We start from the raw sequence: 72089 nt of genomic DNA on the forward strand, positions 1-72089 counted from the left end.
GGGAAAATGATTTCACTTAAAAACAGCCAGAATTAGAAAACAGTACATTTTACTCCCTGGAGGTTCTGAGAACATAATGACAAAATGCCCTTGAAAGCCTGTTTCGCCATAAATATCATTTGGATGCAGCAGTACGGAAAAATAGACTCCTGCCAATTTACTTCTCTGCATGTACTGAAACATCTCCCTTCCTCTAGCCCTTCAGTAAAATTGAATCTCTAGGAAAATGTGATCTACTTAACACATGGTTTTAATTAAATGCCTTGGGTCATAACCCAGGAGCTCCAGGAGTAAGAAAATTGACATTGAAAATTAGAGATTTTCTAAATCTTTGTGAACTCCTCTGCCAAGCAGGGAAAATAAAGTCTATGTCACCAGATTTTGATTTAAAATGACATTCCATATCAAGAACCATGTTCATACTCTGGAAAGCAGAAATGGGAGATGTCCTGATAGGTATAAGTTTGATTAGATTAGTCTCTTTTGTAAGAATAGGCTCTCATTACCGCTCACTCTATATCTCTTTTGTAGTGGTAAATGCTATGCTTAGGCAGCACATTTTATTAACAGGTGATTGGGTTTATTTAGCAAATTTACCTACAATGTGCTAGGAATCTGGAAACTTTAGGGAGGCAACATCTCTAGCCTTACAGAAGTCATGGTCTGGGCCCAGTGGTTCTACTAAATACCCCCTCCTCATCACCTGGGATCTCCTTAGAGAAGCAGTCCTGTCCCCACCCCAAAGTGAGTGAATCAGAAATCTGTGTTCAACAAAACAGTAATTCCGACTCGTGCTCCAGTTGGAGATCTCTCGTGTAGCGGCACAGGCAGATGAGATGATATACCAAGCTCCAGGGAAGTCCTGGGGGCCATGGGGACAGAGGAAGGAGATGTAAGTCAACTGGGGGTGGGGTCCTGCAGAGAGGCTGGGGCATGAGATGAGTCATGAATTGTGAATAATCCCTTCTCTGGAACCAGCAGGATGAGCCAAAGACCTCCCAAGTGCCCATCACCTGGGGAACACAGATTACAGTGAATGTCAGGGGGACAGGCAGAGACATCTGGTCTACCCCAGCTGTCACCATCAAGGAGTGGCCTTGGGTCCTCCCTACTGGAGAGCCAGGGACAAGGACAGCTTAAGTGGGCAGCACCCCATGCTACATGGGCCACTGGAGTCTTGGGTGTCACTGGGAGCCCTCTCAATGCCTGAGTTCCATTTCAACTGGGACAGACTATGGCTTGTAGAGGGCAGAAATCTTCAGGCACCTGCAGGGTGGCATCTCTAGAGCTGGGATGTTGATGGTGTGAGCGAAGACTGTAGGTGCAGAGAGACAAAAATAAGGATTTGGAACAGGGGAAGTCTCTCTCTCTCTCTCTCTCTCTCTCTCTCCTCTCTCTCTCTCTCAAAGGCTGCTAGTTGTACATGTTGGTTGGAGGTAGGTGTCTACTACTCCATCAGCTATGAAGTCACATAGACAGCAGACTCTGTGAAGACCAGGTGCAAGGTGCTGTCATGGTGGACTTCCATTGGTCTCTGTTGCCATGGAGAGCTCCCCCAAGGAAGGAACTCCTGATCTGGAAATAACAAGCCAAAGCAAGGAGACAACATATGCAAAGTCCCCGTGGCAGGACAGAGCACAGGAGATTAGACTTGAGGAACTGAACAGGAACCAGTTGAGGAGGGGGGTGGAGGACAGGGACTAGAAAGCAAGAATGGCAATGGTCCAGGTGTAGATATCTGCTGCAGCCAGAACTTTTAGGGTACATTAGGAGCCAAGGGCCTTGGGGAGCCATTGAGAGTTGTAGGCAGAGAGGAGACATGTTCAGACATGCACTTTGAGAGAAGTACTTTGGCTAATAGAAGCAATACACGGGGGTAGGTGGGAAAAGCAGAAGCACAGGCACCCACCTCGGAGTTAACGTCCTATTCCAGATGGGTGATGACACAGGCAACCAGCAGGCAGCAGGAACATTTATTCTAGGCTCTAATATCTTTGCCCAGGAAAAGGCACATCATGCTCATAAACACAATAGGCGTTGGGTGCTTTTATTTCCACCCATTTCAGGAAGGGAGAAATGAATTCTCAATGCCACCTAGAACATAGCAGAACCAATTCCCAAGCTGCTTTCCAGCTCTGATCAGGAGGGTGATGGAGAAGGAGGCAGAGGAAATGCTTCTGTGATGACTTCTGCATGACGTCCATCTGACCACTCATGTTAAACACCTGCCCTGTGGTAGGCATTGGTTGGAAAGCCTGTTCCCCCATAACACTGTTTACCCATCTTCCCAACACCCTTTGGGGGAGGCCTTGCTGCCCCTTTTTACAGATGAGAAAACTGAGGCTCAGAGAGATGAAATCACCTGACCCTAAACACTTAAGGAGCAACAGTTTTGAGATTTGGCATCAGGTTGGTCCCATTCCAAAACTCATATTCATCTTTACCCCACTCTACATGACCCCCAAGACCCACCCAACCTCTGAGTAATAGACTGTGAGCCAAGGAGTGACTTGGGGGTCTGGGAGGTACTGAATGTTGATGCAAGGCCTCTGACTGGCATATTATATAGTTTTAATTATGGCTGTTAAGAAGTGAAACCTGAGAACTCGGGTGGGTGGTCAGGGGTTCCCCTCAGGGTGGGTCCTTTGGTTCTTGGCAGGCTTCCTAATAATGCACTGTCGTCCATTGTAAAGGCCATGTACCCAGTCAGTCATGGAATGTTCTGGAAGCAGGACTCCAGAGACCAGAGTGTGGAGGATGGGTGGAAATGGATGCCCAAAGCTCACAGAGGAGGCAGGAAGAAGTTGACCTGGACAATAGCCTATTCCTCCTTTGTCCTTCATTAAGTATATTAATTTGGGGCTGGGCTGTATGAGTTTTCCAGGTGCAGGAATTATTGGTCCCCTGGAGCTAGGGCATGGCCCAATTCTCAGAAACTACCCTGCATGTCTGGAGAGCAGCTGGAGGCTTGTTACAGGTGCCTTGGGCTAAGGAACAGCTGAACAAAAGTCCAACTTGGCCTCCCATTTTAGGGGGTGACTTTTACCTGTTTCTTTGCCCCTTTTGTCCCCTTTGGCTTTCTGTGCCTCATTTGTGGCACTCAGTGACAACTGAGGTTGAAGTAAACTCTTATCACGGTGCTGTCTTGGGTCCCCCAACTCCTGATTCCCCACTGGATCTGCTCACAATCACTCTTTTTTAATATGTGGGTGCAGGGCCAGCCCTGAAAGGAGCTGGACTTACGAAGGAGGCAAAAAGAGGGAGGGGTGAGTAGGTCAGTTTCCATTGCTGGGGCAAAATAACTCACACACACACACACACACACAAATTTAAAGGAGGAAAGATTTATTTCTACTCACAGTCTCAAAGGTTTCAGTCCACGGTGGGCTGGCCCTAAGGCAGAAACATCATGGCAGAAGGGCGTGGTGGAGGAAGATTGCTCCCCCCATGGGAGACAGGAAGCAGGGAGAGGATAAGAGAGCCAAAGAGAGGAAGGGGCTGGCAATAGAATATATCTTCAAAGCCAGTCCCTGGTGACCCACTTCCTCCAATTGGGCCCCACCTCCCAACAGCCACTTTGCCTAGGAACTCACCAATGAATTCATTCATTGAGAAAGTTGGTTCCTTGGTAACCAGGCCACCTCTCTAAGCTCCACCCCTGAACATGGCTGCACTGGGGATCTAGCCCTCAATACATGAATCTCTGGGGGACATTGCATATTTAGACCACAACAGAAGGGACCACATGGTCCCCAGGAAGGCATGGCCATTCTTTGTGAAGCTGGGACACAGAGTCTTCAGCCAGGGCCACCTTTGCCTTTCCTGGGACCTGAGTTAGACTGAGCTACTGCTCTGCTTCCATCTGTGGTCCATTTTCAGACCTTAACCTGAAAGCTTGGATGAGCAAGGGACCTAGGGGGAGGGGGAGAGAAACACACATTAGAAGAGCAAGTTTAAGGACAATGGACACCAAAGACCCCAGAGAATTCTTAGTAAGACAACAGCAGCATTTGAATAAAATATACAGCTAACTGTAAAGTCAGAGAAATCCTCTGGATTAAACCAGCTACCTAATTCACCTGGCCCAGTGAATAATAGAAACACAGGACCTTTGTTCAAAATGCAGGAAATAAGTGTGGTCAGGGTGCTACATGATAACGCTTTTCTGTCTCCCATGATTTCCTTCTTGACTCGTCATGGTGGTTCTTATTTGCTGTTCAATGTATTATGAGCAAAAACTAGAATGAAAATTCAGATGGTGAGCATGCAGTTTACTCTTCTTCAGGTTGTGTGATGCTGGATGTAAGTGGGAAGAAAGGAGCACTTAACTCAGATGTGGAGCCAGCGATGTTGCAGAGAACGTGTATTTCATAGATGTGCGTGTAAATGTGCCTGGGCAGGTAGCAGAAGGGTAGAAAGCTGTGCAGACTCACTCGAGCCTTTCTGCTTTCCTTCTTGATGTTTATAGATGAGTAAGGACAGGCAGGAAGGAAGAGTAGCTCAGGGTGGCTCCACTTTTACCTTTTCTTCAATGCCACTGTTTCAGCAAGAGTGCTCTGCTAAACTCTAGTTGGACAAGAAATATTACAAAGAACCAACAAACGAGATCATATCAAATTAAAAAACTCCTGCACAGCAAAGGAAACCTCTAACAGAGTGAAGAAACAACCTACAGAGTGGGAAAAAAATGTTGCCAGCTGCTCCTCAGACAGAGGACTAATATCAAGAATATATAAAGAACTCAGAAGGTTAGGCCTCCCCAATTTAAAGACCCATCTGACATGAATAGACACATCTCAGATGAAGAAGTACAACAGCCAATAAATACAGTAAGTCCCGACCTATGGATGAATTCTGTTCTGGGACAATTGTTCGTTAAGTCTGATTCATTCGTAAGCCACCAAAGTGAGTCTTACATAGTACACCTGTGAAGGTTTACAACTCAAATGAAAAATGTTCAACACTGCTGACCATTCAGCCAACACTGAGATTCTATCTCATCCCAGAAAGAATGGATATCATCAAGAAATCAACCAATAACAAATGCTGACAGGGCTGTGGGGAGAAAGGAACCCTTCTCCATTGTGGGTGGGAGTGCAGACTGGTGCAACCACTGTGGAAATTAGTGTGGAGATTCCTCAAAGAACTAAAACTAGAGGTTCTTGTTCTAGGCATCTTCCCAAAAGAGTTAAAAATCACCTACCACAGTGATATAGTCATACTCATGTTTCTAGCAGCACAATTCATGCTAAATCTTGGAAACAGCTCATGTGTCTATCAACCGATGAATGGATAAAGAAAAATGTGGTATTTATATACAGTGGAGTACTACTCTGCCATAAAGGATAAACTTGAGGCATTTTTAGGTAAATAGATGCACCCTTGACACTATAATCTTAAGTGAAATAAATCAGACACAAATTTAAATACTGTGTTGTTTCTGTTGTGTGAGAAACCCAAAGTATAAGGAAGGAGCAAAATAGAAGATAGATATTAGAAAGTAGGTAGAATATTTTTAAGTGGGAAGGGAATTAGAAATGGGGGAGGGGGAGGGAAGGAAGAGAAATGGAATTTAAAGAAAGAAAAGCATCGAAGGAAAAGATGGAAATAGAGCTTTTGGAAATGGGGAGAGGAAGAAGGGTTGGAGGGCAGGAGGGGAAGGAGATTTTTTAAAAAAGCATTAAGATGTGTTACGTACTTGTACAAATTCCCCATGATGGATGTGATCATTATGTACTGTAAACAGGTACTAATACAAAAATTATTTTAAAATTTTTAAAAAGAGTGCTCAGCCAAGACTGGGACATGATGTGAGCAGCAAAGGCTGTGATCAGCTTCCTGGGTTTTCTGTGTTCCCAAGATGCCCGTGGCCTTCTTTCTGTGTTTGATGCACCTTCTTATTCTTTGGGAAAGCATGGCCTCTTGAAGCTGTGGGCTCCTCCCCTTACCTGGCTGCAGGCAGCACACACAAGCCTGACACTGCTTTGAGCCCTTCTTGATGTCCATGCTCCCTGGGTCCACCAGAATGCCATGCCCACGGGGGGCTGTCAGAGCCCTGTGCAAATGTAACTCGAGGACATGGTGGGCTTCGTGAAACCAGCCCGTCCCAGGTGCCAGTCACCAGAACAGAGGTGTGAGCCGCGGCAGCAGGCCTGGGAGTGGATGCTGGCAGCCCGAGGATGGCCAGAATTGGGGCTTTACCATCTACACAGGGACAGAAGAGATAGCCTTGAACCATAGAAGACAAAGAGCGAATAGTGAGAAGACTTGCTAGAAGTTGAGGCCCTGCAGGGAGATAGGTCCTCCATGAACAGCTGAGCCTGCCAGGAGAGCAGCAAGGAAACTCCAGGTCTAACTAGGACCCAGTGTGACCATGCTTTAACACTCCTACCAGAAATCCAAACCTTCACCTGGCACTGTGGGGAGGAATGGAGTTCAAACCAACAAAGTCATGTGATGCAGACTTTGGGGACATTAGGGAAAAAATATCTAGCTATATCTGTATCAAGCCAACAAAAAAGTAAATCCATCCCGTGGAACATATTCATAGGCCTTGGTAGATGGGTTTCTTGAAGCCCTGTCTCAAAATAAAAATAAAATAAAATGGGTTTGAGCTGTAGCTCCATGTGAAGGCCCTGGGTTCAATCTACACAACCACAAAAAAAATTCAACTGAAGATGAGTTCACATACTTGCAAGTTTACACACATACACACCACACACACACACACACACACACACACACACACACTCTTTCATATATACACCTTCAATCCACACAAGATAGAAGCCGTTATGGAGCTGGGTCATCAAGTAAAACAGATAGAAAGACTAACATATCAATAACTTGATGCTATGAAACAATGTTACAAAGGAAACTAGTAGCATAAATGAAACAAATCAGCGTTTATCTTAGGTTATTTTTAAAACAACAGGATAATTTGAGTAATTATTTGAATTTATCCCCACTTCTTATTTATCTACCCTATTTTGTCCCCCCTCTCTCTATCTCTCTCTATATACATATTTTAAAATTTTTCATATAAGCAAAACCATGTGATATTTAAGCTTGTGTGTCTGACTTATTTCACTTAAGTTTTGTCCTTTTATTTGTTTGCTTCTTCTTTGTAAGAAAGAATCTTTTTGGTCTCTGACTTGTACTCTGAGTAACATCGTGGTCATTCTTTTAAGATCATGATGCACAGTATATTAACCATTGTTCTTCTCTAATTATTTTATGATGAAATTTTATTTTTTCATAGTAAGAAGAGTATTTTATCTTTTCTTTATTAATATCTACTGGTAATACATTAAAATAAAAAGGTGTAAAAAACAAAAGACAGCATTACACATTAAAAAGATAGCCGGGGATTTAGCTCAGTGGTTCCGCCGCCTGCCTCGCAAGCGCAAGGTCCCGAGTTTGATCCCTGGTACCGGAAAAACAAAAAAAAGATAATTATGTTCAAAGTATCAAAGAATAAAAGAGCAAATAGGAACCATAAAACAACAAAATAAAAAAGCACAACTCAATTGGCTAAAGAATAACATGGGACTTAAGTTATGTCAAATGCTCTCAGTAGCTGGGTAGTAGTGCAGACAGACTCAGCTCCAGAGCAGAAGAGCAAACTGGGAGATAGAAAAGAGTGAGCCCAGAACACAGCACCCAGAGCAAGACACACTGAAAATACATCAGCGCTTCAGTTACCAAGATTGGAAAGGAACAGCTTCACAAATGACAAAGCATTTCCAGGAAGACAAACTAAAGAGAAATTGTAAGAGAAAACACGCAAACACATGGGAGCTAAAATTTCCCAGAACTGAGGAAAGACGTGAATCATCACACACTAGGCTCTAAAACTGTAATCGTGTGCTTACGGACTGTGAATAATAACGAGGGCTGTGAAGAGGAAGAGGACGTGTTTGAAATCACCGGGGAGATTCGCACCCAGATCACCCACAGGACATACTTCTTCTTTTTACCTGCTCTTACTTTATTAACACAACTTCAAATGCTTATTGAAGCTCAAAACTTCTACTGGCAGCGGCCTACTTGACAGCAACAAGAAAAAAAAAAACAGGGATGGAACCAAAATCTCTCCAGAGTTTTGAGGTTAAGGTCATTGTCACTTTAAAGACATAAATCCGCCACCGGCCTTGCAAACGCAAGGACCTGAGTTCGATCCCCGGTATCAAAAAAAAAAAAAGACATAAATCCAGTTGAGTATATTAACTGCCAAGATGAGATGCATAATTGTGAAGGAATCAAAAATTGCACCAATTTTTTCAAACAAAAACAGATGAAGTTTATCCGCTGCAACCCCCCCGAAAGCATCCCTTAAAGGACATTTTTCAAAGAAAAGCAAGAGGGCCTGTGCAAGCCCCAGTAGCAAGCAAGAGTTGGATAAATCTACCTATGAATTGAAATAGTTATTGGCTATAAAAATGGAAACAATCTGATGAGGGTTAAGATAAACACAACTGAAAACACCAGGCAACAGTAACATAAAATTGGAGTGGGGAGAAAATAAGATTGTCCTGTTTGGTTCTTGTATGTATGGTTTGGAGGAAGGGAGAAATATTGATACCTTCAGACTTTGAGTCAGATGTGAGTGTTAAAAACTTAAGGGCTTAATTACTAAGAGAGTGAAATACCATCCAACTTCCAAATGGTGCTGTGGTCAGGGAGGAATAAATAAAATATAGTTGTGTTAAAAAGAAACCCCCTAAAATTCAATATAAATAAAAACCTCAAAACTGAAATGGTAGCATTAAGTCCAGCAGTAAATCATGACAAATGTTAATGTTAACACATCATTTTTTTTTTTTTTTGGTACTGGAGATTGAACTCGGGACCTTGGGCTTGTGAGACAGGTGCCGGAACCACTGAGCTAAATCCCTGGCCCAACACATCATTTTAATTAAGATTTAATTAAAATTTAAATTACCAAGTTAACAAAATACTATGGCAGGCTCTGTTTTCCCAATATGGCCAATGTATAGCAGCCTGCATGTTCTATTCACAGGTGACTTTATTGTTCTTCCCATCAAAGAGTGGGGGTCGAGTGCCCCTCCTAGAGCCTGGGTGGGACCTGAACCACATGAGTAGCACTGTGATTCTGAGGCCAGGTAGCTGTTAACAGCTCACAACTGTGTCCTCTCAGGGGTGTGGCCCCTGCCAACCATGTACCCCAGCCCTGGGAGCCAACTTGGGATGACCAATTCAGGGTGCAGAGGCCTGAGTCCTTGCCTCTCAGGGGGCAGGGGGACAGCACTGTGCCGTCCTTCATGTTTCCAAGCCCCCCATGGGATCAGGCTAAGACTGGATTTTAACTGAACCAAATCTCATTGGTCCACTTTGGTTTTTCTTTTTTTTTTTCTGGAGTACTAGACACTGAACCCAGGGTCTGCATACTGAGCTACATCCTCAGCCCATTTTTAAAGTACTTTATTTTGAGACAGGATCTCACTTGAGCTAAGTTGCCCATGTTGGGCTGGAACTTGCAATCCTCCTGTCTCAGGCTCCCAGGGTGCTGGGATGACAGGTGTGCACCAGGGTGCCCAACTAGAATGTACGACATCTAAAGTGCTCTTCCCTCATGATGAATGTAATCCTTGTGTACTGTAAATGTATGCTAATAAAAATAAAAATTGAAAAAAAGCAGCCAGGACCCCCCCCACATCCACACTCAGAGTAAACTGGTCCCAGCCAGATGACGCTCAAACCCGACACTCTGTAAAATCCTGCCATTTTCCAAAAGTCAGGGCAAAACAATATTAATAAGCATAAAATTAATAAAAACGCTTGGAGCAAAGCCTTGCTCTTCATGGTTTCCCATACCGTCTTTAACACATAATAGGGCTGAAAATAGTTTCTTGAAAAAACGTTATCTGAACAAAAAGAATCTGGTTATTTTGGTTCTGGAACTTATTAACCCTGTGATCTTGCTGGACATGAAGCGTTGGAGTTCACATCTGAGGACAAAGTTACACACATACATAGTTCCATGTTTTCACACTTAACACGGTCATTTAAGATTAAATGAGATCATGTATGAAAATGTTCTAGTTCAGTAAATATTTACTGAATGAACTATTAAGTGGTTGGAAAGAGGATATACTCTGTATATGTTCAAAATAATAAAGATAGGGCTCAGGATTTAGCTCAGTGCTTCCAGTGCCTGCCTGGCAAGCGCAAGGTCTGGAGTTTGATCCCTGGTACCAAAATAAATAAATAAATAAAGATAGTTGCCTGTAAAAAATAAAGAGCTTGCCTTTCACAAGTCCCTTGATAAAGCATCTCCGTCTCAGACTTCCTCTAGGAAACCCAACCAAAAACATTCTTGTGTGACAATTTTAATATCAATGTGGGTATAGCACTCCTCATTCAGTGGGGCTGGATTTGAATCCACGTATACCTAGCAGTGGGGATACATTTTGAGAAATGCATCATTAGTAGGTTTCCTCCTTGTGCACAGTACGTGTACAAACCAAAGCGACTCCGACACCTTAGGGGACCTCATCTTAAGGGAGCAGCGTGGCACATGCAGTCTGTCATTGACCAAAACATACTACGCAGGACAGAATGATCACTTCCGGTGCCATGGACCACTGGTGCCTGCCTCTCGGGCAGGTACAGATAATGCACCACCACTGGTCTCAGGATTTGAGGTGCCCTGGCTCCAAACGCATCCCAGGATCCTCTTTCACGTCCAGAGGTCAGTGATGGTTGGACAGAAAGAGAAGCTCATTGGACAGCGAATTCCAAGTCACAGGGAAGGGGCAAACTCGTTTTGACATTCCCTGGGGCAGATCAAAGGGGCTATTAGTGGCCATCAGTGAGGGTCTGCTCTTGGCCACTTCTTTTGCAACTAGAGAAAATGAGGTCTCTTCTCTGTGGTGAACCAAAACAGAGCCAGCGTCCCTAATGAGTCGCTGGAAAGGGTGGCAGTGAATCAGTTAAATTGGCCTCACCTTTCCAGGGCTTGTGATTTACTCTGTTACAGCAAGAGCTATAAAATTGTCATGCATTTGATCAAGAAATTTGCCCTGTTTGTCCATGAAAATGTCCACGGCAGCATTAGGGATGAGTGCAAAAAAGAAAATAATTACTATCTAATGCAAGGGCTTGGCTAAAACGCCATGGAAACTTCACAGGATGAAGATAAAGCAGTCGTTAAAGAATAGGTTATGGGAGAGTAATTAATGCCCAACCCATTTTAATGACATATCATTAAATTACAAAGGCAAGTTTTAAAATAGAATTGGGTTATAATTTTTTTTTTTAAAAAGTCTAATCACATGGGAAGGTGGTGGAATTCTATACACGATATTAAGAGTTGTCTGCATTCAAGAGTTGATTATACTCGATTTTGGCTTTATGCTTTTCTGTACAGGAAAAGTATCTATTATGTTTCAAAGGAATAAGCCATCAGATTGCTGTGTTGTTTGTGCAAAATGCCTCCAATTATCACCAGAACACTGCAAAAGTTTTTGCCCAGAATAAAACATTTTTTGCAGGGGGTGTGTTTCTTCCTGTCTTTTGGTCAAGAGGGGGTGAATTTTGTTAACCAAAGATCTGTACTATTTTCCCCAAATCACACAGCAAACCTGTAAAAGGGGATAGAGTTAGAAAGTCTAGTCCTTAGAACAGCAGCTCCTGCTAAGATTGAATGTACCATCAGAATTGGGGGTTTCCTAAGTAAAAACAGAACCAAGTTTAGATTCCTGTGCACCTGTTTTTCTAATTTCATTTAAAAACATTGGAAGATTCTCTCTCTTTTCTTACACTGTGCCTCCCCCTTCTCTTTCTATCATCCCTCTGTTCCAAAACTATCTTACAAGGTTTACCTTTTCTTGCAGCTCTATTTTCTTGTACTTCTTGTAAAAAACATAAGCAACTTGCCCCAGGTCACCTGGTCGGTGAGAATCAAGGTTTAGGCCTCTCTCTCCTTCTTCTTCTCCCTACTTCTTTCCATCCCTCTTGTTTTCATTTTTATTTAGGTTTTGTTTGTGGGTACATCATTTTGTTCACATCCCAGAAGCCACCTAGGTGTTAGGGCAGAGAGACTTGGCTCAGGGAGCAGTTACCCAGGAGCCAGGAGAGCTGGACCTCCAAGGAGAGGCAAGGAGGAGAGGAATTAGCCTGGGAATTAGCAACAGGAAGATACTGCTATCCCCGAGCCTGTCTGTGTCTCCAGACTCTACCGGCTCCTCACATGCAACAAAGAGATCTGAAAGGCCAGCAGAGCTGCAGGATGGAGGGAGGCTGTGTCTCCCTGTCACTGTGAGGAGTTCCCACCATCAGCCCAGAGCACCCACCCTGGACGATTACATGACAGAGCGGGGATGTGCATGGAATTTCCAGACTCCTCGTGGAGATGGCCAGGGAAGACGCGCAGGGTCAGAGTGGCCGGACAGCTTAGGGAAGGGAGTGGGTTCACAGGCTTTCAGCTCACAGAGCCCAGGCCCAACCAACCCCGGCTTTGTGGCCTCCTGTCTGTGCAACTCTAGGCAAGTGGCTTCCCTCCGAGTCTCTTGGGATGATCAGCAACCTGTTTTCCAGGGCTGCTAAGCAAAGTGTTTGGGACCAGATACAAAGAGGACACTTAACACATGGCCGCTGATCACATGATTAATGTCGATCAGAATTGCTCAAGGATGAGGGAGGGACTCGTGGTCTCTGGTCAGCTCTTGTCATACCAGGTCCCCTGAGACTATCTCCCCACAGCTGCCACACCTAACAGGGAGCGGTGGAAGCTGCCAATTCATTCCTGGACTATTGCAAGAGCCTCCTAATTTTCTTACCTTCACTCTATCTCATTGTCACACCCCTGCCAGCCTCACCATGCCCAAATGGTGTGTGCCCTGTCATTCTCCAAAGACGATGTTTCAGTGCCCCCCTCCCCACATGCAATCCACATGCCCAACTTAACGTCCATATCGTGTTCTGTGCAAGTGTCAGACCTGCCCACACATCGGTGCCACCAGGACACCTTCTGAGCACATACATTCTGGGCCCCAACCCAGATCGGTCCAAGGGGAACACTTGGGAGACCCCAGGAATCTGCATTTTAATAAGCATCCGAGTGGTTCTGACAGATTTGAATATCTGCAAATCACTGCTTTAAGGCTGTCTTGACTTTAGCCTACTTTAACTCTCCTAAAGTTACTGCCCATCTGCCTCTCAACACAAACCCTACATCTGGGCCACAAGTCTGCAACACTGTATGACTTCACAACCAAGTAACCCAGACATTTATTGAGCCCTTTGTGTATCCCAGTCCTCCTTCTAATCTCCAGGTTTGGATTTTCTCATTGCATCCTGTCTGGGTGGTAGATACCTTCAGTGAACCCATTTTGTAGAACCAAGACCTGGAGGGACAAGGAAATGTTTCCAGAGTCCCACAGCTAGGAATTGGTGGAGCTGGGTGGGGTTCTAACTCTGGCTTGGTCTTGGGGCTGACATTTACTGAACACTTACTATCTGGCTCAGTAACTTGGAGCAAATGGCAGCTATTCTGAGCCTTGGTTATTTCATCCTTAAAACGGGATCTGATTCACTGCACCAGGTGTGAGTCCATCCTAGTGGGAGCCCCTGTGTCAGAAGTAGAAGGGACAAGAACAGTAGTGATGTCACCTGTCTATCTGGCAGAGCAGTCAGTGAGATAAGGCACAGAAAATGCCTCACATTTCAAAATTTTCAATTGCTGCTGTGTATTAGGGTTATTCACTGATACTACATTGAGTTCGGTGCCTGGTAAGGTCACCGGATTCAAGCGGTATGTTACCGGCTAAGTCATGGGTCTGCCATTTGTGTTTATAAAGTTTAATTGAAACACAGACCTGTACAATTATTGACACAATGCAACAGAGCCCAGTAGTTGCAACAGGGACTGTATAAAATACTCACTACCTGGCTCTTTGCTGGGAAAGTTCGCCAACCCCTGGTCTATTTCACTGGACTGCAAGAAGAGAGTTATTTATGCTCTCTCTCCTTACTGCTATGTTTGGTTTTTAACTTTTCTCCCATCCTTCTCAAATATTGTGGACAATGATATTTCCAGTCAGAAACAAGGTGAAGCCCTTTTCTTCGGGGTGGTTGTGGTCCGGTGTGAATTCTATGTGGATTAAATTTTCCCCAAGTGAGTATCAGAGGGTTGAAGAGCTTATTGTTGGGAGAAAGACCACGGATCACAGGTTAATTCCTATAAAATGAGAAATCTCCACATAACAGATTCTTTGCATTCTCTGTGTTGCTCCGATTACATGATGAAAAATCCAGCCCTGTTCTTTCATTATGTGTGCAGCTAAAATAGATTTTCTTTAACTGTATTATAAGGAAATAATTTCCTTTATTCCCTGTTATCCCCAAAACTGGAAATTTTAAGGAACCAACATTTGGATGGACATGTACTTTAGCAGAGTGGTTAAAATTAGGATTCAGAGTCAGGAAGCTCCAATCCTAATTCCTGCCTTAGCCACTTACTGGCCATATGACCTTGGCCGAGTGATGTAACGCGTCCGGCCCTTACTTGCTGGTACACAAAGAGCATATAAAAGCATTGACCTTGTAGGGTCATTAGTAGAATTAAAGGGAATAATGTTCATGACACAGTTGGCCCAGAGCCTGAGACTTGTAAGAATTCAAAAATGTTTACAGCTATTTGCTGAGATCGTATTTTTACAGTCTGATTGTCCCTTATCCAAAATGCTTGGAACCAGAAATCTTTCAGCTTCAAGAGTTGTTCCAGATTTTGGAATATTTGCATAGACTACCAGCTAAGCATCCCTAATGCAAAACATCTTCAATCTCAAATGCTTCCAAAAACCAAAATTTTTGAACATCATGTCAATACTTCAGAAGTTTTGAATTTCAGATTTCAGATCAAGTGAGTGACACTCAACCTGTATTCTTATTATCCTTCAGGAACAAGTCCCGTATTCAAAGAAATTACTTCAGGGAATCTCGCTGTTGGTTGATAAACTCCCAAGCAGAGAACAGACCCAGGCAGATGGCTGAGGTCGTAAACCTCTGTCCCGGAGCTGTTTCTTGCAATGCCCACCAGCAGGCTCTGTGCTTGTTTTTCTGTGCCCCATTGCCTGGCACAGTGCTGGGCACATAGAAAACCTTCAGGAAGTCTCAGTGACCTGGCCACACTCGTGAATCCTGCAGCTCACCCTGAGCCCCACTAGGGCACTGAAATCATTCAGATGAACAAGACAGGATCAGACAGGACCTAGAAACATCTCTCCATCCTCGGCTTCTCCCTGCTTATCCAGAAGGTCCCCCGCTCCTCTTCTGAGTCCGCAGGGGCTTTGGAAATGGATGCTCCCCGCTGAGGCTCCAGCTGTGTTACATCCGAGATGACCACTGCTTTTTGATCCGGAAACATCTGCCTGTCATCCCCCAGGAGCGAATCTGCATGTCTGCAGCCTGAAATATTGATTCCCAGCCTAGGTAGAAGCACCCCTCTCTCCCAAGCTCCTCCTTCTGTCATCCTCCTCATCACGGGGCTCCCGAGCACTTTCTAGAAAGTTCTGCCGCAGACTTTTAATTTGGGTAGGAACTGGGGCCCAGGGAAAAGAGGTGATGGAAGAAAATAAATTCCCCTTCACACAACAATCAGAGGAAGACAGTTCCGAACAATGACCAGACCATCCTCGCAGGCAATGATGACAGCTGTCTCGAAGTTATCACACCCCGGCACTATATTAAGGCCCTGAGATTACAGCCAGGTTCATTAGAGAAACATCTGCTGGAAATCAGCACGGAGCAGCAGATATGACTGCTAGGAACGCAGTCCGGGCGGGGGCGGGGAGATGGCTTCACTGCTGGGGGAAAAGTCCCTGATGTTTTTGGCTCTTGTGTGGCTCACCTTCCCCCTGCCATCAAACCAAGGCTCTTCATTTAAGCAGGGTCAGCAGTGGGATGCATTTTCAAGACCCGAACGTCAAACAACGTAACGGTGGCAGGAAGACCTCCTCCAATTAGTGCTTAGTGTCTGCCAAGCACAAAGGTTAAGTGTTCCATGCTTGTTATCACGTGAATCCTCACAGTGACCCTGTGGGGCACATCTTAAGTGTCATCCTCTTTTTTTTTTTTAATTTCTTTTATCGGTATATTTTAGGTATACAACACATTACATTTCTCATTGGGAACTTGTACCTTTACATGATGCATCTTGGTTCTTATTTTTTTCCCCATTCTGAGCCCTCCCTTCACCCCCTCCACTCTTCCCTATTTACAAAGACTTTGTTTCTATTTTTTTCCATTCCTCATAATTTTTCCTTTCCCTTCTTTTCACAATTTTTCTTTCCCTTCTTTCCTTTCTCCTCTTTTACAGCTTAGGAAACTGAGGCTCAGAAGTGGAGGCTTTGCACAGGTCCAGTTTCCAGTGACTAATGGATACAGTGATGTCCTGTCTTGCTTTCCCCAGACCAAGTTCTCCTAGGGTACAAGACTTTCAAGACTGAGTCCCTGGCATGGTCCCAGGCCAATCTGGTCTGACTAACCTGGACTTTGGATTTACATCTGTCTGGTATCAAAGCTGATTTCCTTCTCCAAGCTGCTGTACCGTGTCCTTCATTCTTTGTTCATTTATTCATTTGCTGTCATTTGTCAAGACAATGCACTTGCTGAGCAGCTGCTATGTGCCAGGCACATTTCTGGGCACTAGAGACACAGTAAAGGAAACACACAAAAATCTGAAAGTCCCTCCCATCCCTGGGAGCCCTGTTGTAGCAACTCCCCTGTTATAATAGTTATTGTGTATCCAGCTTGACTTTCCTTTGTCTTAAGACTAGTTAAGTCCTGTTATTAGTAAGAATAAGAGCAATCAAATGATCTCTCTGTGGTTTTCCATTGTGCATCTTTCTGAAAAGGCTCTGGATTAACTTCTAGAAGGACGGATAGGCAGAAGGCTCATCAACTCTATCATGGCCCTCTTCAGGCTATAAATAGGATTTTGGAAGAGGCGTCATGATCAAAGCACACATAATCAGGAGGGTTATAAATAGGGGAAACTTGGACTTCAGCAAATTCCTGCGTGCTGCTACTAGGAGACGCCCTTGCAGGTCAAGAGTTTTAAGTTTAGCACCACTACCTGCTCTGAGACTAGAAGGAGGACAGACTTTGGAAATAGCTAAACTCAAGTTCAAAGCCAAACCTTCTCATTTCTCCTTGGGTGATCGCATATGTCTTAACCTCCAAGTTTTTATTTTCTGTAATGTGAGGATATGGGTAAAAGTAATTGCCTCAAGGCCTGAAGCAAACTACAGCACTTAATGACATAATAAAGCTAGCTCATCGAAGGGACTGAACTCTCACCCCTTCCCTCCGCTCATGTTTAATGAGCAGCCACTTTTATACATCGGTTACATTCCATAAACTGTTCTCATGACTTACACATACTTGATCTAATATCCTCTTTTCAGATGGAGAAACTGAGGCAAGGAAAGACAAATGAGCTGGTTCAGAGTTCAAAGATAGTGTCAGAGCTGGGATTTGGACTCAGGGCAGTATGGGTGAAAGTATAATCGGTTTAATGAGGACTTCAATACAACCACAGATGAAAACCCCACATCCAGCTATCCAGACAGCAGCCAGGTGGCCAGAGGGTGACAGTAGGGTGGCGGGGAGAAGACGGAAGGGTAAGCAAAGGGGTGACTTTCTCGTCAGGGTCCAGTCAGGCTTTAAGGAGCCACAGCCACAGTTGCAGCACATTTTCCCGAGCTGGGGAAATTCCAACCATGGACTCCTCGTGTCTTCTCTCAGCTGCAGGGAATTCGAGACTTTGTGCAAGACTCGGGTTAATTACGGGAGGACAAATATCTTCCTGCATATTGGGGGCCACTTGTCAAAATGAGACCCTTGAAAATGGAAGTTGGCGTCGTTAATAAATATCCCAGGCTTTGGGCATAAACTTAAATCAGGAGCTCATGATGATGCCACTTAGTAACCACACATGGAATTAAAGCTGCCCCCTGGGCCCAGGTGATAGCTGTTTGAGGGCAAGGCGGTCAGCCAATGGGTGGCGAGGACAGCACCAAGAGACGGGTTAAAAGGAGCCTGTCTGGGTCACGTCCTTCTTTGCTCTTGGCTCTGGCAAGCAAATGTGCTCTCTTCCTTTTAAGTTGGGAGTGCCTTGGGGGAAGAGGTTCTGGGCTTTTTTTTCTTCTGTCTCTTCGTTTAGGTAGCTTCAGAAGTAATCTCACTGACAGGAGAAAGGCTCCGTTTCCCCCTGCAGAAGCACTGTGCTATTGGTTGATTTCTTGATGCTGGTCATTCTTTCAACCCAAAGTGTGAATAAGGAGCCAAGTGGACAATAGATGCTAGGAAGTGGGAAGAACTTCTTCAAATGGGAAGGGGAACAGATTGGGGGGGAACGGGAAGGGAAAAAGAATTCGAAGAAAAAAGGATTTGAAGGAGAAAACTGGAAATGAGGGAGGGAATGAAGGGGTTGGGTAGGGAAGGGGGCAAAAGAAGATGTTATGGGCATAGGCAGACTCCTCGTGATGAACTGTGGCATCACGTAGCTCAGAAGTACCAACAAACTAAGAAAAAACTTTTCTACAAAAGTAACTTTCTGACCCAGAGAAAGCTGGCTTGAGTTAAAGGTGGGAAGGGGGTTTGAATGCCAAGGCCAGGAGGCTGAGGGCCATGAGGGAAGCCGGACTCTAGGAAAACTTCAGTGGACTCTGGGTTCCTGCAAGCCCAGGTCTAGGGAGGGAGGAGGGAGCTGAGCTGCCTGTCCCAGCAGCACCCACGGCCTCAGCCAAAGCTTGCTCCTCTCGGTCTGAGAAGGGACCAGTGGTCCCTCTGCCTCAGCGGTGGCCTTGAAGTCCTAAACTGCAGGGGGACCCTACCAGCTCTGCTCACATGGCATCCCGGATGGCCCTGAGATGGGGAAAGAGCTGGTTTTCCATAAGCTAAGACGCTCTGGGGTGACCACTGCCCCACCGTGCTGCAGTTTCCGAACTGTTCTAGCTTCTCCCAAGTTATCTTATGACTAGGCCTGCTGCCGCCCCAGAGCAGCTGTGAGCACCCTTGGGCATGGGCCCCGAAGCCAGCCTGCCTCTTCTGAGGCTGGGGCCCAGGGAACCTTCAGCTTCTACCTCCTTGGTGCAAAGATGGCGGTGTAGCAGCTTTAGCAATTTGGGGGCTTTCACTGAGCGGCCAAATCTTGGCAGTAAGAGGGCCTGGGCCAAAGATCATGTAAAGGGATAACTTGGGAAACATTCTCGAAAGGCTGTGAGGGCCAAGTGGCCATTTTCGCCCCTCCCGTGTCTTCCCCAATGGAGAGAATCGGCTATGCGGTTCTTGGTCTAGGTACCCAGCACCCTGCAGGTGTCTCCCGGCTCCATTCTCCGCTATTCTTTCCTGACCCATGGTGTGATGAAAAGGGCACTCGGAGTGCCTGGGGGCTGAGACCCCGTGAAAACCCCAGGACAGCTTCAGCCAAGTGGAGCCTTTTATGCTATTACAGTTCTATACTCCATGAGCCTATTAACACTCGGGTAGCCTGCTGGATAGAGGCACCTGGGGGTGGTCAGGCCACCAGCCTAGCATAGTTTTATGCCTGATTAGTGTCAAATGTTAGCTTTCCTGTTCAAAAGGTCCCAGCTGCTGTCAGGAGGAGTCCCGTTAGCTAGAAACAAGGTTCGTGGGTAGAATAAGAGATCTTGGGGACTCCATTTAACAACCAAGGATCGTGTTTTCTCTCCTATGCAGACTCTAGTAATCCCGCTTTCCTGCTTGTCCTCTAGAGAAGGAAGGGGTTCTGGAGGAGGGGAAGGTAATGAGATGTGGTCAGCTTGTGATGTATGTGAAGTAGTCACATGGGCGTCATTCCATAACACATGCAAGTGGAAGTGCAGGCTGTCATGGAGTGGGTGGAGTGACTCGTATTCTACCTCTGGTTCCTCAGCTGGTTCTCTCCTGACCTGTCTTGAGCTCTCTGCTCATCGCCATAGCTCAACTCAGTGTAAGAAACGTCCCCAAAGAATGTTCACTGCCTATTAAGCTTAATAAACACAAACTCAGTGCCTGTGATGAGTCATAACAATCAGTTAAGTAACATGCTGAGATTCATCTTCACCTGTCTACAGAGAGCTCAGATTATGACTGAATCCTTCTGAAGTCCATGCTTGCTGGAAGGCAGCTGTGACCTGGGTGGGTGTGGGCTTGGGTTTCTGCTGAGATGTTTGTAGGAGGGGGACGCTCGCTGACAACTTCCTTCAAATCATCTAGAGGAGGCTGTGGCTCTTACCTAAAAAGCCCGAAGCCGAGGCACAGGAAGCTGGCCAGTGTTAATATTTGCTTCTGGTTTCATGAAAACAAGCTCGCTCTGAAGACTTTGGGAATAAGAATGCAATCATCTAAGACAACATGTTCAGTAACTCTGGCTACTGAAAAATTGTTACTGTGTACAGAACTCATTGTTCCACAAACGTTGAGGAATGATGTCAAAACAGAAAAGGAGTTTTTACTGGAAATCAACAGCTCTCCTAGGTTTTGAGTGGGCGGCTGCGTGGCCTCTCAATCCAGAATTCCTCAGAGGGTAAAGCACAGGAATTGCTTATTTAGTTGTAGCTGCCTATCACAGGTGGCTCTGGATGTAAAATGACCAGTTGGAACTCGGGTTTTTAACCCAGTTCGACATGGAGGACATAAAAGAAACTAGGATGGTAGAGGGGAAACTGATTTTTTGCATTTTTAAATTTCCTCAACTCGAGTGTTTAGGGAAGTGGGCTGCATCCCATGTTGCTTGAAGTTCATTCTGAAAAGTCTAGGTTCATTCAACTATTAATCTTACAGGACTTAATGTAATCATTACACCTAAACGTGCTACATGCTAATTACTATACAATGAAGAAAATTTCCATGCATTAATATTCACCACTTACAGGAGAAAACATCTAATGCTTCATCTCCTTTTCTATCCCTAACTCTAAATTCAAAACTTCTAGGAACTTAATCAAATTAAAACTTAGTTTCTAACCTTCTAATAATGTAAAGTCTCATTTAGCAAGAAAGTGAGCGGGAATAGCTAATCCCACAGGCCCATATCTAACAGCTTTAACTTTCTTGGAAATCCACTGGTCTTGGAACCAAAAAATTGGTGCAACTCCAAATACAAGTAATTCATTATCTTCACTCGTACTCATAATTTTAATTGGTTGTAGAGGTTATAGTTGTGATAACCTACATAAAACTTATCTTTATTTCAAATCATTAGTCTATATTTACCCTTATTTCTAATGTTACTGAGTGGTGGATCTGACAGATTCTAAATTATGTACAAGCCAAAGAACTGCAAAGCATACCTTCACTAGTGAAGGAAAAGCAGCTACATTTATTTTATTATCATTTTTTTGGTACCGGGGATCAAACTTGGGTACTTGTGCTTGTGTAGCAGGCAGCGAAACCACTGAGCTTAAATCCCTGGCCCCCAGCTACATTTATTGAAGGTCATGAACAGAGAAAATGGTGCTGGGATGGCAGAAAGGCCCATTGCCTGCCATGCAGGTAAATTAAGATTTGGGGCTCAAAGTGGAGAAAAGGGACTGCTTATGCTCTGGTCTCTGGGGTTCTATGAAATGTTCCCAAGGTGGTCTTTGAGCTGAAGTGGGTGGAGGGGTAAATTCCTCAGGGTGTGCCACCTGGGCTCACTGGGTGTAGGGGCTGTGAGTGGTCTTCAGCCCCCCCCCCCCGCCGCCCCCGGGAGTCCAAAATGGTGCAAAGGAAAAGTGAGTTTATTTGCAGAAGAAAATGGTACAAAGCCACTCTGAGGTGGGGGTGCCCCAGGGCTGGGAAATGGCTGAATATGGGGCAGTGGTCCTGTTTTATGGGGTCCCAGGGTCCACCTCATCCCTCCCAGGTGGTTGTTTCTGATTGGTTATCAATCAGCTCATTGCTCAAGGTCTATAATCAAGTTGGCAGGGGGTGTGAAAAATCTTATTTTTGCCTGCCCGTCTTAGAATAGTTTGTACAAAGAGAAACTTGGCTGATCTGAGTACTGTGTGCCTGGCCTACATGCTAACCACAAACAGTCTAGGTTTGCTTCTCATTAAGGGGAGTGATCTTACGCCATCCCTGCCTGTTTGGGTCCCATCCCTACACCAGTGACTGGGGAGTGCCTACAGTGGCGCCTGGGCTCAGGAGGGTGGAGGGGAGAGAATTTCTCAGGCCCCAACAGCCTATCTACTAACATCATGCCTCATCTTTGAGCGGGTCTGTGGATTTAAAATGATTAACTGGAACTCCAGCTCTGTTCTTCAACATGGAGAGCTTAGAGAAAAGCTGGTTATTCTGCATTTTAAGTTCCTCGAACTCGGCTTAGAAGGGGCTGCACCTTCTGCTTGCCCTTGATCCAAAGCCCTAGTTCATGTCTCTTCATATTTCGATTCCCATCGATGTGGCTGATTACACAATTCTATATCAGGCCCTTCCCTTAGCTGGCTGCCTTACTTATTCCCCTTGGACTTTTGACTTATGTCACCTGTCACCTTTGTGCTCCATCTATATCTTCAACCCACACTAAAACTTCAAATGGTTTTTATTATACACAATTCTAGTAAACACTGGATTTGTTTCTAGTCTCCCTTCTGGTTCATCATCCATTCTATCCCTCTGTCCCGCACTGCAGGACTGCATCACAGGAGGATGAAGCACTTAGCTACCTATCTTCACACACATTTTTCAGATGGTACAGACTAGTAACAGCCTGCGGGATGGAAGTTGGCCCCACCGTCTTCACCTGAGTCACGGGCCCACGCACTGGCACATGGCATTGTAGTGAAGTTCTACCAACTTGTCCCCCTTCTGTAGTTGCACCAAAGCCCAGCTCTGCTCTGTCCCGGCCCAGCAGACGTCCCACTCTTCCAGCCTGTGGCCCCAGCACCACCATCCACACGATCGCCCTTCACCTTGATCAGAGTCTTTAGTATATCTTCCCTCAGGCGTTCCCAGCCCTGGCCATCTGTCTGGCACACATCTGGGCTTCAGAACATCTTCAATCTTCATCTTGGAGTAATAATGGCCACCCTTGGGCAGCCTGTCCACAAAGCCCACAAGCAGGTCCCTGCACAGCCATTGCTAACTCCTGATGGCTGCTTTCTCTCTTGGTCACAGGCCCGTTCTGTTGGTCTGGAGGGTATTTCTGCCTCTGCTGGGTACCCCTGCTGGCCATGGAGGTCTTTATTCTGGAGGGCCTTCTTTGACAAGGCTGTTCCATTTTGTTGCTTCCCGGAAGTTCTGTTCACCTGGCCAGGATGCAAGTTCTTGTCAAACCCCTGCTGAGACACAGGTTGCAGGGAATACTCACTAGTCACCATGTGACTGCCCACTGCCAGACGAACTATGGTCCACATATTGTCAGGATCAAGGCCTTCCGCCTCCTGTAGAATTAATTCCCCATGAGGGCCAGAAAGGACCACCACTGCTCTTCTAGGCAGGCGGCTGGTCTTATTCTTCTCTTGCTCCCCATCTACCCTTGGTGGGTAGTAGGAGCCGGAATTCCAGCCCTTGGCCAGCCTGTTAGGTCTCCTTTGGCACTTTCTCAGTCCTGGGTTCTGTCTGCCTTTTCCCGCTGAGGATAGCGACAGCGGGAGGGCTCAACACCCGAATTCTCTTCTCCAAAGACTCCGATTCCTAAATGAGCTCTTTCACTGCCTAGGTCAACATCCATCCACCAAAGCCTCTGTGGGTAGGTCAGAAGTAGGGCCACAAGGGCTACCTGCGATGGCCATTCTGGATCAAGAGGATGACCAGTTCCTCTGAGGGTTCTGGGGGCTTCACACTCTGCAACTCCCTTTCTGGCACGATCGTCAAGAAATCCTCCTTTGGGGTCGAGGCCGCGCAGTCTCCACATCCACCAGCCCCCTCTGGACGGAGGTGCAAGTGAAGTCGAAGGAAACCGGAGAAGCGAGCTCCAGAGCCTGACTTCGGAGTTCTCCATGTTGCCTCTGGTCTCAGGTCGGCCTGCTGCTTGCTGGGAAATTTAGTTTCCACTCTAGTCGCTCGGGCCCAGCTGAGGAACTGGAGGTACTACCTTTCCCATAAGACACGGCGGAAGGGACCCCCCCCCCCCGGGAGCAATGGTCGACCTCTTAATGCGTAGGAATGCGTCGCACCAAGCATTCTGGGAAATGTAGTTTTTCTGTAGTACGGAGGACCCTCCCCAGAAGCCCCCTCACTATCTCCGGTAAGATGCGCGCCATCCTCCTGGGCTAAGAAATGTCGTTCCTTCGGCCTTAATTAGTAGGAAACCCTTCTTTCCAAGTTTTAATGAGCACTTGTTCTCTAGAGCAGTCACTAGGTGGTCCCCATGGGCCAAGACCTGGAAGAACTGTTCCCATACAGTTGGATAGCTTATTGTACTTACCCCGGATTAATAAGATACTAAGAGTCTCATGGTCTCCAGGTCTACCATATCAGAAGGTAGAAAAGGCCTCCCATGTAAACCTTAAATGGACTCAACCCTGTTTTTGGTGTTTTGAATCACAGGGTTATTGGCAATAATCGGAGCCAAGACTCAGTCTCTTGGCAAAGTTTTGTCAGTTTGCTTTAGGGTCTAGCTGGCCCTCTTGACTGTTCTGGAGGACTGAGATCTCCATGGAGAATAGAGACGGGAGATAGTACTTTATCCCTACAGCCTTTGCCACCTCAAGTTTTTTGAGAGGTAAAATGTTATTGCCACTCTGAAGGAACTGGAGCAGTCCAAACCAGGGAATTTCTTTGAAGGAAGCACCTCAACACTACCTCCATAGCCTTCTTTGAACAGGTAGGAAAAGGCTCATTCCAGCCTGTGAATACATCACTTAGGACCAGTTTTTGTTTAAATCCCCTACATAGTGGGTAAAGTCTAATTGCCAGTCCTCACCAGGGTATGACCCTCCTCTGTACAGGTTCTAACAAGGGAGGTGGTTTGGGTTTGCCAGGGTTATTGCAGGCAGAGTGGGCAAGCTTTGCAGGCCTCTTGAGTGGTTGTCATTAGTCTTAGTTCTGTGAAAACTTGACCACTTAGCGTCTCTTTACATATGGAAAGAATCATGAAGGGCTTTTATAGCCTTCCACTGTGTGTCCCTTGAAGGGACTGGTTTGTTTTCTAAATACCAGCTAAGTCTTTTTAATTCCCCTTGTCCTAAGGCCTATTTATGTTCCTGGTGTTATAGATTGGTTTTAATGGTTCCTCAGGAAGGTGGTAATATAAGGCCTAGGGTCTTGAGGGGCTGTGTAAGGCTGCCTTTCTTACCTCTCAGCCTTTTGATTTCCCAAAGAGACTTTAGACATCTCTTTGGTGTCCCTTGTAATGAATGACAACGACATGACTGATACTTTCCAATTTTATAGGACATCTCTTTCTAATAAGTGAGTGTAGGACACCATGGGACAGTTAACAATTGTTTGACATGTCAAAATAGTAAAGCTCTAAGGCTCTCTTTGACCCTAATTATGGCTATAGATTTAGAGAAGGGTTTTCGCTTGTATGACTTTGGGTTATGTTTAAAGCATTGATCTCTTACCCATGATGTCAAGGGTCACCGGAGATTCCTCACAGGAAATGGAGATGTCAATGGACCAGGTGCATTGCAAATTGCCCTGGGCCTCTTCAGTCTTGATCAGAGTGGGAGGTGAGGGTTTTGGTTGGCCTAGCCCCCCTCTAAGGGAGCAGGGGACCAGGCAATCCTCCAGTGCCATCAGTCAGGCACATCAGCACCTGACAGCAGGGCCTGGGTGGTGGCCTGTTAGTCACATGCCCAGTGTCCTGTCCTTGTATTTACCTAGTGTCCCAGAACCCAGTAATGTCAGTGTGACCTTGGGAGGTGTAAGAGTGGCTAGAACAAGGAAAAGAAAATGGGGAGTACTAGTGATGTCTTAGTGACTCTTCTCATTGCTGAAACTACCCAATACCCAAAGTTAAAAAGGGGAAAGGTTTAACTTCAGTTCGGTTTGTAAAGGTTTCAGTCCATAGTTGACTGGCTCCAAGGCAGGGTGGGATGACGGGTATTGCAGAAAGTCCATGGCAGAGGAGGCAGGCAGCAGGAGCAAGCCTCCCTCCTCCCTCTTATCATTCAGGCTACAAGTCTGAGTGGTGCCACCCACACCTAGGGTGGACATTCTGCTTATCCACACCCAGCTCTATGCTAAACCAATTTAGTTATCACCCTCAAACCTAATATTACGCCTTAACCCAGCATCGTACACTGATGATCCAGCCATGCCCGCAAAACCTCACCTATGAGTGCAAGAGAAGAGACCTGTAGATACAAGCCATAACAGCTGACAATGACCCGGGCAGTTTGCAAATGCCTTCGAGCTGCTTCTCCAAGCTGGGAAAGAGGATTACTTATTCACTGGCTCTCATCTTCCATTGGTTGGGAGCTGGAGCTGGGGCTACTGACTCCTTTGCGTGTGTGAGCCATATTTCTGCCTCCAGGGGGAGGTCAGCTTGGGAAGTGAGGCCATACTGGAAGGGTGAGGTCCTTTCCTTGCTGGGACTGCTTGTTCTATCAGTGACTGCAACAGGGCTGAGTGAGCACCTGACTTCCCACATCCAAATACATTTTCTTTAGTCTCTACCACCTGTTGGACTGAACTGGTTGAGCAGACTGTTGCTTCAGATGGGCCAGACTCCACCCAATAGACAGCTGGTACAGTTGGTGCAGACTCTCAAACAGCCCCGAGGGTGTCAGACTTTAGACCCCAAGGCTGGTAATCATTGACTTGTTAAATGAAGTAAGGCCAGAGACCTCTTGTCTAATCTTGCTTTCCAGTGCGGTGTGAAACGGATCCAAACCTTGGGCTCCCTTCCCCATGAGAAAGTTTGATCACAGTGACCTCCCTGAGGGCCTTTCCATGGGCTGGGCAAGCATGGCATGCCATCCTGGGCACAGCTAGGTTGAGGGTGGGCACAGCTTTCTTCATTGGTCATTCTGAACTGAGACCCACTTTGAGGGCATTTAGTGTGGGAAGATAGGTGGATGAGAGGTAGAAATACTAAAAGTGCTGCCTTTCTGCAAAAAACATGCATGTGGCAAATGATACAATTTCCCAAGACTGTGACCCCCTCAGGACTACATTGACTACATCAACTCAATTCTAGGCCACACATGGAAACTATTATGGTTTCCCTAAAGCTATTTCATGTGGCCTTGGATAACCCAGATGCTGGGCTTGGGTAAAGACACAAAGACAAAGCAGGTCGCCTGGTTACCTCTTTGCCATCGCCTATGATGAACATGTCTATAGCAGAGTTTAGAGTTGCATCGAGCCATCAGCCCCAGTAGCTGTGCAGCTCAGTAACAACGTGAGTCACTTCACCTCTGGGGAGGCCTTTTCCCTCTGCAAACTAGGCTAACAGCTCCTGCATGATCACTTAGCATGTCGTCCTGGGCCCTACACAGGTTTCAGAGCAGACTTGAGGTTTAAGCATAAATCTAGCTCTGTACTTTGAATCGCATGACCTCATATTTTAGGCTTCAAAATTAACCCACAAGCCTGGATCTTCCCCCACTGGGCTGTCATCCCCAACAGGTCCTTGATAACCAGTCGGACACTGGAGATGGACCCATCTGCCCTAGGTTTTGTTATGTACAGCGGTGAGGCATGAATGCCCGATGATCCGAGCTGAGTTGAACTTCTCCTTGGCTTTTTTCAAATTCTGCAGACCTGTTAGTCTCTAACAGGATAACCACCACCACTCATCTCTGCACTCAAACCTCAACCACTTGAAACAGATGAGTTTCACATGAGTTGCTCACTGTACCCTTGCACATTCTGATTGGGACTTGGCTGCTTCCTGTACACATTCATACTGAGTATGCACCTTCCACCACCAATCCCACTTCTCCAGGTAACCTCTGCTGACTCCAGTCTACCTTGATGTACTCCCTTCCCAGGGCTGGGATTTTGCACATGGTATAAGGTGTTGGGCATAATTTGTGGTTGGGTTCCAGCGGCTTGTGGTTTTTGACTGCCTTCAATAGCCCTCATGAATAACAGGTGGATCAGAGGCTGAGGAGCTGTGTGCTGTCACAGCCTTGAAAGCTTTTCGCCATTACTTGTGTGACTACTGCACGGAGGGCACTGAGAGGGAGTTGAGTCCTGTGGGAAGGTGGAGGAAAGTTGCTTAGAGGAATGATCAGGGCTCATGACAATGTCATGGGTGTCCAGACTATCTCTGCTGGTACCTGTATTGGGCTAGGGAACTGGGTCAATTCCAGGGGCTGGGTTCTAGATGTGCCTGCCACCCAGACTTAGACAAAAGCATCTTGCTTCCAAATGGATTTGAGACTCAAGAAAATCAGCATGTAGGAGCTAAGCAGGATGGGCTGTCAGACTCCCAAGCCACCTACTCTATACCAAAGACTAAACTTGGGCATGAGAGCAAGGAGTATTCTAGCTTCTCTATTCCCGGAGTCGGGTTCTGGGATCTACTCTGGCCCTTCCCATTTTCCCTTGATGTAAGGTATCCCGGGGACCTGTTTCCATCTTTAACTGACTTCAATGATCACCAAAACTAAATGTTAAGTTGTATCTGAGTGACTCTGAACCCCACGCCCTGCCTAGGTGACATCTTGAAAGATGCCCAAAGGATCCTCTCCTAAGACCGTGACATCCAGGTTTTTGAGGCTTAATTTTCCTGCAGCGAAAAGACTGGAAGCATTGCATACCCCAGTGTAGTCACCTACCAGGCATGCAGCACAGCTCATTCCTTTGAAAGGAGTCCAGCATGGCATTGGTGGAAATCTTAAGCTTGGCCCGGGAAGCTTATCTGAACACCTTCCTCACCTACTGGAGTTTGGGCATAATTGGAAAGGCATCTGAGATAGAGGAAACAGCCAGTGCAAAGGTCCTGAGGCAGAAATGAGCTTGGAGAACAGTACGAGAACCAAAGGATGATGCGGCTGGGGCTCAGTGAGCATACTGGCATAGCACAGGGGCTAAATGAGGCCAGAGGTGGGCTAGGTTTTTGTTAGGACTGTTAGCGACTTGGATGCATCACCTGGGACAGTTTTCTCAGCTGTTTGGACCTAGGGGCAAGCAGTTGGCTGTCAGGAAAGCTGCTCTACTTATCCAGGTGAGATGAAACTTGAACCCATGAAGCAATAAAGATGGCAAGATGAAAACGGACAAGGCTGAGCACCTGTAGCTGCGAGACTGGATGTTCAGCACGAAGGGGGGGACGAGGGCTTGGTCTCAGCTCTGGGCTGAGTGGACAGCAGCAGTGTTGACTGCAGTGGGGACAATTCAGAAGAGTGAGCAGGTGATAGAAGTCGGAGGGGGTAACTTACACCTTCAGCACGAGGCAGCTTCAGAAATGGTATCTAAAAGGAAAAACCCTAGTGCTTAAGGATCCACTTCACTCTCGGTTACGTGGCTTTTTACAAAGCCTTGCTACAAGGAGGCGAAGGCTGCCTGGATCTGACTGCCTGCTGGCCTCTAGCAGAGGAGCAGCACAACGGTGACCCAGCATGCACAGCAAAGGCCTCGAACTCAGCGCAGTCTCCGGACTGTCTTGGTCTGTTGATGGTGCTCCCAGCTTCCAATCCAGGTTCAGAGGCCTGGTTCTGCCTTGAGGTTCCACTCTTTGGAGACTTGGTTCCTCCAAATATTGAAGGTCACTTCGGTCAGTTTATAGCCTCTGGAGTTCACCAGCTTTGGGTTGATTCCCAAACAGACTCCATGAAGACCCACATCTGGATCAGGGCCACTACTGGCCTTGTCTTGTCAGGCTGGACCTGGGTCAGAAGGGCTCTGGCCAGCTAGGGGGTCTCCAGTTCCACTTTTTGGCACCCCTCTGAAGCCTCCCAGGTTCTGCATCTGTGTCTTGTAAATAGCTCATAAAAGCTGTTGTCTCTAAGCCCAGTTTCCCTAGTTGTTTGGTACCATGTTTCAGCACCCAGGAACAAGTCCTGGACCCAATCACACAGTTTGAAGATACAAAACCAAGCCAAGTTGCCAGTTGGGAAGATCAAGTTCCACAGGCCCCGATGGAGTCATTCTCCTGGTTTTTTTCTAAACGATTCTGAGCATCGATGACTCATCCTAAATATGTAATCAGCCCCTACCCCACAAAAAAGCTCCCGATCGTGGCGAGAGGACCCAGTTGCCTCTGGGTATGTGTGAGTCATCACTTATATTGAAGAAACAATAGCTTTTCCAAAACTCAACTTCTGAAGGTGCCTGAGCCTAGTTAAACTTAACTAGTTTCAACTGCTTTGGCCACTGCTAGCTATTCGTGGGGAAACACCGTCTTTTTAACCCAATTGAGAGTATAACACTGGTTTTCACAAACGCATCCCTTTTCTACTGTAAATTTGTACTTTAGCATAATATCTGGCCATGCATCTCGGTACCTTTCCCAGAGGGATACAGGAAGCAATCTTTGTGTTTACCCACTTGGTAGATGAATGGCAAGGTGTGAAAGTGAGATCAGTGCTGGAAAAGTCCTCTAGACCTTTCTATACAAATAGCAGGGAGATGGAGGTGTATCAGGGAGATCGTGGTTAATCTGAGGTGGGACTGCCCCAGATCCTGGTCAGTTTAGTGGCCCTGAATCTTCAGGTCCTTGCTTCCATTAATCACCTTTCTGCCTGAAAGGAAACAACTGCATTGATTCATTGATGGCCCTGAGTAACTCTGCTCCCATGAGAGGTGGAGAATGCATGCCCTCCACACTGAGTTCTGACAGGCATTAAGAACCAAGGGGAGAAAGAGCAGCTGTCTGGACCGCTGTCGTCCAGGTATTGACCTGTCCAGGAGACAAAGACTGGAGCCTGTGCACAGGAGCTTGGCAGAGGAGGCATCCTGTGGGCCTGGTGTCCTCTCCAGCTTCATCTGAATTGTATTCCGACCGTGGTCTTGGTATGGGAGGCAGCCTTTCTCACAACTTTCAGGACTTACCCAGCACGTGCCAGCCTCGGTGGGGGAGAGCCCACCTCGTCCTAGGAAGGAGTGGGGACAAGGAGAAACAGGCCATGACTTCTCAGGTGACAGTGACTCTTCTGGGAAGACCCTATGGATTCCCACAATACCGACCTCTTGGCTCATTGCGTTGTTAAATCCCAGGAACTTAGAGGACCTGACGGCCCTTTAAGTAGAAGGAGTGGGGTTGTTGCGGAAGCTTGATGTGAGGAAGGGGAAATGATGCAGTCTTCAAGCTCAGATGAGGGTAGAGCACAACAGAGGCAGAGACTAAGATTCCCAAGTGTTCAGAACGCTGGCTCCTATAGAGCATGATGACCGCTTTTCCTGGGTCACAGTGCAGTTGACTTGGAGATCAGGTGCTGTGGTTTAGTGTATCCTGGTGGACTGAACACAAGTGGACCCTTTGGCTTGTCTTCTAGCACTGAGCACAGGACAGGAACACAGTGGCAGTCAAGGTGGCTCAGTGGAAGATTCCAGAGCTCTAGAATGGGGGCAGGGGAAGCTCAGAGGGCCTGAGCTTCCAGGAAAGATCAGAGCAGCTTCGATGACCCCACTGTAGAGCAATAGGGTGGGTGCTCTTGGGATAACATCTTAAAGGTCATATGCATCTGCTGTATTGGCGTGGGTTAAAATTTTGTGTTAGTCCAAATGCAGTCCTTAACAGGGTCCACTGAGGATGGATTTCAGGCTGAAGCTCTCCCTGGTGCTCAAAGTTCCAGCAATCAAGGTCTTGGTTCAGTTAAGGTCCCTTCCCCCAAGTAAGGTGTCATTGTCCTCAAAAGCAGCTTTATCCTTGTAGAAGGAGGGTGCCAGATGCTGTCGGGTTTCCCCTGTCTCCTTCCCCATCCACCCTCTAATAGCTGAACCTAGCTCTTATGGCTCCTGGCCTACTCTAGAGACTGTGGATCCTCAAGTAGTAGATCCTGCTGGGAAGGACTGTCAGGCTCAGGTGAGAAACCTGTCTTAATATAAACTGAGGTTCATGTTTAATGGCAGGAACGGGTCCCAAAAGGCCGGGCTCTGCTCAGTCCAAGTTAGTCTTCTGCATGGTGCAAGTTCCCCAGGTCTCCACGAATGAGGCCTGAATGGCCTGGCTCAGTACTGATTAACTGAGAATCCCGTAAACCAGGCTGTTTCCTGACCTCACCTGGATAAGTCCATCCTGGGCTAAGGAGCCCTGCAGGGCTTGTTTTAAGTCTCCACTGGGTTTATTCTGTCCTCGAAGGGGACTGCCCCTTGTGGTGCTTGTAATAAGTATTGAGAAGCCAAAGTGCAAATACACAATTGTACGTGGACTATACACAAGTGGCCGGTACAGTATTCACTACTTATGGCTGAGCCACACAAGCCTAGCAGCTGATGGCACTCACCAGCCCAGGGAGGTAGGCACAAAGTGCCTAGGTTGTCTGCTTGGGTGACCCAAAGCTGAAATCAAGGTGCCAGCATGTGGTTCTGGGGATGCCAGGTACCAAGTTTACACTAGGTATTTCAGCTCTTGCAATGTAGGACTGAAAGATCTCTCTGATCCCTGTCAACAGGGCTCGCTTGGCCCCTAAAGTCCTCCTAAGTCCCTTGCCACTTAGCCTGCCTGGTCTTTGAGTCAGCAACAGCAGAGCTCTTGTCCTTAATGAAAATAGGAGTGACCTGCACAGCTCCGCCTGCACCAGTGTTATCCTGGGTACGGACATATGAGCGGAAGTCTTGGAGCACTGCTGACCACTGCACCCTGTGCTCATGAATCCCCACTCCACTCTGCCTGAGGAGACGGGCCTTACCTTGCTCTCACTGCTTCCTCACAGGACTGGAGCCCAGGAGATGTGGGAGCTTTGAATGCTCGGGAGCTAAACCTGGCCTTAGCAGACTGACTGTGCCTTTTCCAAAGCCGCATCCTTCTCCGACTCATGATATATCCGAGGCACGTGTCAAAGTCCACATAAGACAATGGCTTTGCTATTGTCAACACCAGCAACTCATAGGCAACGCCAGACCCAGCCTCTTCTGTCCATCAGCTTGCTGCTGTACTGCAGAATAACTACTTCAGTGCTGCTTAGGAGTTGAAGGATTCCTGATGTCTTCTGCAGCCTCTGGTGAGAAATCTCTTCCAGGTGCGTGCTGCCCCCTGTGGGTCAGAGCGGGTACTTGTGCTACTATTTTCATAAGTTTTGTCAGGTAATGAGGCCCTAAGACAATGTTAAATACTGGAGGTGTAATACCCTGATAATTATACCCTGTATCAAAAAAACTATGTTCCCACTTCGAACTGCACACAACTTTGAAAGGAACTCGCTGCTAGCTCATTGAGTCTGATCACTTTCTCTAGATCACTTTTCCTTTGGCCCTTTGTTTAGGGGATTTGAGGGACTGGAGTCATACTGCCTCAAAGGGAAATCAACTCTGATTTCCAGTGGGCTGTGTTCCCTTCTGTAAAATAGAGAAACTGCTGATTGCCCAAAACGAACCTGCCTTTGCTCCCTGCACCTGTGGCAGACATCACTAATCCATCACAGCACTTGGTCTACAGTGAGCTGCACCGCTGTGCAGCCCTCAATGTAGCATCCTTGACAGCTGCTAGCAGTCAATATTTTGTGTTCCAAGAAAGGCAGCTTCTGGCAAGCCTCGGTTCTTTCCTCTATCCAGATATCTCTTGCTGGAGCAGTGGCTATTGGGTCAACCTAGTAACCTCATATTCAGTTTCCTTCCCTGGAAACCATGCTGCAGTGGGAATAGAAGGAAGTGCTGCTGTGTAATTGTCCTGCTACGAGTTCAGTGTGGGTGAAAGGAAATCCTGGGACACAAGCAAGGCTACCTTGGGCTTGTGGATCCAAGATTTGGGAATGTCCAAGCTTTACAGTTGCTCATGTGAGCTCATTTCTTGCTACTCGAAGAGGGAGGCCTGGCCTGCCCCTTAGGCACATGTTCCAGTCTGGGTTTGCTTAACAGTCCTGTCTTAACTGAGCCACTCAACCTCTTGGGACTCTGACAAATGAGCCTTCTGGCTTCTGGGGATGGCATGTGGTGATGGCTGGCTGCCAGGTGAAGAAGCTGAATGGCCTATATTTTTAAAAAATTTGCTTAGTTACGTGCAACTTAGTCTTACTTTTATATCACAGTATACATGGCATTTAAGTCAGCAACAGGCACAATTAGCAAGCAATAAAATTCAGTACCTGATTTATTAAACTGATGCCCAGAACAGTTGCAAAAGTATATTCAACAGTGTACAGAACTTTTAGAAAAATTTGTTTTTGGAGCCCTTTTTTTTAAAGTTTGGTCTATTAAAAATGCTCCGCATAGTCAAGCTCATGGGTAACATACCCTTTGTATCAGCCAGTGCTTGCTAGAGAAAGATTTCATGCAAGACTTACAAATAAGAATTTACAAGATTGGCTTGCAAAGGCCACCCAGAGTCAGGTGTGGGAGTGAGAAAGGTCTATCTGGGCACTGGGGGCGCAAAGGATGCGGTTGAAGGCCTGGAGCTCCGTGTGGCAATCTGCCCAAGGTGAACGTGAAGACTGGAGCTCCTCTGAAGAAACAGAAGCGGTCCTTCCATGTTTCCCTTTTTTTGATGTTTGTACAACATTTAATTTAAACTCAACACATAACATTCAGTGTGGCTATTCCATTCTGAACCCTGCAGTGATCATGGTTAAGTTGCAGTGTGGCCGCAGACATCAGGCACCGCCATGTTGCTGGATGGACAAGGTCTTGGCGTCAGATTGTTCAGACAAGGGTCTTCACCACAGAACCTTCATGATCCATGGGGAACTAATGCAAAAGAAAGCTTTCCAAGGACAGGAGAATGAGAAAGGAAGCTGAGAGAATTATGAACATCATAGAAACTCAGTTCCATTATCATAATCCAGAAACCCACCGAGCTGGCCACAGGCCTGTGAAATGAGTTAGGAATGGAGAGATGGTGAGAATATTGCCGGTGGCTCTTCAATGAAGAGAAGAAATGCTTCCTTGGCACCAAAAATGGTGTCAGTATCACTTGTTCCAGAATCTTTACAGACACGGAGAACCGGCTGGAGGAGTAGGCCGCATCCATCTCCCAGTAATGCTGGCCTGAGGTGAAAGCCCTTAGGGCTCCATAGAGAGGAAAACTTCGTTCCTTGGGGCTCCGCAGGTGCACCTTGCTGGTCATTTCCAAATACCCTCCCGTCTTCCTCAGAGGGTTCACATGGCCCCTGGCCCATATTCACTTGGGAGGGTGTTGAGCTTTTTTTTTTTTTTTTTGCAGTCCAGTAATGAGACATGAAATGGGCTCTCAGTTCACTGACTCGGGCTTTGGCATGTGCACCAATCTAGTCCTTTGCAGTGAATCTGAGTCCCTTTGTCTGCTGCGTCAGATTTCACTGGCCCTCAGTTGGTGTAAGATGTCTCCTCTGTCCAGTATGTCCAGATGGCATTGTTCCTCATGTGGAAATAGATGGCATCTTCTCACTTGTTTCCCAAAGGGCTGGGTTTTGCCTGAGTCTTCCAATAAGCACACTTTCTCTAGAAGCTTCTCCCTGACTTCAACAACATTGTGGACTGGACTGTGCCTGTGAGGAGTGTTTGATGACTTGGAGCAAGCTCTGGCTGACAAGTTCTGGTCCACCTCAGAGGCCTTTATCCCCTGAGCTGCACGGATCTGCTCCCCAGAGCTAGTGGTGTGATTGGGCCTGGCTTGCCTGAGGCTGGATACCTGTTTGTTGATAGCAATGGTTGTGAAATGCTCTGTGTCTGGTGGGGCCCTGCATAGAGGACAGCACTTCAGAGTCTGGACTTTCTCCCAGTGGAGGAAGAGGCAGGAACAGCAAAAGTTGCCCATAGCCCATGATGACCAGTCAAGGAAATAGTTCATGTGTGTGGAGCATGTGAGAGGCTTCTGAATCTCCTCAAAGTATCTGAATCCATATATCTGGCACTAAAATGCCGACATTACTGGAGATACTGAGACATGGGGGTAAGGTTACTCCAAACTGCTACTGAAGTGTAGTGCTTTTTTTGGCCAATAATGAAGCTTCCCTAAGCCAGCTGTGGCACAGGCCTGCAATCCTAGCACTCGAGACTGAGGCAAAAAGATCACCCTGAGTTCGAGGCCAGCCTGGACTTAGGAGTAGTATCATTTCCCTCCTTTACCATTCTGGCTACAATCTCCCCTAGGTGGGTCTTCTATACCCAGAAATATGCTGAGCCAATCTAGCTGGGCATTTCTCACTCCAGTTGACACAATGGCTATGGCACCCTTGACATTCCTGTGATGTATGCGGTCTTTGGTCCTGTAGAGGGTATTGTTCTCTGACCATATGGGGTGGGTGTGAATTTGACTAGAGATGTTCTGGAGACCTCAAAGCATGTCCCAGGCAAACTCCAGGCCTCCTGGGAACTGGGATCATGAAAATCATTCCCAAGGTAGCAGGATCTTGCCTTCCGGGTACTGCCCACACATGTATCTACTCCTACAGGATTTCTTCCGTGCTTGTAATGTGGCGTCTTGCCTCAGCTTTGTGTCCCTAGGACATGATACTCAATGCCTGCAGATTAAAGGGGTTTATTTTGGCTCTTAGTTTGTAGAAGTTTCTGTCCCTAGTGGGCCAGCACCAAGTACAGCCTGGTGGAGGGGCCTGGACAGAGACGAAGGCTGCTTGTGTCATCTTATCCAGGAAGGTGGAGTGAAGGGAGCAGCCAGGGAGTGAAACCAGTGCTTCCTAGCCACACCCTGTAAGCTCTGAGAGACCTCACCTCCTAATAGCACATCTGTATAAACTCAGAGGACTAATCCACTGATGAGCAGAGCCCCCATGATCCAATCACCTCCCCAAAGTCCTGACTACAATCACATGAGGCTTTTTTTTTTTTTTTTGGAGGGGGGACACCTAAATATAAACCCTAACATGTCTAGATCCAGGTTAGCCTCTGAGGTGGAAGATTACCAAATTGGAGGTGGCCTCGAACCTGTAGAGAACCCAGTTCTTCTAGCTTTCCAGCTGTGAAAGATTGCTACTTCAGGAAAGTTACAGAATACAAAAATACTGGCCAAATCTCTTGAAGCCTGGAAGCATTAGTGGAGTAAATTTTTTCAACAAAACTGGCTGCCTGCCTACTGTCCTGCCCCTGCTCCCATAGGATGTTCAACATGAATGCAAATCAAACACTGGGCAGCAGTAACATGGCCTGTGAAAAGTTTACACAGGCATAAAAAATATAAGCAAGTCTTGGTGTCTGAAGCTACAACCTTGGCTAAATCCTGAACCCCCCCCCCATATAACCTACAAAATAACCCATCTTTGTCTCCGCCGTTCAGAGGAATTGATGCTTTTATACGTAGGGAAGCTTACCCAGGGGGTCTCCTAAGAGCAAAGAAGTCTAAAGTTTTAAAAACTAGAAAGGAAGGTTAGCAGCTGGATTTAGAAATGGAGTCCCTCAGACTGATGTCCCATCCTTGGGGAAGCTGCCAATCCCAGTAGGAATTAGCTCTGGATCGAAAGTCTGTTCTGCTGGTCTTCTAATGTGAAACAAACATGTGGTTGGCCCTGAGATTTCTGAACCTATTTCTAGACATAGGTTTGAGAACTCTGAGGCAGAGCTCTCCTGTCCCCAGCAGTCACTCTTGGGTGGACACCTGCTCACCTCTTGGTGTGCTACTCGGGTCCTTGGGAATAACTCACTTGTTAGTGGCAGCAAGAGCAGGTACTGCGGTCTGTGTCCAGGCTCATAACTCAGAGGCGGACGATCAGAACATGAAAGTACACGGACTATAAAAAAAATCATGGAATGTTCCTGTGCCACATGTATGTGGAAAAGATTAAAAACCTATAAACCCCTGCAAGTTAATGAGGACAGATGGTCGGCACAGTGGACAGTACAGTAAATCAGGGCCTTCCCTGACCTGTCAGCCCATCTTGAATGCCAGGCCAACCCGGGCCTCTCCTGCCACCCCCACCCCCCAGCTTCCGAGACCAGCTGGAGAGGAAATGGACCAGTTCCCAAACCGAGAAGCTCCCCTGGGAGTCCCAGCTCCGGGAGGTGGAAAGGGGGCAGGGAAGCACCTTGGCAGAAGGGCCTTAGCAAACCGTAAGAGTCCTGTTTTTTGCTCATAAAATTCAAATGTGCTGTTTAATGGTGAGCTCCCCAAAACTCACCTTGTTGGCCATTCATGACTTGGTTTGGCTTTGGACTAAGCTGAGGACCATGAAGTAAACATACATGGTCCACAAAGGTGAGAACATGTGGTATATCAGTGTTTACTAGAGAAACAGAATCCAAGGTAAATACATAGCTTACAGTTGGCTCACAACGGCCCGCACACAGTTGGGTGTGGACGCATACAAAAGATCCGTCTGTGCACTGGGGCTGCGTGGGATGCAGTCGAAGGCCTGGATCTCTGTAGGGTCTGGTGCGAGTCAGTATCAGGAGGCCGAAAGGTCTGTGCTGAAATCCAGGAGACGATGTCCAAGGTAGAAGTGAAGACTTGGAACCTCCTTCATTTCCCCTTTTTATAGCATTCTGGCACTAAACCTCCCTAAGTGGGTCTTCCACACACAGAACTATGCTGAGCCAATTTAGGGTTGGGCATTATCTACTCGAGTTGACAGTCGATTCTCACACTGGGTGATGGGGCTGCTGGTCATGTAAACTTTATCTTTTTGTCTGGTGATCAGAGGAGTGTGCTTGTCCAGTCGATTCCATACACTGACTGCCTGGCTGGACTGGCTCACAATGGCTGGGGATTGAAGGACCTGAAATTAACTTGCTTTTTTAAGGAGACCTAGAGCAGGGAGTGGCCCACTTGAGCTCCAGTGTGGGCTTCCTCAGAGCCCAGGCTCATTCCTTGAATGCAGAACAGCAGCAGGCTTGTGTGTGGAATGCAGCCCTCATAGCAGATCCTATAACTGTCTGTCCCTGGTTTTCTGATGTGGCAGTGAGAAACCAGCCTTGTGGTAGATCCCTCTGCCCATCTCTGGAACCAAGGATAGCCTCTTCCTTCTAACCGAGACCTCAATGTCCCAATCTAGAATTGCTCCCCAACCTTCCCTTCTGTGGGAAATCGGGCTCCAGGCAGACCGAGCCCACATGCCTACCTTACGTGAAAATGGCAAGCAAAAATTTAAAATGTTGAGAATAGAGCTAAAAGATACTAAAATAGTGTAGCAGATAAAACAACTGGAGCAAAGGCAGAAGGCAGCATTAAATCCTGACTTGACACCAAGAGCCACACTTTGAACAGGTGTATATCAGAAGGTTGAGTCTTTAAGCAAGTCTTCTAAATAAGAAGACTCTAAATATATCCTAACATTATAGTAGGCATAGAATGATGTAAGTCTTGATAAAACTCCCCATCTTATTGGATCAAAAATGGTTCAGTCATTTGGTAGTTCTTGAAGTATCTAATCTGAGGCTGCTGCATGGGCTGAGCAGAATATCCTTTCCATAAGGTCATTCTAGCCTCTTGATCAAATCTAGCTTTAAAAGCAAGGTCTGCATTGTTCCCGTCCCTTCCCCCACTTTCTGGGCCCCAGTGTGTGCTACAAATGCTAAAGTTTGTTATTGGGACATTGGATCTAAGCACTCCTATGGACCAGACAGGTCAAGGGTACAAAGAGGGCCAGATGGGACTTGGACAGGAGCAATGGGAGGTGGCATTGGTAGCAGAGCTCACTTCAGCCCCAAGGCCCTGTGGGAACGTAGCACCCTCCCCCCCTTGCCATACTGTGACCCTCTTTTGAACAGAAGCTGAGGATCTGGGATCTGGAATTGTTTCTATTCCTAGCAATTTAAGGTCTGAAAAAAGCAGATCTTCCTGCAGGTGGGATTGAGCTGTAAGTGGGAACTCTGGATATCCTTTTTGGTTTCTAGAACTGGCTGGGTATCAGCTCTTTCCTGACTGCACAGGAAGTACATGTCTCTTCTGCTGGAGCTATACCTATTTTTCCCCCTAAAATGTTAATTCTAACTCGAACTCAAGAATTTCCCAGCATGACTAGAGCTGTAAAGTGGGAGCCAAACTGCCCTTGAGATCCCATCTCGCCAAGAGCTCACCTCTAGAAGTTACTGAGGGCTTCCGAGGTGACTGCAGCGCCTGGAGGAGGCAGGACTGGTCTCATGGCTGGTAGGAGCCAGGAGCAGAAGCAATGAGTCTGGTAGCAGGTAGGTTCTTTGACCTATACATCCTGGAGTTGGAAGAATAACTTACAAATACCTTACAATGAGGTCTGACATGGGATGCTAAAGTAGAAAATAGTTTAGTTAGCTCTTCCCCTAAGCTAATGGCCTTATGAATAATCTAAGTTGGTGGGTGGTCAGCTGTACTAGTGGGGATTTAAATAACAGTAAACTAGGACTTGGAACCAAGAATGAATTTCTTCAGGCAACACAGAATCCAGCCCCCCCCAACTAAATTCCTGAGTGGGGAAAGGAAAGTTATAATGCAAAATCACCAGTTTTTCTAAGATCATATTTCACTGTAAACTCTGAAAGAACTGGGTTTACAGCCTGAGTTCTAACTGGTCATCTTCTAACTCCAGAGCCACCCCTGATAGGTGTGAGCAGCTCCTGTACCAGGCTCAATTGTAAATGACCAGGTTGAGAGACCTTGGTGCCCACCCATTCGGGGGACCCCTCTTGGGAATCCAGGCACTGTTCTCCCTCTTATTTGCAATAAACTCTCCTCACCTCCACTGTTAGCTCGTGAATTCCTTCGTTTGTGGAACCATGAGCCCGGTACACACGGTAGCATCTAAGACTCCTTTAAGGTCCAGTATTACCTTGGTGGTGTCCTGAACCTGTTCCAGAACTCTTGACAAGTATACCGACGAGTACCCAAATGAGGTTATTCAGTAAGCGGTGTAATCAGAAATCATGCAAATTTCCCCAGAATTTTCGCATACTTCTGGGCTAATAGTAACCTTTACTGGGCATTAGCCTTTTGAGGCTTTATCACTCTTAACCTTTTTTGCAAGCCATGATTAGCACTTAAAGTGCACAAAATCCTAAGACTGTAACAAGGACCACGTGGGGGTTCTGCACTATGAGCTATTGTCACCAGTCCCAAGGGCAGAAGCACTTGTCAGACTCCATCCTCATCGCATTTTGACAAGTTTGGAAGCTGACGAGTACCAAGGTATGACTGTATTGCAGTGCTGCCTTACCTTAGCCACAGCTTGGGTAAGCACCTCAACTCACTGAACCTGACACGTTATATCAAGTAATCTTCGTCATCTCTAACATGATTGCAAACACGTTGCTACTTACATTCCTACTTGTATTTTAAGCAACTTGTCTCCTAGTTCAGTTTATGATCCTGCTGTCTTAACACCGTGTTTTTGTGCCAAGAAACTACAGGGCTGGCTGATACGGAGCCTTGTGGGGCAGTTACCTACATGTTCTCAAAGGATGAGCCTGGGATCTTGCTTTCTGCCCCTGGTTTTTAGTTTCCCTTCTTACTTTAGAAATGTTACATAGAGCTATCAAGGCACCAGCTCTTGGGGTGCCTTGTGACAAAGCCAGTCTCATGGGTGAAGCCGTAAACTGAACCTCAGACACCAAACCTTGCTATCGAGATCCATCAATGCCACATGTGGGACAAGAACTCTTGCCTCTCAGCTCCTCGGAGATCTTTCACTGACACTTGTTCTTAGTAGGAATTTTCTGGTGGTAAGACAGATTTCTGCATGTACTGCATTCCTAATGCTGCTTTCCTATGTGGGTTCTAAGTGATTGGGAAGTGGGCTACCCAGGCACAGGTGGTCTGCGTGTGAATGCCTGGGATGGGAACTTGACCATGAGCTCTCTCCTGCCTCTGAGCCTCTGGTCTTCCCTCAGGAGAGGACACTGGAATACTGACAGACTGTAGTTGGAAACAGTCTACCCTGGGGGACCCAACTGGAGGTCCCAGTTCTATGGCTGGATGTGTTTCCATGGTGACTCTGAGGCACCAGCCTTTCATCTCCACTTGTCAAGTGGGAGACCCAGCTTTTCTAAATGTAGCTGGATGCATGAACACCCCTAGCCCACAGAGGACACCGAGGAGGAGGGCAGCTTGTCAATAATCAGGTCTGACATTTTCTCAGGGTTTAGACTTTGATGGACTCCACTGACTTTGACTTCACTGGTCCTGTGACTATCTGCTGATGTCTAGATGAGTTTTAAGTGGAATGAAGAAATTTGAGTCCTGTGGGAGGTGGGTACATGGTAGTATGTTTGACGTTATATGCAGGATGCTGGTGGTAGTTGTGGGATGGCAGTTATGGAGTGTACTCAAAGGGTGTAGTCCTCATGGGCATGGAGGCCGAGCCTGAAAGTGAACTGAACTTAAGCAGTAGCACTGTCCACAAGGCCCATATCATAAGCCCTCGAGTGTCTTACACTATACTAAATCTCATTTCTGAATCAAACCCTGGGGCCCATGTCACAGGCCCATTTTGCAGCTGGTTAATCAAGTTACATAATATGAGCTATATGCCACTCAATGTCAGATAGCAAGATAGCAATGGGGATGGTAATCCTTAATTTGGGTCGGTACTTAAGTTCTCATTCTGAACTTCCACATTGCTGCAAAAAACTCAACTTTCCTCACCAGTTACGTGAGCTTCCTTTGCTGTGTGCTTTAACTTCTGCAATGCAGCATGTCTGGCTCTGCATCCTGGTCAGCAGGGTGGAAGGCAGCTATGTATGCTGTGTCCCTGCTACAGTGGCTGTTATGTAGCTGCTGATGGGGGTGAGAGTGGCTGAAGGACATGTGATCACAGAAGTGGCTAGAGGTGCTTCATGTCCTTGGACTTCCCTTGAGAAATCCCAGGTAGGGACACTGAGGAAGTGGATGGAGTTAAATTATGAACGAAACAATTGAACTCCTGGATTCTGACTTTGGAACTTTATTCTGTTAATGTCTTTGTTGGTTTTTGTCGCAAGTGCACTTCCAACATGGCCCCAGCACCTTCCTCCATGCCCAGGGTCCTGGGTCAGCAGCCAGCCAATAAGCAAACGGCTCCAGGGTCAGGTGGTCATCTGGGTCCAATCAGCTGGCCCTGGAGAGAGAGGTCACATGGTACAAGAGCAATGCTCCTGGTCAGCAGCTGGGGTCTGGGCAGTTTCATTTCCCAGGGGCTGTGGGTGGTATGCAGAGTGATTGGTATCTAGTATCTTGTAGAAAGGGACTGTGTGTGGTCTGAAAAAAGCTACTTAAGGCTACTTTGTCTCTCTAGTGTCTAAAGTATGTGGCTCAGGGTCCAGTCTTGTAATAGGATATCTGCTACCCCTGTTCCTCAAGGCAATGGCTGAACCCAGACAAATCCACTTCTAAGAACCTTCTGACGTCTCCAAGGGTATACAATAGGGGAAGGCCAAATCTTTTCCATGTTTGTGATATGCGTAGTCAAATACATACGTGATCAACAAAAAGATCCTGCCACCTGTCTGGACCTGGCTTTTCTGTGGCCTATCATGCTGAATGTCCTCTGTGAGCTTTTGGGGAATGTGCTGCTGTTGAATTGTCACACCCAGCTGTCTCTCCTGCCTGCCTGTTGGGACTGTTATTGCTAAAGTGGTCCTAATCTGACAGTGGATCTGTCTTACAGTTCTATCAGCTTTTGCCTTGTACCCTGATGCCCTTGTTAGCTGCATACATGAAGGATTTATCCTTCATGCAAAACTGGCCCCCTTCACTGCGTGATGCCCAGAACTATTCCCCTTTCTCACTCTACAGTCAGCGCTGCCCGACATAAGGGAAGCCACTTATGCTTTTGAAACTTGTTTCCCAGACAGCTTATTACCAACTTAAGCATCTGGGTTATGTAGTGCATTAAAGTTTTAAGTCACTATACTGCCGTGTAATGAGCCTTAACTGAACGTACCCCAATCCTCAAACTATGGTCCTCCTGAACTGCTTCTCATACTATGGGAGAGATTCCCTGGGGTGGGATTGCTAGGTTCAAGAACAGTACATGTAATTCCCACTAGACACAGCCAGATTGCTCTTCAAAAGGAGGAATATATTCACTACTGCAAGTAGTACCCTTTTCATTGAAGCCAAAGGCAGAATGGAACTGGGAAAACCACCAAGGGAATTGGAATCCTTTTGGTGAGGCATCTGGAACACACTCAAACCCCGATCCTGTTTTATTGGCAGGGACTTTAAAATTGTGTCAAGATAATTAACTGAAATTTAATGTTTATATCCCCTTTACTAACCTTTGAATAAGATTGTCATTAGCTAACAGTAAACTATTAGGAGTCTAATGTCTTGCTGAATCCTTGTTTAGCCTTTTCAGCTCCAGGGTTGAGCATCCTGCAGTCATGCCCAGCAAAGTTACCTCTGTCCTCTCTAGCCCGTCCCTGTCCTGACCCAAGCTTTAGTAGATTGCAGTTTCTAAGTGCATGTGTAACCGGGTAGCTGTTCAGATGGGCTATACCCGGGGTGTTAGGCACAGCTGTGGCTTTAGAATGTGAAGCAAGATTTCGCCCCATGGCCTTATCTGGATCCCTGCTCACCACTAATAGGTCATTAACTTATCTGTGCCCCGAATGCATCCCTGTTGGGGATGTCTATCAACCCATTAAACCCACAGCCATCCTGGTAAGATTGCACATGTGATGCTGCAGCAGCCTCGGTCGTGGAGCCAAGTGCTTTATATAACTCCATGGTGGTGGCCCCCGCCGACTCGGTTTTCAACAGCTCCTTGTGGCACCCTTGCCTGTCTCTCAGTGACAAGCCAGGACACTTTTCAGGCATTTTCCCAGCCGGCTAATCGGATGGCATCAGTGGGAATGTTTACAGCTTGCTGCCACTTAGGAAGCTTTATCAGAGCCCTTAATATCAGCCTCCCACCCAAAGCTGATAACAGAACAGGGAGAGGATGGAAAACCTCAGAGCCGCAAAGACCAGAAAACAAGATGTCAATCTCATCTGAGCCCTTGCCCGGGGCCCTGCTGCAAAGCAACAGCTTGGCCTGGGAACTGTTCTGGGGGGGTTGGCACCTCTAGCACCACAGATGCCTGGCACCTGGTGCTGTTGGTCCATTCAGCACTACAGCACCTACCGTGTGCCAGGCGGTCATCTCTATGGTGATGAGATGCTATCTTTACCAGTTTGCAAATGTGTTCAGCTAAGAATTGAGCTTGGGTGCTGATCTTACCCCCCTCCACTATGAGATCTTGAACAACTTTCTTGCCTGTTTTATGCCCTCTAAAATGGGGACATCCTTGAGTGTCATCTGTGTTCTTGAGATCTAAAAGTAAGAGAGGCTGAAGATGGTGGTGACCCTCCCATTATAAATCACAACTGTCCACCTAGACTTGGGAGCATTTTCACTGTACCAAACACCCTTGAAAAGAATGGGGCAAAGGTACCAGGGCAAGAAATAAAGGCAGAAATGCCTTAAAAGACTCCAATGAGCTGTCTAATCCTACTGCCTGTGTAAGTTCAAACTTTTGCTGTAAAATACATTATCAATCACTTATGGTCCAGAGAAATCTTAACACCACTTAACACAGGGATGCTTTGTGCTAAGATAGGCAACATGATCATTGACACATGATCATTGACTGTGGATGAGTTGGGATTTTTAATCCCAAGTGGACTTGCTGGCCTCACATTTGGAATTTCAATGCAACAGTGGTGGCCACCCCCAGCAACAAGAGGGCCTTAGTACCTGAAGCAAACTGTGGTTGCTTCTGGCTCTAGGATTGCATAACACAATGCTCTGATGGCTTATGTGTCTGCATGACACCAGACCCTTGGTCAATGACCATACTGGGCACAGGTAGGCAAAATAGTTGCATGTTGGCAGCCTCTACTCCATGTACCCGAGTCGTGCTCTGAAGTGACGATGGCTCACTTGCACCTTTGGCTGGAGAAGACCTCCAGGTACTGACAACTGACCAATCTGCCTTGACCCCTGGAAGTGGGAGGTGGAATCCTGGCTTTGTGAATGAAGTTCTCCCGAGGTCACCCAGTGCATAAGGGAAAGCAAGATTCCTACTTGGGTTCAGAAGCTGTACTCATGCTATGCCTCTACCTCAGACTCTGGGCAGCATCTATGCAAAGCAGATGCACGGCTTGAGGGAACAGCTGGATGAAAGACTACAGTATGCTCTGACTAGTAAATTCTTGGAGTGGGGAGATGGCAGAAAGTCCCATGCTTATTTTCTTCTAGCTCTTCACCGAGTCACGGTAATGTTAAGAGAGCCCAAACGTGAATTCAGTTTTTCTGGCAGTAATGTTTTTACTTCTGTTGAACTTGAGAGTTGTTTCTTCCTTCAAAATGTTTGGGAAACCTTAGTGTAAAGCTAAGTCTTGATCCTTCAGTTAATCTTGAATAACACTCAAGTTTAACACAGTGGAAAGAAACATCTGTCAATGTGAATAAGCTTAGCTTTAATAACTACCATTATTGACAAGACCTGTGTCTTTATCCAAGTCACTGATCAAATATTGACTAGAGCAAGTTCTACTGTGCTCAAATAAAACCCTCTCCCTGTGGACTTGCTCCATTAATCTATGCTCTAATGTTCATACCCTCCAACCACTCTAACAATTTCCATCTGCAAAGATACTTTTAGCTCACGTCTCCAGGGGTTAACATGGTTGACTAAAATGCTGGGTGAATGAATTGCCATTCTTTCTAGAACTCTATTAGGGCATTGTGAAGCTTATTGGTAACTTCTGCCATCTGAGAAGTCCTATTTTTTAGTCCTTGAAGCAATTTTAGAGAGAAATGCTGAAGATTGACCCCACAGGATATGTTGACAGTTAAGACCTGGAGCCCTATGTCAATCATGCAAATCTTTCTGTTGTAGTCAGGGTTTTGGCAAGAGAATACTACATTAAATACAGGACAGTTTATAGGATTTCTATGATTACCCCAAAAGTCAAGTGCAAAGGAATGCAAGAGATTAACTGCACACTAAAGGCCCAAAGAATCCAGCCAAGGTTCAACTGTTCTTGTTACTAGGACTTTGCAGTGAAATTGGGGCATCTTGATGGTTCCAGCCTTACCCTTTTTGCTTAGGATTACTTTGGCTCTTCCGGGTCTCTTGTTTTTCTGCATAAATCTTCCTAATTCTGTGAAGAATGTCATTGGAATTTTGATGGACATTGCATTCAATTTAGATTGCTTTTTATAATGGCCATTTTAACAATGCTTCTGCTTATCCATGAACATGGAAGACCTTTTCTATTTCTAGTGATTTTAGTTTCCTATAATTTTCATTGTAGAGGTCTTTTACCTCTTTGGTCTAGGTTGATTGCTAGGTATTTTCTGAAGCTATTGTGATTGGAACTTTCTCCTGGTTTCTATCAATGAACTAGTTGAGAAAAAATCTTTAACTGTTTACTTTTGTATCCTACTCTGCTGAATTTTATCTTTGGGTGGAGTCCTTAGGACTTAAATATAGGATTGTATAATTTTCAAATAAGGATAATTTGGCTTCCCTTCCTGTTTATATCCCTTTTCCTTCTCTTACCTAATTGCTCTGGCTAAAATTTCAAGTACCACACTGACTACAAGAGGTGAGAATTGAACATCCTAGTCTTACTCCTGATTTTGAGGAAATGCTTGTTTTTCTCCATTCAGTATAATGCTGTAGCTTTACTGTTTCTGTAATGAATTGATGTCTATTAGCTGAACTAAGTTGATACTTTTCCTTGGAGCAAATGAAAATAACAATTGCAGCAACGACAGTGACAGTGCAGTCAGGCAAGGCAAGTTTATGCCTTAAGGACAGAACACTAAAGTAATTCCAAAGAGGAAATAGACTCTGAAGCCAGACAACCCATTGAGGGAATCGGGAGGTTACCATGAGCCAATGAGAGGCAACCACACCTGTGCTGGGGCTGACAGTTGTGTTATAACCACACTGTCATACCTGTATTCCTTGTTCTGGCACTTTCAATTTAATTGACTATACAGAGTAATGAGTTTTAGTAACCTACCTCACTGTCTGAGACTTATGATAATCATAGGCTGGGGTGGAATGTGTTACTGATATTTTATACATGGGAAACATACTCAGAAGCTTACTCATCCAGTGTCCTTAGCTGCCCAGTGGGTTGTTTAATGTTTTTAAAATGGTTAAGTTCAAGACTCTCTGCTAAGCCAGCATCCGGTGGCATCAGGTCTTTTTGCTGTATGCATAGGGGAACATAGAAGGACAAGACTTGCAAAATGAGATGAACATTTTCTTCCTATTTCCCAATATCTCTCACCCATTTTGGTCCTTATTTACCCTTTCGGTTTCTCTCACAAGAGAATGCGATATTTAAACATGTTTGTCCAATTTATTTCACTTAAAATGTTCAAATGGGAAGGGGAAACAAGAGGAAGGAAGGGGGGGGGAAAGGGGAAAAGATACAAATATCATGGCGCTGCACAACTGGGATTTAGTGTGAAGTGGCTTAAGCACGAGGCATCTTCTGATGTTGTTCACATTGGGACATGAGGGTTTTTTAATCTTCACAGGGTTCTGAGCAAAAGTGAAAAAGGAGCTAGAGTGCCAACTTGTAAAGTTGACAGGAGCTTAATGTAGTCTTGTGTTGTGCCACAAACATGGGTGACCCCTAGCACTTTGACGACAGTTGATGGGTTGGGGTCCACAATATTTAAGACTTGTGTTTGCAGAACCCATGGAAGAAGGTGCTCCTGTGGCATAATGGCAGTTATCTGCTGCTTCTCCTGTTCCCAGTGACCTCACCTACCTGAAACCCATCAGCTACGGCAAGGATCTGTCCCTGTTGAAGCTTTTCAGAAAAGCCATGATTGTGTCCTTGCGGTTCCTGATGGTTGTCACTTAGGTGTAAGAGGGGTAACAGGCTTAATTCCTTGACTGGTGAGCCTCCTGCCTGTCCACTAGATAACACAGCTTGCCATATGTGTCCATAGGTTTGAGCAAGCTCTTCTTTGGGTTGTCACAGGTAGTGTTCCAAACTCTTCAGGAATGGATGTCGGATCTCCTGAGTGATCCAAGATCTGAGGTGCTGATGTTTAGTCCTTTGCTTCAGCTTCATTAGCAGCAAACATATCCTCCATGATTGCCAGATCATCAACTACTTTGGTTTGTTGATTCTGTTGATTTGGGGCTTGGGCTCATCTTCCAAGCCAATCTCTAAGGGAGGCATCAGGGTGGAGCTTTCTGGTTTCCAGTTGTGCTGGTGGAGTTTTTACTGGCTGAGCAGCAAGTGGCGGAGCAGTCAGAGCAGGAGGTCTGGGTACCAAGAGCACAGCCAATGGTGCTGGCCGCCAGAGTCCTACTGGAGCAATCCGGTCTGCTTGAGCCACTGCTTCAGTTGCAGGAGTTTCTGCACTGGTGTCAGCAGCCTGTCCGGCAGCTTGCTGGGCAAGTAGGACGTAACATGCTTTGTCCTCTTTCCTCGTGGTTGATGCCCTCCTTGGCCTGAGCAAACTCGAGATGCTTTCTCCTCGGGACCAACCTCAGCATCACTGTGGGGCTCTCATTTAAATTTCACCACCTGCAGTTTTAATTCTGCATTATAAACTGCCTCTCTCATAAGGCAGCATAATGTGAGTCAATATTTACTCTGTCCAGGGTGCCCTAGTAGATACACCAAGGGCAATGGCTGTTAATTGGGGAAACCACCCGTGTTCAATGTGGGCTATACCAGGAAGACCCAGTAGACGAGCAAAGGGAAGCACATACACCATGCTGTTGTAGAGATCTGATGCAGTGCTCAAATCTCATCAGTTCTTCCCTGATTCCTGGGCCTTTTGCAGTAGGGTGCACTTGAATCTTGTTTACATGGGCAGTGATGTATGTCAATACACTGTGTACCATTAGCTTAGAAAACTTACTGTTCAACTGACCCTGCAAATGTCAGTCTGTCCCTATCTGTTGGAACACCAGTAAGAACCAATAAGAAGAGGCACGTCATCTAGTCCACTACCTGTGCTACCACTGCAGATAGCCACTTCCAACTTACAAGATTAATTCCTTGACATTGCAGCTGTTGGAATGAGCAATCTACTTTCTGCATAGAGGCCTGCTTCCCTGTAACGAGTAAAGCACCTGCACAGTGAGCAGAAGCTTGAGGCACTTGTTAATACCCTTATTACATTAGCCAGTCCATTGGCACAATCCATGCTGCAGGCAATCCAATAGAGCAGGTCATGCGGGGGGTGGTCCTTTGGTGCAATGAACTGGCAACCATCCTAAGTACTTTGCAAAGGGACTTTTAATCGTTCAGTTTAGGTCTCCTTAATAGTGACAGTAACAGACGGGTAGCATGAAAGCTGTCCCCTAGTTCGATCATTAGACCTGCCTTGATGCATGCAATAACTTCAGTCACCCACTGTGCACAAAAGCACTATACTGCCTTTGACCTTGGAGCAATAAAATGTTTCTAGCCTAGGACCATAGCCAGTGGAAAGAATGGCATGCATGATGTATCAGGTTGGATAGCTTAGTGGTCTTCAGAGGGCTTCTTTTTGATGTGGATGTTTTCAATATAGCAATAAAAGATGGAGTCTAAGCTAGGATGGCCCCCAAACAACTTTAACACCAGTCCTATAGGCAAGAGCTCCAACATCATGAGGTCAGATGAGGAGTGGCCAGAAGACAACATCTGGTGAGTCACCAGCACTGACTTAAGGCCCATGAAGTTTTGACAACAGCTTGAATAATTTCCCCATAGTGATGTTGCATCTTAGGCTAGAGACTGAGCATTGGTCACTACACTCAAGCTCCAATTTAGTGTAAGAGATGGATCTATGCGTTAACTAGCCTTACTAATTTCCTTGGTAAATGGCTAGGGATGACCGTGGGGAGGCCTGTATTTGCCGAGCACACAATCTGACTTGAATGTAAACCCTGCTGAGGCTTTAAAGCAATTGGGAGAGACGCAGGTGACTTGGTCTTTCATAATCCTAGGTCAGCCTCCAGTGTTCCATAGGCTACTTGTATCTAGTGATTCCGACAGTTTCTAGTTCTCTAATGGGGCAACTTTCTGCAGAATCTTGCATTTGAGATGCTTTCCAGCTTAAGTCTTGTGCTGAATTTCTCTATTCAGGTGGTGTATTAGTCATTGTTTGCAAGAGAAACATTTAATACAGAACACAAAAATTTACGTAACTACTTGACAATATCTGCCCTCCGAGGTGAATGTAGAAGAGTGTGCAAGAGATCTATCCTTGTGCTAGAGATCTGAATTCAGCCAAGATCTTGGATCCCACAGTAATCCCATTTTAATCCCATTTGAGTCTAGCTGAAAGCCAGGAGTCTATCAGGAGGCTGAGGAATCTGCGATGGGTCTGGATAGGGAAAGCCCAAGGTCTGTGTGGGCAGGGCTATATGGACTGGCCAGAAGGCTAGTGTTGGAAGCCAAAGTGTCTGTACCAAAAGCCAGGAGATGACGCTCAAGACAAAGGTGAAGACCAGATCTCCTCCAAAGAGATCGGAAGCTTCTCCGAGGAAAATCATGAAATCCTCCCCTCCCATTCTTTTTATATATGGTTCAGAAACAATCAAGTGGATCTTCCATGCCCAGAACCATACTAACTCAATTCAGCTGGGTGTTAGCCACCTGCTGATGTAGCTCTTGAAACAGACAATAGTCTGTGGTGTGGCTGATAAAATGTCTTTGAGGCTTTTGATAGCCTTAGGCTAGGAATGGGGTGTGTCACTGACACTTTTATAGAGGGGAGACATGCTTAGAAGTTAAAATATCCTTCCAGAGTCATGATCACAAGTTAGAATCTCAGATGTCTGGACTCCTTTGTTGCAGTCTTCATCTGCACTAGCAAATTCTTTGCTGAGCATTTCCAAATGATATTCAGTATTTTCTGTGGCCAAGCTCTGAAGACGTTTTCCCTCCCTTATATTGGAGAAAGTTATATAAGGATGTACACCAGGATGATGATCAAACCTTGTAGGAGTTTTTGAAGTCATTTTTCTTCATACTTCTGCATTGATGAATTGGAAGTGCTTGACACTCTTGAAGAAATTCAAATTGAATGGAGTAAAGGTAAAACAGACATTTAAAGCCAGTGTAACTTTAGCACACAGACCCAGAGAGATCTTCAAAGACCATAAACTTGGCTCTAAACTTCCCATTGGCCTGAGAGTATAGTCTATGGTGACCAATAGTCTTTGCAGACTCAAGCCAGATCAAATAACAAGGCCATTTTGATGCTGAGAGCTGACTTGTACACACACCCATGTTGACTATTATGTTGACAGAGCCAGTCTAGTCTCGCTTTCTTTAATCTGTAGAATGTGAGGGAGGTAATTAGCATTTCCATTTTATAGTGGAAGAAAGAAGCTCCATCTTCCACATTCCTGAAAGCATGCAGCAAGTGTGGCAGAATTCCATCTTCATTCCAGGCCTACTAGATTCTAAGCCAATGCACTTATTTGGCGTTGCCTTCTGTGCTAGGTCTTGTTTATAGGCAATAGTAAGCTGTCTTCTCTGTACAAGCCAAGGCCAGAATTGCCGGGAAAGACCATCCTCCCAGCAAATAACTCATGGATCCCATAGGTCAAGACTGGGCAAGTGGCAGAATGCATCTAGGAAAGAGGATGGAGCCTTGTCCTTCAGGTGTGGGGCTTGGAGTTTGTGTGCAGCCTTTGATAAGGCACAATGTGAAGCTACAATCCCATGTTTTATGTACCCTAGTTTGTGGTCATTATCTTAAAGAGCAGAGTTGGGCATGTGCTTCCTTTTTCAAAACTTTTCCATTAACATAAATTTAAGATCAGAAATTTGGAATACTTAGTCTGGATAAGAATGGTGCTTGAAATAACCATTGTTCATCTAGAGAACTCATGGTTTTCTACTTGGCACTCTTACTACACTATAAAGATCCTATTATAATAAACTTCATAGTTTGTTTTATACAGAGTGTTGTGCCTAGACTTCGAGGTCCCCAAAGACCACCAAGGAGCCGATTCCGATGTAAACACACAAGGGTCATTTATTCAAGCTCGAGCAGGGACTCCCAACCGTCACCGCCGCAGCGGGTCAAGATTGAGAGCCCCGACTCCAAATCAGCAGGGGTTTTTATAGTGGTTACAGCAAGGTTCTAGATTGGCAATTAAACCTGATTGATTGTGCCTTGCGCACCCAAGCTGCAAACGGTTGCTAACTACTGATTAGCTGTTGCTAGGGGACGGCTGAACACTATCACATGCAGGTGGTCAAAATACATCTTGTGGTTTTTCTTAGTCTTAGAACTGACATTTATGCCCCCAAATTTTAGAATGGAGTCATTTAGGTCTCACAATAGCATGTTTGGGTCTCGTTTATAGAACTATAACAATTCTTATGTGCCCATTACCTTGATTCATCAATTATTTACATCTCACTCTATTTTATATTCTCCATGAATTTGTCTGAGGGATGCCCTGGCCTCCTTCAAAAAGTAGACCTATAGTGCTCAGTGATGGCAGTAGTCTGCATTATAGCCATTGGCCTCAATTTAAGTTTAGAAATTACCAGTTACAGTAATAGCTGAACCTGTTCAAAATGTTAATGTTTTGTTGTGGTAAAAACTAAACCACACCACAGAGCTGCTTATAAAACAAGTATGACTGCAGAAAAACTATCATGTCTGAGCAAGGGATGCTGAAATAACCATAGATAACCCTTTCCTAGTAACTGGGAGTGTAAAAGTAAGCTTGTCTGTTGCTAGGCAATGGGTCTCCTCTCTAGGCCCTTAACTGATGTCTCAGACTGAGGGCTTTCAGAGCTGGACCAGCCTTGGTGATGGAGAGCAGAAGTAGCTGCCCCCAGAATGGGACAGGGCTTGTGGGGGCGGGTGCATCATTACCCACAACTGTTCTGGTAAGAACGCTCCTAACACTGGCTTCTTGTCCATATGGTTTTATTGCTTTAATCCCACCATACTGGCCAAGGCCAGGCCAGAATCGTACATTTAGGTAATGAGACCTGACAGCCAGGGCCTGCCGAAGTGATTAGAACACACCTAGTGGGGTGTGAGAAAGTCCAAAGGTGAGAGTTCTAATCCCTTAGAAATGCCTGCAGTTGTGAACTGGCAAGCAAACCTAGAACACTGAGACCTGGAGCAGAGCTGATGTTCAGTTGGAAACCTCCATCTGGCCCAAAGAATGAGCAAGGGCTCTTGGGGACAGGATGACAGCTGGATGATAGTTTTAGGCAGACTGAGTTTTAGATGCTTGGAATTATGTACCAGGAAATACTTGGAGGCTAAGCTGCATACATCTCTAAACACTTACTTGAAAAGTATTTAAGTATGGTTCCTTAAGCTGTCATAAATATATGTGAATGGCGAAACTCTCAAAGCATGTTGCGCAAGGATGTTTGCTTCCTAGCCTGGGCTACTGGGAGAGAAATGTGCTCATCAGGAGTCGGAGTTCTGCACATGTGAATGAGGGCAAGGAGCAAATTCCTGCTGTATCTTAGTTTATGGATGGGCCTATGGATCCCACAGGAATCGCTCCACATTGGTGGATGTAGATTTACTTGGGTTTCTTCAGAGCTGAACCTTGTTGGGACTTCCCTTCAATGGGACCAGTTAAGTGGTGGTCATCCAATGTGTGACTCCCTAGAGTATTTGCATATCTTATCCTTTCTGGAATACCAGAACGAAAAACTAGACACTTATTTCCATTTTATGTTATCTGTTCTACAGACTTCAAGAGTTTGAACTAGAAAGACTGAGGTTGGCAGGTCAGAGTTTCAGGTTCACAAATGGGTTAAGACAGATTCCCTGTGGGATCTATGGGTTTTGAAGAACGTCTGAGGTGGAAGGCTGGGCACCTTCATGCACCGATTTTATAAATTCACATAGAGTGAAAATGGTTATAATGCTGAGGAGGGCTACAAGAGGCTTAAAAACAAGCATATGCCTCATCAGTGATACCTATCTTGAGAACACCTGAGTACAAAAGTGTGACTTTGATAGGAGATTCCCGACTTATCACTCTATGAAGAATGAGAGCTTTAACTTACTATCAACCCAAAGCCCAGCAGACCTTGTTAAAGCAGCGAACTGGACTTGGGACATGACGGTTGGGGATGAATTGAAACTTTGACTAAAGCAATTAAAACCACAGGCTGGAAGCCCAATTCTTTTAAAGGATATAGCCTTTATTGTGTGTATGTGTAGCATTTACATGCAAATAATTGACATTGTTTTTATATTACATACTTGTATACAAGTTTCCTGTACCCGAGACACATTCAGACTTGGGAAAATGAGAAGTAATTGAAATTTGTACATTCACAGGGATTTGATCCAATAAGCCTTCTTACACTGAGGCCAACTAAAGACTATACTTATATTCATGGCGTCTCACTATACTGTGTTCTTTGGAAGCACAGATGAAGCCAAGGGACTAGAGGTATTTTGATGAATACACGTGAGTTTGTCCACTATGCAATGTCATGCTTCCATGAAAGATCATGTAAGTGAATTCCCACGTTTTATACTTTAAGTGTAAGTTTGTTCATGTTTTCTGAATTTGGGAATCACCAAAAACATAAGCTACGTAGGGATTCTGTATGGTATGGGATCCTTCATTTATTTCAAGGTAACAAAGAACTTAAGGATTTCCCACACTGACAACATATATGGCTTCTCTGTGAATACTTTTATTTATTTGAATGCAGTGTGGAAAATAACACCTTTGAAACAGTGCTTGCATATTTTCAGGTTTTCTCCCTTATGACTTTTCTCACATATGTAATTTTCTTAGAAACATCTCTCCACTGAGTCCTTTCATGTCTTTGTGCTATTATAAACTCTTGGGCAATTTCCTGGCATTTAAAAAATGTTTACAGGAGCAACTGAAGGCTTTTCTACATTGCTAACATAGCGTATTTCACTCATGTGGGTTGTTCCTACAGGCTGAAATCTTTCCGTCATTGCTTACAATTTCTGTCCAATAGAAGTCAGAGTAGGATGGTCTAGCTGGCTGGGGCTGATCTCGGCAACATGCTCAAGATCAGAACTTGGGTGCCATCAGAAGCCCAATTCTGAAACATGGGTTCAGCTATACATGCTCTGTAGTTGTGGGCAGATGCCTCATCTGAGCTGTTTCCATGTACAAGAGGATGTAGACTCCTACATTAATCTAGGTGCTTTGAGAAGTAGATGCTAAAATGGTGGTAGACATGCAAGAGATCCATGGGAGGGAAATGCGAAGGAAAGGAGCAGAGGGAGGCTGGGGAGCCTCAGACTTTGATGCAGGTTGGAGCAAAGATGAGGAAGGCTGAGTGGAAGTGTCCTGTGGTCTGGGATAATCTGAAGTTCAAGGCTGTAGGCCAGTTGAGTTGGATTCTTTCCCTGGGGAGAACAGCTGCTGAGCCCTGAAAGTGGACTGTCACCTCTGCTCTCAGAAGACTTGAGGTGTGGTTTCAAGGTTACCACATCAGATGCAAGAGTTTGGCATATAGTACCTGAGATGCTTAGACCATGTTGCTGCTACTAAAGGCTTTTATTCTGGGGAGCCATGGAAAGGTTGGATTTCATTTATACTGCCTGCGTGAAATGAGACTGATTATTTCTCCTGATATCTTTTCCTGTCTGTGACATGAGGCTGCCCATCTGAAACAAACTTGGAATGTGTATAAAAATGCTCAGCATTTTATAGTAACAGCACAAGCACAGAGCCAGAACTCATAGCTTGGATTATTAGCTGCTGTTAACACAGCCTTCATCAGTGAAATCTGAGAAATCTGCCTGCTGTGGAAGGAGCACTCAGCGCATCTCATTGACGGTGGTTTGGAAATGAAGCCAATCACTGGTGAGGTCTCTTTGCTCTTGGATCTGGGTCAAGGGCAAAGGCAGTCTCCAGTGTGAGGGTTCCCAAATGCATGTCCAGTGGTGCTTACCAAAAGGCCACATTGGCACCTATACCCACCCCCAGTGTGTGGTCCCCTGTGATTGTCCCTGGCCTGGTAGGAAAGACTCATGTTGAGATTCAGGGCCAGCATCATGAGCATGTAGCCTGTGCTTGTTCTAATATTTTGCTGTTGCAGCCTTAACTTTTTTACAAAGGGCCCACATTCTCATTGTGTTAAGATCTAAGTTTTTTTGAACAAAAATATTTCTCATGCCTTATTTTGAATTAAGCTCCATGAGTCCCTATAGCAGTGCCTAAGTGGATGTGATCAGTTGAGGCTCAGTTGGGAAACACTTGTCCTGAAATGTTTGATTGAAAGTGAATGGACCAGGTATGGATAACAGGAGCAGAGTGGGAGGAACTAACGAGGAGAATAGCAAAGCACACACAGGAGAGCAATGTGGGGAGCCAATGCCATCCCTAGGTGCTGACTGTAGCAAAAGCTACAACTAAGGGTAGAACAAGAGCTGTCTGAAAGCAGCTAGGGTAGTGTCCTTGATCTCTCCCAACATTGAGGCTTGGAAAAAGGGTTTGGAAGAGTTCTCAGACCTTTATCCTTAGTCACACTCATTCTGAGGTCAGACTCCTGCTAACACAGGGAAAGAGGCTGGGTGGAGGGAGTTCATGGAGGTTGGCCTCCTTGGGCATTGAAGGACACAAAGACAGGCAAGTGGAGAGGTAAAATAGAAGAAAACCTGGCTGCAGAACATGATAGCTTATATAGGGAATAGGGAAGGGGAGGTTACCAGAGACCCTACAGTGGTTCCTGGTCTCCTGTGAGCCAGTGCAACATCAGAGAGATAGGAAAGTAGGAAATAGAGACTTGAGAGAAACTGAGTCTTGGGCTGATGTAAGCTGCTCCTGGCAACAAAGACAAAAGGACTCCCAGGACATCCAGTGTTTATTCATTATAAGCATGGGGGGGGGAGCTGGGCAGGCCTTGGGGCACCTGCTGATAACAAGTATCAAGCAGGAAGGACTGTAGAATGAGGACACACGCATATCTTTGCTGAAGAGAGAAAAATAGTTAATTTAGAAGGGGAGGAATTTAATTGGAGTCAGTTGACTTTGGTTGGGAGGTGAACTCAACCAAGTTCTGCTATTTCCAGTGTTAACACAGCTGAATTATGGAAGGGCAAGAAGCTCGTGCCACAGTAGCCTGCTAATACTGGGAAGAGGTGTCTGGTAGAAGCTTTTGTTTACTGTGGCATCAAATGGTAGCTTCTTGAAATCCAAGACTCTAGTGTCTGCTTAGTCTGAACATAAGCTAAATGATCCCCAAATCGAATGCCAATTGATAGTCCAAGCAGTCAGCAGGCCCTAAGGCCTCGGATCTTTCTTCAGGAAAACTCATTTACCAGCTCAGTCTGCTGGCCTAAAAACTTCTTTGCTAAGTAAAAAGATAGCACTAAGTCTACTTACATGGCTGAATTTTCCAGACCAGTTTTATACAATCCTTATACTTTAGTATCCAACATAATTCTCCACTGGATAGTTGGGTAGGCTTAACATCCTTGAAGTAGATACATGTCAGTTTGCTTAGCACTAAATGTATTCCTGAAAATATGGAGGTTATGTCCGACCAAAAGACCTCATGAAATCTGTTTTACTTGGGATGGTAGGAAGAAAGGAAAAAGAATCAAGCTCAGTAGCTGAGGACAGGTTTTATTGGGATTAAATCCTAAGAAGTTGGACTGCTGATGAGGACCAAGCATCCCCATATGAATGTAGAGAAATGGAGTTGGAATTGGACTGGTTCGGATGTCCTTCAGGCAAGTCATCTGTGTGCTCTAGATAGAGGAGCAGGCAACTTGAGTTTTGGCCAACTTGAAACTTCAGAAGCATGAGAACTATGGGGTGTTTATGGATGCTGCCTTGATCCCAAGACACTGGTCTAATTCCATCAGTGAGCACATTAGGATAGTGGGGTTAGTATCTTTCACTAGAAAAACTGCCGTTCTAGGCAAAAGCCTAGTTTCAAGTTAGCTCTCCTTGGGAAGTTCTTGCAGTTTTCCTAAGATAGTTGAAGGAAATAGTCTTCTAATCCCCTTCCTGCTTTGGGATAGTCTTCTAGGCATGGGTTCTTCACAACTAATTTTCATGGTGCTAAGTTGCAATCTATAAACGCTATTAATGTGAGTCTTGTTCTAGATCCAAAACCACCAAGCCCTGCTCTGCCTCTTGGTATTAATGGGTTATGGATGACTTACTTTTGATCCTGTTTTATCTGTGAAATGAGGATAAGTGACCTGTAGGTTACAGGGATTGGATGAGGGGCTCTGGGGTGCACTATGCACCAACACTCACGTGAACAGCTGCCGCCATGTCCCTGTTCTGCAGCTCCTTCTACCAGGAGACAGGTGAGTGCATCAGCCTGGTCGCACACCTGGGACATCGAGCACAGAATGCTGTAGGGCACTGAGAAGAGCTTGTCACTGCAACTCAATGGTGTAGTGTCCACAAAGCCTGCCTGGATGACACAGGAAGGAGGGGGAAGTACCTGGGCCTACTGGAAGTCAATCGGACCACTCTGCTCCAAGCGACGTGGTGGTGCTGCTGCTGCAGCAGCTACTATAGGACAGAAGGGTGAACTTTGGGATATACGTACTGTTGCTGTCCCACACTATACTACCCAGCCCTTGTGGGTGTGGAAGTAGTGAAGCAGACAGAAACAAACTTGGACAGGTGAAAGAAGTCACAGCCAAGGAGCCACAGTCATCCCAGCTGCCAGTGCTGCACACGCCCTTGGGGAGCAAGGATCACTACAAGTCGGCTGGTCCTACACACCCCCAGAAGCTATAGCATACGAGGTCCCAGCACTTCTGGTCCTGGTTTGTGGAGGGCTCAGCAGAGGTCTACTAGCCTTCCATTCTGCAACCTGAATTCAATTGTCAGAAACCTAGACCGGCAAATGACAATGTCTCATGTGTCAGGCCCCCTGCCAGGTCCGCTGGTGCCTGCTGTACGGAGGCACATGTATTTCGCTGACAGCCATCCACAGGAAATGCATTCACTTCCGACCTGTTGGCTAGGCACTTGATAGTGGTAGAGTCACAGCTGTGGGTGTGGAGAGGCTGTGGGGGGAAGCAATTTCCCAGCGTCAGCTGCTATGGAAAGGGAAATTGAGTATTTGCTTGTAATTTCCCTCCAAGGGCTGTCGGGGATGAATCAAAGGCACTTGGGCTGAAGGGTGAGGACACTGGGCACTGGGAGTTTTCAGTGGTCCTGTTCAATGCTCCTTCAGTTCTATGTGACCTTGCACGAGGAATTACTGACTTGCTTTAAATGTCACTGTCATGTAAAAGAGGGTCACAAAGGTCACGAACTAGGCTGGCTTGCTGCCTGTTGTGTAACTTTCCTTGGGGTTTGCACTGCTGCTTCTGGGAGCACCTGGAGATGCTGGCAGCCCCAGGCGTGGGAGTAACACATGCTTGTGCTCATTCAGGGAATGAGACTGCATGTTAAGGACCAAAAAGTTGGGCAAATAGATCTAAGTTCTGCAGTGACACTGGGTAAACGCCGATTTAACATACTTGAGAGCCTCACTGTGGAGCCTGATCCACCCTCGACTTGGAGCCCTTAACCTCTTCTGTTTCCCCTCAGAGCTTCAGACTTCTCAGCTGTATACCCACCATGACCTGATTACTTGGAAAGCACCACTCTGCCCTAAGTTGCTCCCCAAGTGGCGTCTTGTAGCCAAGAAACCTCTGGCACTCTTAATGCACCTTTGAGAACGGTGTCTCCTCAGACTGTTGTACCCACAGAGGCTTCATACACAGTGATGAGAAGAATGTGCCTGTTGGAGACTGGGACTGGCCGTAGTTCACAGGGGAGCCTGGAGCTGAGCGCTGGGCATCACCCTGCTCAGGATTTGAGTATGGTCATTAGAGTTCTGTCTGGAGCTGGGTGGCCTGGGGCGAGGGGATGTCACTCTCTGATCCTGTTTCATCTGACCAGTGCACTTGCCTCAAAGACCTCTTGTGAATCTAAAGAAATGTACAAGGGGTGATGGAAACATCCAATGAATGTTTAAAGTGTTATAGTAAAAGATACATGGCCATTACCCCTCTCAAGAATATTCCTCCTTCAAACACTCCGCCCATTGTTCTTGCCGCTTTCTGAAGCAGTTCTGGGAGTCCTCTTTCCTGAGTGTCTCTATGAGGTGGGATAAAAAAATATGGTGCATGCTGCTACCAAGTGACATCCAAAATGAAAGGCAGGCTCGTTAAAACATCATGGTGTGTCCTCGCCCACCTTATTTATTGCATCTAGCACCATGCAACTTCTTGGCTCTTCAAAGATAAGTGTCATGAATTGATTCAGGACATTGATACAGCAACAGTGCTACTAGACACTCATGAGAGAGGACTTCCAGAACTGCTCCAGAAAGTGGCAAGAATGACAGGACGTGAGTTTGAAAAAAGGGAGCATTTTAAGGGAGATTAATGGCAATGTGTCTCTTACTGTAAATTTAAAGTATAAACATTCACTGTAGTTAATCACACTGCATATTGCTTCTTGGCCTTCTAGGTAAGTGATGTATAAATATTTAACACTAGTTGTCCATTTGAGCAGATGTAGAACCTAAGAGCCCATTCTGCTTCTCAAGGATATACAAGTCTCTGGGAGTCTGCCCCCTTCACCTGACAGAGAGAGACTAGCCAAGCCATACCGAAGGTCTGGCTGAACTGATATTTCTATGGGCTCAGAACTGCCAAGATGCCTTCTGTAGTCACCTTCGATGCTTCCTCACTCAATATTGGTGGCCTGCGGGGGGACACGGAGGGCTTCTATGAGTCAGATACTCTTGTCCTCCTCACCTGGGGCTTTAGATAAGGGGATCTATTTCTCCATAGTAGGTTTACCTGATAATCATTGCCAAATCTGGAAGAAATTTAACCAAGTAGATTGAAGAGGCGCCTCATTACTTTAAGTACCTGAGCGTGAAAGTAGTCTTCAACTGAAATATCCAACTTGCTGGAACTGACATGACCATACATAGGTGCAAGAAAAAGCGCATCCTGTTTAGAGCATTCATGCCTCTGCCCCAAGAGGATAGGAAGTTTGAAATAGGGGAAGGGGAAGTTGCCAGAGACCTCTGCAGAAGTCTGGGTCTCTCCTGCAAGCCAGTATGGCATCCATGAGATAGGAAAGTGGGAAATAGAAAAAACAGACTTGAGAGAAACTGAGTCTTGGGCTGATCTAAGCTGCTCTGGGCACCAAAGACAAAGGACTCCCAGGACATCCAGTGCTTATTCATTACAAGCATGGGAATGGGGGAAGCTGGGCAGCCTTGGAACACCTGACCACAAGTATCAAGCAGGCAGGACTGTAGAATGAGGGCAGAAGCACATCTTTACTGAAGAGAACAAATGGTTAATTTAGAAGGGAGGAATTTAGTTGGAGTCAGTTGACCTTGGTTGGGAGTGAACTCAGCCAAGCTCTGCTACTTCCAAGGTAACACAGCTGAATTATGGAAGGGCAAGAGGCTTGTGCCACTGTAGCCTGCTAACACTGGGCAGGAAAAAGCAAAACTGGATAGTTGGGGCCAACCAAGCAGTCTTTGGTGTTCTGTCCTGTGGCTTCTGTCTACCCTGGGGCATGTTTTGGCTGTTTTCATACATGTGCAATGCACATGCTGTGAGCTTCATAGGCTGCTGTGGAAGTGTTTTTCCCCCTAGTTCCTAACCCCAGCTCTGACTCGGATCTTTGCCTTCAGGCCTGTGCATGCTACTTACACATCCCACTTGCTTCTCCTGAGGGAAGAATGTTTGGAGAAACATGAGTTGTGTGTAGACATCTGGCCCTGATTTAGGAAGTCTTTGCGAGATGGAGGCTTTGCAAAGAACAATGCCTTTGTCAGAGGCCGCCAGCACTGCCAGGACACTTAACTGCTAAGTACAAACAGCTGTCGCACATCTGCAGGATCCATTCTCAACTGTGTACAGTAGATACTGCTGATAATGAACTTGAGTCCAATGAGGTGCATCTCATCATCTACAGACAGAAGGGCACTGCAAGGTGCAAATGATGATTCCAGATAGTGACAGCCCTGGAAGGCTGCTCTGCCTCTATATGTGGCCTCGGCTCAGTGAAGTGAGGCTGAGCCATGTTCTGACAGTGTCTTGGTCTGTAAGGGGGCTGAGCTGCATCATTGCTGCCCAATGAGTTTGCAAGCAATTCCTTCCTGCATCCCAGAGAACTTTGATACAAAGATGAGCACTATTGAAACATTAGAGCAGGGAGGGACCTGTAAAACCACCTGGTTGTTTCCCTCTCTGGGCATGAAGATGTACTTCACACAGCTGACAGGTACCCCTCTAACACATGGAGAAGAGATCTTATTTTGGTATCTGTTCCTGTCCTATGTATGACCCCAATAACGAAATGCTTAGGTCTCTGCAAGCTCTCAAGTGACAAGAGAGATGGTGGCTGCCTCTAGGTTGAATTCAGGAAGTTGCTGGGAAAATTCCTGGTGACTTCAGATCTTTCCCCATCTCAGCCATCCATGCTACGGCTGTTGTTAGCCTTCTTGAAAAAGCCACATAGATACCATGTCCCTGCAAATGCGGAAATGTTCCAGGGAGCTGACACAAAGACAAGCTCCACAGGTTTTCTCAGTGATGTCCAGGGAGAGAATGACATGAAAGTTAGAAGGGAGACAGAGGAGGAATCATATGTGCTAATTAAAGGTGGCTGTCCTCAAATGTGTACACAGGGCCTTACCTTTGATCTAAGAAATGGGTGTGAAGGCACCTTGAGCATTTTAACATCAGATAATCCCTTGCAGATTAACTTCATAGCAATAAAAAGCATTTCTCTTTGCACGTGAGCACTCTAGTACTTGTAAGGCTGTATGCTAAAGGTAGCATGATTTTAGTGTTAAATGCAGGCTGGGGTAAGATAGGCTGAGTGAGAATCCTGCCTGATCTCTAAGCCAGCCAGGAGATTTTAAGGCACAGATGTTGAGTAATATGGCCAATTTCATCAATGCAAGACAAGATAGCATAATTCACCTAATCGTCAGTGAAGTGGGAAAGCACTTTTTCACAGATAAAACAGGCTCAGAACTATACCTCTTTATGTATAGTTAAGCTGAGTGTTAAATGTCTCTTGTCCATAAACTGTAAGGGAGCTTTGCTGGGAAAGAGACCCTGCCTGACCCCAGCAGGCTTGGCCACTAGGAGTGTTTGAAAACTCCCTGAGCAGGTATGAATGGGCAACATGTATCCTGCTGGTTTGCAACTACTCTTCCCTTTGCATCCACTGAAACAAGTCTAAGCCTTTAACCTGTACCACAAAGGCATTAGTAAGTTTAAATGCTTAACTAGCTCACAGCGTGTTGAAGACTTTAGATGTGTTAGCTGTTACTCCCATCTGCCGAGTGAGCGTAGTCTTGGACTCCTCTCTCGAGCTCTGCAGAGATTTTTCTACAGGCTTTGGATCCACATACACCTAGCTAGGTTGTCCCTCCTCTGGCTTGTAGTAATCCAGTTTTTCCCTTTAAACCCATCCAGAGTCCAGCTCCCTGTCCCCTTGTCATGGTGGTGGGGGAGTCCCTGCAGGTGAGGACAGCTGCCTTCCCAATGTATCTGATCTGTGGAGAGTGTCCCAAGTGGACCTTCACTGTGCCCTCGGGGAGGAGGCCACTGTGTACCCCGGACCTCCTGAGACTGGGGCTCCTGGGTCAAGGACTTATTGGTTTTAGGGGTAGACATCTCTGCTGGCACACTTACAAGGGCCCCTGATGTCCAGCCTTTTTGGCTAGCACAATCCTGTCCACTGTGCTGGCCACTTGAGTATGGGAACCACTTGTCCCCATTTGGTTTCCGGAGGAATCTTTGTCCTCTGGGCCAGCGTTATTCCTGGTTCTAGACATTTCCCTTGGGAGTCTCCAGTGGCTGAATCTACTTGAATAAGAAATACCCATTTGTGGGGACTCCTATGGACCTCATTTGGAGGACCATGTGTAATGCTGTTGGGATGTTTATAGATGCTTATAGAGCTTCTGTTCCCCAGTCTAGAATGAGCTGGAGATAGCATCAGTGCTTCCATTTTTATCCTACAGGATCAGAAAAGGGAACATAGTATGTTGGTTTCTGAGGCTGCCTTCTCTGGGCACATTTCTGGACCACCATGCTACACTGGGTTCCTGACACCAGGAACACAAGCTATGATGTGTCACCAAAGGTGCTGTCGTCTGCCCCAGCTCAAACTGATAACCTCATTCTTTTGGCTGGAATGAGCTCTCCACGTAACCCAAAGGACCAAACTGAAGCCTTTCCCAGCCTGTTGCAATTAAGTCGATCAGACCAACTTCTCCCCTAAGCAAAGCCCCAAACAGTGAGTTTTAAGGAGTCCATTTGGAGGGAAACTTCACTGTTCATTTGCTGTTCTGATGTCTTGGCTGTTCGGTGCCTCTGCATTCACCAACATGGAGCCCCCACACCCAGAACCAATTAGTTTCTAAGCCGTGATGAGGAACCAGAACAAAGCTAGTCATGACTACTCAGTGCAAGGAGACAAGTGATATCACCTACATCTGGCCTTAATGAACCTGAGCGGTGTCCAGGGCGCCCTGCCTGTCCCAGCTCCCCATGGAGATGATTATCCAGTGTCTGCTACTCTAGAGGAGCCGAGTGTCCTTGCTTCTGTCCCTAATGAGAGCTGACAGGGGCTCCAACCTCTGGCTTGGGGCTGTCTGCTTCCCTGCTGCTAGGGAAGCACAGAGGGGGATCCCTATCCCAGAGAAAAGGGGGCTAGTGTTTGTTTTTTGGCTGGATGCAGAAAGGAAGGATTAAAGTCAAATGCCAAAGCAATCAGATCCAGGAAGTACAAAGATCAGAAAGTATCTCCCTGAGGATTATCGGAAAGGACAGGTCTGGGATTCCCCACCTGCTTCCTGTCCCCAGGACTGGGAGCCTAACGGGTGGCTGGGAGGAGCCTCCCCCAGCCCTTCTTGTCTGATGTCCTTCCCCAGCATGGTACCCAGAGCGATTGTGGTGCCTGGGCCTCCCCTAATGATAATGAGCGGCATCTGTCCTCTCTACATTTCTTCTTCCATTCCCCTGCATATGCTGTGGAATTGGGGATCGAGAACTTCTTTCTCTATGGAACTCTCCATCTTCCATCTGGCTTCTTATCCCTTCAATTCAGATCTATTCTGTCTGCAGACTTATTTTTTCCCAAGCTTAGGAAAGAGAAGCTCCCGTGTCTGTCTTCACACAAATAGAGGCATTTCTTGTTTCTGTAGACCGTGACAGGTGAACAGCCCTGACCACATGTTGTCTTTCAGGCCTCTTTCACTCCTACTTTGTGGCTGTCATCTCTTGGCCCCTTTGGATCTCCTGATTTCCCCCTAGAGGGATGGGAAAGGGTTGAATGGCGTCCTGTTACTTTCCCATCTTGGTTTACCAGTGCTGATTGGCAGATGAGACTTTTTACTGATTTGGGAGCTCCTACCTTTAAGGCAGAACTTCCTTCTGTTTAAAAGAGAAAATCATTAACAACCACACCTTGGGGTAGAGTTGATCCTAGATACAGCATCATGTGCCCCTTACCACACTCTATAGCCAGGTCTTTGAGGCCAAGGATACTTTATCCGCAGTGGCCCAAGAATGGGAGTGTTGCGTGTCAACAGGAGGGTGTTTGACCCCTGGGGCTGTTTCTCATCCTTTCCCCCTATTCTGGGCTGAGTCAGTCGATGGATGGATGGATGGAGTGGAGATGGGGTTCCCTGGCCAGTAGCCTCCAGGCACCTTTGGAAAACTCAGAGTTTGTTTGCCCTGTTCCTCCCTTGCCCACTAGAGGTAGCAATGGCCACCTTGTGAGGAGGCCCATGGTTCCTCTCAAATGGCTGGGCACTAGTAGTCAGGACATGTCTCCAAGAAGTTGTCCTTGAGCTGATTCAGGTCTTCAATTACTGACTGGGAAGGGACAATACTTTTTAACATTGTTCTGGATTCACAAAAAGGAGTGATCAAGTGCTGCTTAGTTCTATAACTAAATTCTTAGTGCTTATGGCTTAGCTGTAAGACATGGCTTTCCCTTAATTTCCCAACACATAGTTTGGCAGCTCACACTGACAGGATGGCTATGACTTTATATGCTTTCAGCATGTCCTGAGCAAGTCTGGATGGACTGTCATGTTCATGGTATTTCACTGATGTAGTCAGCCTGGAATTGTCCAGAGTCAGCTGGGTGTGTATTGGCCATGAAAACCAAGGGGAAGCCAACCTCCTGCAAGGACTACGTATTCTGCATAAGAAAACCATGCTGAGGGGGAGATCACGATGAATGAAAATGAAGTCCGGATAGAAGCTGTGGGTGTCAAGGATCGCCCTGGACATCGGTGCTACCTGCACTTTCTCACTGAAGGCACCCTGGGGGGAGATGTCTAGACTGCTGGGATCATCTTCCCATGTAGGGCATATAGTTCTACAGGTTAATCTGTCATAGGAAAAGCAGGCCCAAGGAAGCTCCAAATCCTCCAGATGTAGCCCCTAGATACCATAATACTGAGTATTCAACGATGAACTAAACACGGGCTCCATCTTTTTGTGAGCTGGATACCAAAGGGAATCCTGTGGATCCTGGTCGTAACCACCCAAACTCCCAGAAATTGGAGGAGGTAATGGGACCTCCTCCCTTAGCAAAAAGTACTGGGCAATGTTCCGGGTGATGCATCTGGCTGCCTTGTAGCTGCTTTTTTCCATTTCATATGGTGATTCTTGAACTAGGTCTTTTATCACTGTTAAACTGAGTCCCAGCACTGAATCCAATTCTCCTGTGGCATCACAGTTTGGGAGAAGATGGGTCATCCTGAAGACATCCCTCAATACTTCCAGTTGACCTGGACTAAAGTTGGCACGTGGCTGGTGAGCATATTGTGGCGTTGCTGACATTGCAGCTGTAGATCAGGACAGTGGCTCAATCTACTGGACACTGGGGCTCCTCAGTTTGCATCCGCACGATAGTTTGGAAGAGAGAGAATATCTGCCTAAGGGCCTGAGACAAGACCTGAGAGTGTGTGTGTGTGTGTACGCGCACACGCATATGTGCATGCTAGAGACAACTCTGCTTGTAGCCAGGTGAAAACCTTCAGTGACTCTAAGTTTACTCTGCAAAGAGGTGATCCCTGGTTCTTCTCTAGAACTCCTTGGGCTTCTTGCTAGGTTATGCTGGCCACCTGTATTCATCTTCTGAAAAGGCTATATAGATCCCTCTTGATTGGCATAGTCATTTGGGGATGTGCATAGAACAGGCAGACCCATCAAAGATACTTTTCTCAGCCTCCAGGTTCCAGTTTAGCTTCTGAGATAAGTCAGTTGACTAAGTGATATCTTGAAACTTTTAGTCTCTGGGCACAGCCCCTCTTGCCTCAAGTCCCAGTGCTAGAGTGGGATCAGCTTCAGCCTCGGCATCTGATGCCTACTCAGTGATGGGTGTTGTCTTTTCTATGGGCCGCACCAACCCTTTCACCTGGCCTCTATGTATAGAGCTCCAGTCATGTTTCCTGGGGAAACTTTCAGGCAACTAAACATTGGCTGGCACCATGGGAGGGACTCATGGTCTTGGGAGTTAGACTGAGCAAAACTCAAAATTGATGTGTTCTTTGTGCCTGTAACCCAAATGGGGTTAGGAATCTAAGCATACTATGTACTATGGAATCCTTAATTTCTGAAACCTTCTGCATGCATGGCAGCTCTGGCTTTCCAGGATGTCCCAAGGCAGTTGACTGGCACTTCCTAAGATTTGAAACATGCACAGAAGGGTTGCCAAAACCCTTGGCTTTGGTACTCTGTACCAGGCAATAGGGTTGAGGGCATTTGGCCTCCATCTGAAAAGAGCCTCTTCTAGCTAAGGGGTAAGAAGGATAAGAACCTGAACAAGAGCCACCATCTAGGTTGTTCAACACACGTCGAAACAAAGATAAGGAGGGTCAGGCAGACAGAGGTAAAAGGGTTGTATGTACTTGGCAGAAGTCTTGGCTCACCCAGCAAGGTATCTTGAGGATGGATGACCCCAGTAGAGAAGAGCACTGCAGCTTCAGTCTTCTGTGTTGACCACTCATCCAGGGCCACGTAGGGAAGTGGAAGTAAGAGGAAACAGTTGCCTTTGACTAATCCAAGCCTGCCCTTGGGAACTGACCATTCAAGGCTTTCTTCCAGTAAGGGAGGTGATCGGAATAAAGGGGATAGGGGGACCCAACTGTCATATCACAGAATCTGTCAGTTGGCAAACACAGGGTCTGCTAATGTTAACATCTCTTCCTCCTGCTGGCTTCACTCACATCTTGTGATTGACCAAATCAAGCTACATTTTTCTCCTACCTTTCACCTTCTTTAGCAAGAAACATTTGCATAAAACTAGAGTTTTTGCAGCAAGATATGTACAGTTGGTTGATTCTTATACCAAATCTGAAAATGATGCATGTGAGGTGGACACTGAAGTCTTCATTAAGACAACCCTAAATATAAGAGATGCTGTTGCTTCCTGAGAGGCATTTGTCTCATCTGCCTTGGTTTCCTGGTTGAAAACCCATTAAATGTCTCTGGATACCTTATGGAAACAAGCATTTACCACTCATGGTTGATGTCAAATACTGTGTAAACATAGAGGTCTATGTGGGGGGTCCCAACCTGATTTTTCCCAAGCTTTCAGTGACTTGTGGTGGTTTCCAAAAGTGACCCGGCTTTCTGCTGGCTCTGACTTGGATTTCTACTCCTTTTTTTTGCTTAAAACCAGAATAGTAAGGCTGAGGTCAAGCCCCATAAGATTGTGCAGAGTATAAATTGTAAAGATATGTGTATGATCCCTTTCCGGCTCCATTCACTGGTTATTGTGTCCATAGGTTGGTTCTGAAATCAAAGTGGTCTTTGTCTCCCATGGTCTAAATTCATGACACTTTGATGGGCCAGAAAGCATGTGTGCCAACCACAAGACTATGAGTAGCACGCTGCCCTTGTAGTAGCTGCAACTCTGGTTCCTACAGTGGGGGGTGGCTTCTAATTAAATGATAACTAAAAATTTGTTGGTTTTGGATTGGAGCTGTAGAAACGGAAGATTGGCTGAGTTGCTGCAGATGGGGAGTTGGTCATCTGCAGGCTTGCTCTCACAGCTCCAGGAAGCAGCTGATCTCAATGGCATTGTCCAAAACCAAGATCTCTAGCACCTTGCCTGGGCTTCCTACTGAGTGCAGCAGAGTTGGGGACAGCCACTGGAGCACAAGTAGGATTAGGGTGAAAGGGTAGAAAGCCACACTGCAGGTCTCTGCTCTGCATTTTAAAACATGAGTCACTATAGTTCGTAGCTTGGCATAGGGTACATAATAAGGTCTGTAAAAGTGTCACTATGCAGAAAGAAGCTGGGCCAGGCCATGGAGTCACCCTAGGGCTGTGGTCATATGCTAGTCATGCCAGTGACCGGGGACTCCCCTAAACTTTCTGTAACCACAGAACTGTGCACCCCTCTCCTCCCCACTCTGTGACGGTGGCTGCTGCTCAACCATGGTGCCCAGACTGAGAAATTTCCTTGATTTCCATTTCTTCGGTGGATGGTATTTGTTTTAGACATCTGCTATCCTTTGATAGGTCTGGATCTCCATCCAGAGAACAGAAGAGATGAAGTAAGCGACCTTTCTGGTGTCTCTTCCATGTTGCTGCTGCTGCTGCTCCCTGCCTTGATGTCTGCTTGGCCTCAGAAATGGCCATGTGTTGATGGGATGTGACAGACTACCTGCTTGCACTGAGGTGATGTGTAGATCAGTACCTATTTGGGGTTGGCCCATTTGGGAGTCCCTCATTATGTCGTCAAATTCAATGTGTGTTGGCTAAGAAAATGATCTGAAAAAATTGTTCTAGCTCATAAAGAGGTGAAACAGCTCCTCTGCCAGGGGCCTTCTCACACCAGTGATTCTTGCAAGTTTTCCTCAGTCTTTAGGGTGTCTTAGCTGTCTCCAGTTGGTCTTGAGACACAAACTCTGCTCAGTTTTTTGCCTGGTGATCTGGTTCTACCCCTGTCCCTAGCTGCCTTTCCAGGGGGTACTTGGGGGATTATGCCACACACGCAAGTCACAGCCCTTAATCTAGTTTAGCTGTGCCTGCAGCTGTCACCTCTGCCTCTGCTTCTGCTTTTGTTCTTGCAGTTGCCAAACTGGCTGACCTTGGAAGACTGGGGGGGTGGGGGTCTCATGCCAACTTTTCTTTCCTATCTTCATCTTCTCCAGACAAAGAAATAATTACTTTACACTCATGGGAGTGATCTCAAGATGTCCCAAGAAGTATAAAACACCCTGCCAAAGATCATTTACCACACAGTCTCAGAAATCAAGTGATACCAAGGTCTTTCTGCCATGTCTAGAAATCTATACAATGACAGAACTGTGCAAAAAGAACTTCACTGTAGGCCTACTGAGACAGGAAGCATGTCCAAGGCTGACATCCTAGTCAGCCAATAGCAAAAGGAACTTGAACAGCCCAGAGCAAGAGAAAAGAAGCTCTGATTGGAAAAGTCTCCAATTGTTGTTGACCCATCTCTCTATTATGACCTGCCCTGTATGGCACCCCACTTCTAGGTGTGTGAGGACCTGTTCTCTATGGGTGCCCCTGGTTGGAGACTTCTGGTTCCACTAGGTTTCAAAACTGCCCTACATGAGGTCATAGGATGGTGCACCTGTGTAGCTCTGGTAACTTTGTGCCCTAAACAAGTTTGCATATGTTTTAAGAAATAGGGAAAGTATTGTATGGCCTGATTTCAAGGCTGGGAGTTATAAAATGCCCATGTGCCACATTAAAGGCAATTTTAATTACGTTTAATGAGAAAGTACTTCGAGGAAAGATCTGGTCCCAGCAGCAGCCTGTCCTCTCTACTCATGCTTCTACTCTCAAGGAAATGTCCTCATCCATCCAGGTGGTGTTGGGCTTGTTTCTGTACAAACGTATTCAGCAGTGCCACAAGGCACTCTGGTCTCTTAACTGGCTGGAGGGAGACTCCAGTTTTCCAGCTGACTTTTTCATCCAAGATGGCAAAGATCCCATCCACCCCGTGGAGGCCCCACGTCTGCAACTTTGCTGGGGTCCTAGTGACTAATGGGCTGCACTGCACATGCTGTACCATGTGGACTTGACAAAACATGCAGAGAAAGGCGGTATAGATCTTAGTCACTTTCAAGCGTGCCTTCTAGGCAAAGGGTAGGAAAGACCTTCGAGACCTATACTAACCCAACTCTCATGGCTCTTTCAAGTTCTCGTGAGAACAGGGTACAGTCTGCAAGAAAACCTTGACTCAAGTCATTGGTTTCACCTGCCCATGTTCAAGTCCAATATCTTGGCAAGAACTCA

General features: G+C 46.2%; 1 pseudogene; it reads right to left on the reverse strand.

Moving 5' to 3' along the window:
• Positions 1-16070: 16070 nt before the first annotated feature.
• Positions 16071-23747, reverse strand: LOC101722507 (G-patch domain and KOW motifs-containing protein pseudogene; annotated as a pseudogene).
• Between the last annotated feature and the right edge of the window lie 48342 nt (positions 23748-72089).

The sequence above is a fragment of the Heterocephalus glaber genome, unplaced genomic scaffold (genome assembly GCF_053883595.1).
Source record: "Heterocephalus glaber isolate CG9 unplaced genomic scaffold, H.glaber_assembly_v1.0 deba00001687, whole genome shotgun sequence".
NCBI lineage: Eukaryota > Metazoa > Chordata > Mammalia > Rodentia > Bathyergidae > Heterocephalus > Heterocephalus glaber.